Source organism: Onychomys torridus, chromosome 6 (genome assembly GCF_903995425.1).
Source record: "Onychomys torridus chromosome 6, mOncTor1.1, whole genome shotgun sequence".
NCBI classification, from domain to species: Eukaryota; Metazoa; Chordata; class Mammalia; order Rodentia; family Cricetidae; genus Onychomys; species Onychomys torridus.
Window position 1 is genome coordinate 9,857,460 of NC_050448.1, and position 72,089 is coordinate 9,929,548.

A 72,089-nucleotide genomic window follows, 5' to 3' on the forward strand; every position below is an offset into this window, starting at 1 on the left:
TGACAGGGTGGAGTAAGAATATGATGTATTAAAGAGGTAGGAATGAGTTGTCACTTGGCAGGAGCTGGTTCTCTGCTATTAGGAAATTATTCATGTATACAACTGTGGCTTGGCATTCATAGTATTGGCTCACACAACTGTGTGTGCATGTGTGGTGGGGAGATAGCTCAGTTGGTAAAGTGCTTGCCTTGCAAGCATGAGGAATGTGATTCCTGGAACTACAAAAAGCCTGGGCATGTCAGTGTGCCTTTGCAATCCCAGTGTTAATCTTCTAGTTTCTTCTCTGTAACTGTGACAAATGCCGCCGTTACCAAAATCAATTTAGGAGAGGAGAAGTCACAGTCCATCACTGAGGGGAGTTAGAGCAGTATTTTCAACCAAGCAACTCACTTCACAGCCAAGAGTATAGCAGGAGCCATGAAGGATGCTGGGACTTGCTAGCTGCCTTACTCAGCTTTCAGTCTCATTCTTTAAGATTAATTTTTATTTTATGCATGTGAATGTTTGACTATGTGCATCACGTGTGTGTCTGGTGCCCATGGGGGTCAAAAGAGGACATTGGATCCCCTGGAACTAGATTTACAGACAGTTGTGAGCTGCCATTTGTAGTGGGTAGCCATTCTAGCCTTGGCCTGGAAGTTCCAACCCCCATTGAGGCTTCGGTAACGGTCACGCCTACAAGGCGGGGCTGAGGGAGGATGCTGAAGACCCAGGATTGAGAGGAGAGGCTGGAGGTAGACCGAGCAGAGTTCTCCAGAGAACACCGCCGGACTGCACTATACCTTTCCCAGACCCTGCAACCTACCCCTTCATTTGTAAGTTACCTCACAAAATAAACCTCCCTTTTAACTACGTGGAGTGGCCTTAATAATTTCACCAATAGCCAAATTCTGGTACAGTAGGTGCTCTTAATCACAGAGCCATCTCTCCAGCTCCTCAGCTAGTTTTCTTACGCAGTTTAGCACCAGATGTCTAGGAATAGTACTGTCCACAGTGGACTGGGCCCTTCTCTATCAACTAACAATCACGAGGACACCCCTCCCACACAGACATGTCCACAGACCAATCTGAGTAGGCAAGTCCTCTCTCAAATGACTCTAGGCTGTGCCAAGTTGATAGACAAAGTTAAGTAGTCAGCAGGAGGAGTTAGAGGAGCAACTTCTGGAGCTTTGGCTACCCAGCTCTTGGCAAGTTCTAGGCTAGTAAGAGACCCTGTCTCACAGGAAATACAAGAGTGGGTAGCTGAAGTGAGAACCCCCAAAAGTCTGGCTAATAATTTATTAAGGTGTGCAATGTTAAAACAGACTCAAAAAATACAGAACAAGATGCTGCTGCTGATCCAGCTGCAGCTGTCCTGCCCTTCCTTCCACCCAGGAGCAATGAGGACCAACTACAAGCCACACTCTCTGATGCTGGCTTCTGCTCCGACCACCCAAGACAGCGTGCGACCCCTCTTCTCCCAGCTCTTATGCAGTCACGTATGCAGACAAGACCATGCTCTAGAGCTTGTTACCTCAAAGCTATTGGCTGAATGGACTGGATTCTCATAACAGGTGGCACCTGAGGCCTCCATGTTATGGAACAACCCTTTTCTACACTATGAATATGTCTTACACTTATTTGCTAATAAAAAGCTGACTGGCCAGATAGCTAGGCAGGATGAGCTTGAGCATGAGAGCCAGACAGCTCCCAGGTATTTGGGAACAGGAGGTTGGGACAGGAAATGTCTGATTATACCTCCACACATACACTTTTCATACACATGTACACATACCCCACCATGTGCACCATCACACATGAACACTCATACATGTGTGCATGTACACATCTGCGTGCACACATGTGCGCGCGCACACACACACACACACACATGCACAAACCTACAGGCATAGAAAGTCTCATCAATGAAATAATAGCACAAAATTCCCCCAAATCATGGAAATAAATGGATATTCAAACACAATAGACATTTAGAATCTCAAACAGACACGAACCCATTATAGAGACTCTGCAAAGCAATACTAAACAAATTAAAGAATATAAAAAGCTCTAAGGAAAAACACCAACTTATTCACAAAGGCAAACACAGTAAAATAACATTAAACTTCTCAGCAAACACATTAAAAGCCACAAAAGCATGGATTTTAAGTCCTGGAAGTAAATAGCTTCCATCCAAGAAGCTAAACCCAGCAAAGCCAGCTTTTAAAACTAGAAGAGAAATAAAGACATTTCAAGACAAGCACAGATTAAACAGTTCATGACCTGCAGTAGCATCACAAAGATGTTTAAGGGAACCTTAAGCACAAAGGCGGCAGTGTCAGCCATGAGAATATAGGAAAGAATGAAATCTCCTAGTAGGGCTAAATCTCCTAAGGTGGACAAAGGAGAACTGAGACAGAATTAACTGTATCCAATACAATAAACCAGCAAACATCATCACAGGGAAAAAGATTATCCAACCAACCAGAAAAACAACCAACAAAATCATAGGAATCAGCAAAACTCTCTCAATAATAACCTTTAATAAATAAAAACAATATTAGTTGTCTAATTAAAACACAGACTAGTGGGCTGGAGAGATGGCTCAGAGGTTAAGAGCACTGACTGCTTTTCCCGAGGTCCTGAGTTCAATTCCCAGCAACCACATGATGGCTCACAACCATCTATAATGAGATTTGGTGCCCTCTTCTGGCCTGCAGTCATACATGCTGTATATGTAATAAATAAATAAATCTTAAAAACAAAACAAAACAATACAAAACACAGACTAGCTAATTAGACTAAAAACAATATCCAAATGCCTGCATTATCTCCAAGAAACACAGAACACATACAACTGACAAAGACATACAGAACTTGAGGCTTATAGAACGAAAGTCAGTACAGCAAACAAATGGAAGGGAACAGCTGGGAGAGTGCTTCTTACATCTGGATAAAACAGATGTCATGCTATTGGATAACCTATCAAGAAGGTATAATAATTTAAGTATATATGTTCCTAATGTTGACTCTCCCAATTTCAAAAAACAAATACTAGTGACATAAAGGGCTGATAGGTTGATACAGTAATAGTAAATGGTTTTAGTACCCACTCTCATCTTCATATAAGTAACCCAATTAAAGATCAACAAGAAACTTCAGAGCTAAACTATACATAGATAAAATGGATTTCACAGGCATCTATAGAATATCTTACTCTACAGATACAGGACTACACATTCTTCTCAGTAGCACATGGAACCTTCTCTAAAATGGACCATATCCTAGTCCATAAAACAAGTGTTTGGACGGGCAGTGGTGGTGCACACCTTTAATCCCAGCACTCAGGAGGCAGAGGCAGGCGGATCTCTGTGAGTTCGAGACCAGCCTGGGATACCAAGGGAGTTCCAGGAAAGGCGCAAAGCTACACAGGGAAACGGTCTCGAAAAACCAAAAACCAAACCAAACCAAACCAAACCAAATCAAAACAAAACAAGGTTTTGTTGTTGTTGTTGCTTTTTGTTTTTTGAGACAGGGTTTCTCTGTGTAGCTTTGGAGCCTTTCCTGGAACTCACTCTGCAGCCGAAGCTGGCCTGGAACTCAGAGATCCGCCTGCCTCTGCCTCCTGAGTGCTGGGATTAAAGGCATGCGCCACCACCGTCTGGCCCATAAAACAAGTTTTAACAAATAGATAATCAAAATAATTACTTGTACCTTATTAAAGGATAATGGGATAAATTTAGAAATCTACAGCAACGGAAATTACATAAATACTTCAATGACTAAGAAATTTATTTTTGCATGACTAGAGGATCATTGAAGAAATCATCAAGGAAGTTTAAAAATTCCTAGAATGAAATGAAAATTCTGAAAGTAACTTACCTTTGAAATACAGCTAAGACAGGGCTTGGAAAAAGGTTTACATTAATAAATCAGATCTAAAGTAAACAACATGATGATGTACCTGAAGACTGTAGAAAAACAAAAACAATCTAAGACCAAGAGCAGTAGATAGACACACACAATGAACACTAGGGCACAAATTAAATTTACGAGAGACTAAAAGAACAAAACAAAAAAAGAAGTAAGTCGGGAGGTGCTAGCGCATGCCTTTAATCCCAGCACTCGGGAGGCAGAGGCAGGCAATCTCTGTGAGTTTGAGGCTAGCCTGGGCTACAGAGTGAGTTCCAGGAAAGCAACAAAGCTACACAGAGAAACCCTGTCTCAAAAAACCAAAAAAAAAAAAAAAAAAAAAAAAAAAAAAGTACAAGAGTCGGTTAGAAAGAAAACAAACAAACAAACAAACAAAAAACCAAACAACCTTGACAAGTTCTTAGCCAATCTCACCGAAAGTAAAAAAGGAAGATATTATGAGCAAAGTACAATGGTATACATGTATGAAACCAGGTTGTAAAGAAAACTATTGTCTTGTATGATTACTATTAATTTAGAAATGAATACTTCCATTTTTATAAACCTTGCAGAGTATTTGCAACCAGAGAGTAGAAATGGAAATGCTTTGCTAATATTCAACAGCTGTTTACAGCTGTGAAGTCTGTCAGATGTCTGGACTCTGTAAATGTAGATCACTTTATGCTTTTGTCTTTAGTTGTAGAAGAATATGCCTATTATACATCTTTGTTTTCTTCACAGCATGCCCCAATAATAAAATGTATGTGTGCTCAAGAGTTAATCATAAAAAGTTTCTCTTCTACCTTCCTATGCTGATTACCACATATATTCTAACATACTAATAGTCTATATTTGACATGTAATTATTCCGGGGTTGAGTTCATACTTCAAAGCTTGAAGTGGGTGGTTCTGGTTTCCCACATACTACTTTTCCAGATCAGTAATTTCTCAGTAGTCTAAGAATAAGGTACCTATGCTATGCTCTCATCTCACCTTTGTGAAAACACAGGCACATGTGTTGTACATACAGGCATTTCAAAATACATGAGTTGTTGTCTCCGGAGGGGATGGTTAAGTTTCCTGTTTATTTTTACTGTTTATTTTTATAAGTGTTTTCTGTAATAATATTAAAAAATTTAAATCAAGAACAGACATTGTAGTTAGAATGTGTAAAACTAAGACTTATTGCAAGTATTTGGGGGAATTTAATGATTACTAAAATTAGTATCATTTTCTTTCCAAGATTCTATCCATGCCTGTAATTCCAGCATTCAAGACTGACAGTATTAAGGGGCATGGCTAGATAACAAAACCTTGTCTAAAACAAAAATTAAACAGAACAAAACAAAATCATTTGCCCTGAATTTCCAGGATAACCAAATGTGGTTTAGATGCAAGTTTGGTTGAACCTTTTTTCACTGTTGGTACTTGTTACTGTGTGTGCCAGTCATCTTTTGGTTCCAGATGGAAATTGCATTCAAAGTAGCTTATGCAAAAATGAATCAATCCATGGCTTCCATGACTAAAAGCTCAGGAGTGGCTTTGGGCAGAGCTAGAATTGGAGGCTCACAGACATGTTCTTGCTGTCTCGTGTCTTCCTGGTCTTTCCCTGAGCTCTGCTGGTTCTATGTTAGGGTTATTTCTGGATAGGCTTTGTTTGTGGGGAGGCAACATTGCTCCTACCATCTTCTCCTCCACACGGTCCTTGGAACTCAAAAAGCCCTAAGGAGGTAAGAGGCTTGGCTGGGCACCCAGTCTTGGACTAGAGTGGTATGACTACTGCAGAGGAGAGGGTATACTTTCCAAGAAACTCAGAGTAATAAAAATGATGCTATAAAGGGTTTACTAGTGTATTTGCTTCAGAGACATTAAGTCACACAAGTGGGACTTAGCTAAAGGAGCACTACCTCCAAAACACCCCAAACAGTCTGCTAACCAGGCCTGTTAGAGAGAAGCACAATTTAGGATTCTACGGTGTAAATATTTGTTTACCAGGATTCACCAGCTGTTAGGTTCTGTTCCCATAGCAAAGATAGCCCTGACTCAGAACCAGCCATTAAGTCCCCAGGGCCCTTCTCAGGAAAAACATCATTCTGCCAGGTGGGCAAGGCCACCCTGGGTAACAGCTGTTTGAAAAGAAAGAAAACACTGGTGACCTTCAGAAACAATTCTGTTACTATCTGCTGTGTAAATCTCCCATCTGCCCAAGTGGTCAGACTCTAGTTCCCTGCCTGTTTGAACTGTTCGAAATGTGGAACCTAAATGAGATTTAAGGATGGCAGCATGTATAAAATGCACAGCCTAAGGTGTATGTAAGCTAGTAAACTCTTCTGTTTGAGGCTGGCTCTTCTTTGGGCATTAGCTCCATCCAGTTGAGCACATTAAAGAGCTTTGCTTTTAACCCTAAGTGTACAAAGTAGTGATTCTACTGGGGAGGCATATTATGTTTCAAACTCATGGATCAATGCAGCGATCTTTCCTGTGGTAAAAACTCATCTAGCTAAACTTAAAATGTTTGTAGTTCAAGGAGCATACCAGGCTCATGCTGGTTCTTAATTTGTACATTGTGTTCGCTAGTTTTCCGTCAACTTGACATAAGCCATCGTCATTTGGGAAGAGGGAATTGAGAAAATATCCTCAACAGTTTGGTCCATAGGCAAGCCTATGGTGCATTTTCTTGACTGATGATTGGTGTGGATGAGCCAGCTTACTGTAGGTGGTACCACCAGTGCTGGTAGTCCTGCAACCTGTAACAAAGCAGGCTGATAAACACAGGAAAAAGGAAGGTAAAACAGTGAGGATTCTGGAAAAGTCATAAGCAATCATACTATTAACTATCTACCTAAAATTTATACTCCTGAGTCAGCGTATAAACATATATAATTTAAATGGCAGTTTCCCATCTGGGCTGGCAATGCTCTCAAGAGACAAAGACAATCTAACAAAAAGCCAGCATCAGGCATGAGAAGCCCTCTTTTAAGTTATTGGTCACAATTATCCAAGAGACTCCCAAAATATTACAACTATTTCTACCACCCTTGGTTGTCCCACCAAGACAGAGGTGGAAGGTAAGTTCCTATTGTTGAAAACACCATGCATTTCAGACACAGGGCCCAGAGGCCCCTAGGCTGGAACTGACCTGAATGCCTGAGGACTAACTTTCTTCGTACCAGAAGGTGCCATGCAAGCTTCCAAAGGAGTGAAGCAACCAACAGTCCTACCCAGCTATGATGCCTAGGAACCACAACAATGACCAGCATGGGTGGCATGATAACCCTAAGGGCGCAGTGGCATGCATATCAGGCAGTAGCCAACAACTATCTAACTGGATATAAGACCCCTTAAAGAAGAGGGAAATCATGCCTGGTACCAGAAACTTGGCCAACTAAGCCAGGGCTAGTGAAGTCATGGACCTTGGGAGAGAACCTATAACTGCTACTTTACAAATGGGCAGATCCCATAACTGCATTCTAAATATTTGTCTTTATCCCCACAGATAAGGAAACTTCTCTTTGTGACAGCAGAGATCTTTACAGAAAATTATAAGCAATCAAAATTTAGAATTGTGGAGCTCAGTCCCAACAGTATATATACAACCTAACTCCTGGAAGTGAAGCCTTAAGGGTCACTGCAGAAGTGGGGTTGGGAAGATTATAAGAGCCAGAGGATTTGGGAGTTTGCTGTGAGATTGTGTCTCCTAGTAAGGTCAGAAGTTTACACCCATCAAGTCACCAACTGACTGCCTAAACATGAGCTGAACAAGGACAACAGACATGCTATGGAATGGAAATTCCATGAGGCCTCACAAACAACTACAGGTATGCTCAGACAGGAGAAATGGTCTTCCCTAAGAACACATCAATTGGTTCTCCGATACCAAGCAGTCAGCCCTGAAAACATATTATACAGACTGAGCAGATTTTACTTATGTATTTGGGAATGTATTCATGTAACAAAAATTAATAAAAATAGAGGCCAGGAATTTGAAAAACAACAAGGAGGGATACAGAAGAGGGTTTGGAATGAGGAAAGGGAAGGGAAAATGATAGTCTCAAAAATGATTTAAATTATAATCTCAAAACATAATTTAAACAAATCAGAGTGAAGCCAGTAGGTGGTAGCACACACCTTTAATCCTAGCACTTGGGAAGCAGAGGCAGGTCTCTGTGAGTTTGAGGCCAGCTTAGTCTACAAAGCAAGTTCCAGAATAGCCAGGGCTGTTACACAGAGAAATCTTGTCTCAAAAAACAAAAACCAAACCAAATCAAACAATAAAACAAAACAAAAAAAAAACCTCCCCTGGGGGGGGGGGAGAGGCAAAAAGCAAGCAAGCAAGCAGACTGTGCAAGTCATTACAGAAAACAGCACTCCTCCATGACTTCTGCATCAGTTCCTGCCTCCAGTTCCTGTCCTGGCTTCCCTCAGTGATGGACTTAAAATATAAAGTAAATAAATCCTTCCCTCCCACATTGGTTTTTGTCATTTCAGCCTAGAAACACTAACTAGACACACATCTTGATGCATCTTCTCTATTTTTGACCTGAGATAATACTATCTCATCTTCTCAGATCAAGATACACCCAGGCAAAGCCTGCCCAGACTTGCCTATTTTGCACTGGCATTCATTTATGTGATGGCACAGGCAAGCCGCAGATACTCTTACCATCACACAACACTGTTATAACTATTTGCATGAGTCCATGTTCCTTGACTTAGGCGATTACATAGTGCCTGGCTACAATAACTGTTCTGGGGATGTTAGCCAAATGACTGAAGAATTCTCTCAGGATGGGTGCCTGATCTGCTTCTCCTATTTAAAAAAGTTGCTGTAAGAAAAATCTTCACTATTATCTAAAAGATACAATATACTTAAAACCCTATAAACACACTGAAGTTTGTTACTGGTGTTAACAGAGGAGGCATGATGTGAATGTTAAAGATTAAATTACATTAATTATTAAATTACATTAAATAAAGTATCATTGGCTTTTGGAATGGCACACTGATAAATATGATTACTTAAGTCAAAATCATAATCAAAGTCCATACTTTGCCACATGATTACATGCAACACTGCCTAAAAAACAAAAAAATGAACAATCCCCCCCCCCCCCCAAAAAAAAAAACCTTATGTGGTGGTTTGAAAGAAAAGGGCCCCCAAAGAGAGTGGCACTATTAGGAGGGGTGGCCTTGTTGGAGGAAGTGTATTGCTGTAGGGGTGGGCATTGAGGTCTCCTCTGCTCAAGTTACATCAAGTTCACCTTTTGTTGCCTCTGGATCAAGATATAGAACTCTTAGCTGCTTCTCCAGCACCATGTCTGCCTGCATGCCACCATAATGGACTGAATCTCTGAACTGTAAGCCAACCGATTAAATGTTTTCCTTTATAAGAGTTGCCATGGTCATGGTGTCTCTTCACAGCAATAGAACACTAATACACTTTATTCTGAGGTAAGGCCTATGGTACAAAAAATGTGAAGTGGTCTAGGTGTTCCCTTAAAATAAAAATGAGGCTTTGGTATGATGATTTGACTTGAGAAAAATATCCCGTTCTCCTCCTTTAATGCCATGATAACAGAGCTCACTGGGACTGGGGACTCAGTGGTGGACCTGAGCCACATTGGGTAGCTCCCAATTACCTGTAACTCAAGCCCCAGGGAACCTGACACCATCTTTTGGCCTCCACAGGAACCTACACACTCAAAATTAAATCTCTGAAAAAAAAAAAAAAAAAAAAAAGCCAGGTGGTGGCGGCACACACCTTTAATCCCAGCACTCAGGAGGCAGAGCTAGGCGGATCTTTGTGATTTCAAGGCCAGCCTCATCTACATAACAAGATCCAGGACGTGCACCAAAACTACACAAGGAAACTCTGTCTTGAAAGTAAACAAAACAAAAAACAAACAAAAAAAGTTTTTTTTTTCTTTCAAATGGCAAACTTGATGTATTCTTCATGTTAAAATGACAGGGTAGAAAAACCACGTAACTAAGCTTCGAAGCGACTCTGAACTAGGTTCATGTGTATTAATGCATTTATCTGTTACATACACTTGCATGAAGAAGGTGGGATATGCGAATGAGGCTGATAAGCAGATAGCTGTCTGATTTTAATGCCAGCAGAAAAAGGCTTCATATGGACACTCTGAAGACACCAGTGGTTTTGTCACGTGTGGGAACAGGGCCTGTGGTGATATATTGTGTCCTCCAATATATTGTTCATCCCAATAAACTTACCTGGGGGTCAGAGAACAGAACAACCACTAGATTAGACAGAGGTCAGACAGTGGTAGCACATACCTTTAATCCTATCATTCGGGAGGCAGAAATCCTCTGGATCTCTGTGAGCTCAAGGAAACAGAGCCTGGCATGTGGTGGCACACATCTTTAATCCCAGCACTTGAGAGCTCACATCTTTGCTTGGGAAGGACACACGCCTTTAATCCCAGGAAGTGATGGCAGGAAGCAGAAAGGTGTATAAGGCAAGAGGATCAGGAACTAGAGGCGTTTTGAGCAGCAGTTCAGCTGAGATCCATTCCAGTGGACTCAGTCTTAGTAGTAACAGGATTGGATTATGAGTTATCAAGGTGAGGTGGCTGTGGCTTGTTCTGCTTCTCTGATCTTTCAGAATTCACCCCAATATCTGGCTGCGGGTTTTTTTTTTTTTTAATTAATAAGAGCATTCATTTAGCAATTCATCTTAAAGGGCCCACAGAGGAAGCACTTAGCTTTAGAAACCACATGAGGTTGCATCAGAACAGATAACACCTGACCAAGAGTGTCAGTCAGCACAGGAGCAGGAAGGAAATTTAGGAAAAGTGGTGACCTTTGTCAGCCAAGACAGCTTCCCTGACTTCTGGCTGTGACACTTTTGGGCCACACCCACCAGAAGCCAGGAGCCCACTGCTCCTTTCCATTCAGGTTCCCTTAGTGGGCAGAACTAGAGGAGCTGGGCAGGTAAGACGCCCCAGCATATTTGGCAAATCCTTGCATGGCACTCATCACACTGCTTGGAGCTGCATGGTGCAGAACTGGACTTTCATTCACCAGTGTGCCTAGTAGATTCTGACATATGAACGAGCTCAGTGTTACTGAATCAATGAATAGACCTGAAATACTGCTATCATACAAAAAAAGGTCAATTTACTAATGATATAATTAGAAACTATTTCCAGGTAGAGTAAATATTTAAGACACTACTCAATATTGGAGAATGATTCACCAATATATTCTATTCCAGGGGGCAGAGGCAGTTGAACAGAGCTACCTTCTTCTATACCTTTACACTGCTTTTTTGCTGTTTAATATCTGTTTTTCACTTTTGTGCTTTTTGTTGGTGATGTTGTTTAAAATGGTCACCAAAGGTAATGTTAAAATGCCATCTCATGTTCCCTAAGGGCAAAAATACAATGATGCAGAGTTATGTTTGGGCAGAAGTTAATTTCTATTGGTCATGAATTCAATGTTAAGGAGTCAATAACATATGTTAACATCTCTTTTGAACAGACAGCTAAAACAGGTTTACTGTTGGTTGATTAAATGCTATTAACAGAGGCTTGTAGAAGCCAAGCCCCATATTTCCCTTAGACATGGTGGTTCAGGATTTGCTAATCACAATATGTAATCATAATGAAAAACTGTACATACTGTTTCTCAATTCTTAAAAGTTTTAAAAAAGCAAACTTAGAATTGACATGATTTTTCTAGCCAGAAGCTAATTGGTTCTCACAATATAAAACCAGAGGGAGAAAACACCAAAATCCACCACCAATGCATATTTCAATATAATATATTAAAATTTATTACTTTCTGAGTAGTATTCATTGAGATTATCAATTAACATTCTCTAGAAGGCCTTATAATTTAAAAATTAAAGAATTCAGTAGGAGGGAAAAGGAAAAGCACCCTATATAATAATACGTTCATTTTGAGAACATTCACATATGCACTATTCTTCCATCTGGACTCAGGCCCTCATTAATTCAATTCTGCTTAGGCCAATATACACACACTCCACAATAAATCCCACATTACTCAAAAGCTTTGTGCTTCTACTTAACAGCAGCATACGAAATCATTTTTTAGGAATCCCCACTCCATTGGCTATTGTAAACAATTCTCCATGCTTGGACACAAGGATATTTAGTTAGCCAACAAAGACTTCTGAAGACTTGGACAGAGGAAGCATTTAGACTTTTGTATTTGTTTAAAGTGTTCAACCTTGAAGCATACAATAGAAATTAAGCTGAAATTTCTAGTTCATATTTAACTACAGTAAGAATATTCCCCCCAAAGGTCATCAAATATTTATAAAAATGTTACTAGTAATCTGTAGAAATCCACACATATATTGATATGGGTGGACTTTGTAGCTAGCATTCCTCACTTTTTAGACTAGACACAGGACATATAAAGAACTTGCACATAAATCATAAATACTGAGTGCCTGGGTACCATAATAGTAAAGGTTAACAAAGCAGTTTTACTGTTATAAAACACTCTGGTTCCATTTTCACAGCCCCAAAAAGGTACTAATGTACTGTAACTGGTAAGTTCATAAGCTGTAATTATCCTTTTCCTTACTGTGCAAATGAAGTAGCAGGGCTCTGCAAACATGGATGAAAACTACCCAGGCACTACAATCAACGCACAGTGCTTTGAGAAAAACCTTAAAAGACTTACAGCCCCAATTCTGTCCACACACAAGGAAGACTAAGGAAACAATCAAGCCATATTTCTTAAGATTTCAATACACACAGAATGCACTTTCTCACAATTAAAAGTCATTTTTAGTCAAACACTCAGAGGGGAAACAGCCTAAAGATGAAGACCTTATGTATTCCACCACTTACTAACTATAACAAAAGCACTGTGACTGAAGCAAAGTCATTACTGCTCACTATCAGTGTGTAAGACTGTAGCTCCAAGGAATGAATACTTGTAAGTAGACAAGATTTTTTTTAAAAAGGTTGTAACTAAACTGTGTAAAAAAATAAAATGGCAGAACTAGTTTGAAGCAATTAGAGTCCAATGGTTTTCTATGTTTTCTTTTATATCCTTTATTTTTAATTGGTATTTGAGAACAGCAAATTGTTTCTCACAGCAGTGCCTCCTGGTTTGATAACATAGTCCCCATTTCTAGATGTAAGGATTGAAAATCAAAATGAACATTAAGGCGTACAAACAGCTACTTTAAGTCTGTTCTTACTTAAAATAAGAATAATTTTTACTCATATTAAAATACATGGAATGTTGGCACATAACTGAAGCTGCTGTAGAAAGATCAGATGTTCTGTGGGTTACGGGAACTCTAAAAACATACCCTTACATGGTTTTCGTTTTACAAATTTAAGTGTTGAGAAATGTCTAAATAATAAGTAACAATTAAAATAAAATGTTTTATTTGTAAATTATTTACAGAATACATTTTATGTTATGACAAGGAGATGGGAGGAAGGAAGAGCCCTCACCTTCCAATCACTGTTCTTCACTTTCTGTTGGAGATGACCACCTTTCTCTGGATTGAATGTACAATTCAGTTTGAATTTCCTAAGTTGGAAAAGGATAATTTGTAGCTAAATTAAAAGTGTTACTGCACTGTTACTAGCTGGTTTGTTTCCACAAAATGCTCTTGATCCCTGCTAACTCAAAATCTTAAAAAGGAATTTTCTGGTATAATTTCATGAAGAAAAACAAAAGCATAACTACTAAGAACAATGAGTTTAAGCATTTCATCATAAAGAAACTGCAAAATGGCTATATACTTATGCATAATTTGAAATGCTGCAGTTTCTTTAGTGATTTCCATTAGTCTAACAGTAAAAAGCCATACAACTATCAAAAATGCCCTTAATCTAAATGTCACTGTAGACAATGTTTCTTTGATGACTATCAAAATGAGGCCTACTCACTGTAAAATAATCTGATGGATAAAGTTATTAATGGCTTCGACTGTGCCAATAGTACCAGTGTCCTACGAAACAAAAGGCTGACTGTAACTAAATGTCAAATACATTTCAGAAAATGGATTTAAAGAATGCTACAAATGTCATGTGTACATTATGATGATCACCCAACACAGAAAACCCAACCTGCCGCACTTCAGTCCCAAACTAGTCAGATTATGATTTTTCATGTGCAGATTTAGGCATTTCTCCATCCTTGTCGTCATCTTCCTCATCACAATCTCCATCTGTCTGCTGTTCCAGTTCCTCTTTCGTGATCATCTCAAAATCGTTTCCGTTTCCACTACTGTGTTGGGAGCGGTCATCTTCCCGCCTGTCACTGTCTGTGTCAGAGTGGCGCTCTCCACCTGAGCCTTCTGTTCCATGATTTCCTGCTGCCACTTTGCCTTCTTCATCCTCCTTTTTCTCACTGTCTGACTTTTCCTCACTGTCGGACTTCTGTTGCCTTTTGGTTTCCGATCTCTCATCTTTCTTTAAGTCTGCTTTTGGTCCTTTGTATTCATGTGTGTATAGAGGCCTGAAGGAGTCAATGAAGCCCACATCAGCAGTCAGGTTTGGCAAGAACCAAAAGTGGTGTCTTCCTCCAGTTATCAGCCAAATGATGAGGAACAGAATACAGCGAGCTGTGGGAAGAAAAGTTTCTCCTGAATAAATCAAGCACTGACTCAACCACAGGGAGAGTTTGTGAATAAGGAACTGACACAATAGTTACCTTTATTTGCATGTATGCACCATAAGGAATATTTAAAATCAGACTAGCTTAGCAGGTGACAATATTGTAAGAGCAGAGCATTCTGCTCTCAACTTAGGGCACAAATGTTGTAATGATACTCTTAAAAAATTACTATTTTTTTTTTTTTCTCAAATCTGGGTGTTGTTTCATGGACATACACTTAGGATTTATGCATTTTGTGATGTACTTCAGTAAACATAGTAGTCAGATGGAAATTGAAGCATTCATAGGATCACGGTGTACAGAAAGAATGTGAGTAAGAGTTATGAATGATATTAAGAAATCTACCCATGAAAAGGTAAATGCAATTTGCCTTACTTCTTGGTCCTTATGTGCTTGTCTTGATTAAAAAAATACTAAAACTACATCCAACATTCAACATGTTATAAAAGCAAATATTAATGCTGAACAAGTATATACAGAGAAATATATATATTATTATTTCTCATTTTAAAGTAAATGCAAACAATTCAGTGGACCCTTACATATGCTATGGAGCGAAAGCATGTGCTAACTTGTCTAAAAGATAGCTCAGCTTTGGAAAAAGAATTCAGGCATTAGAAAATTTCTAATGTTGAATTCTTCTTTTATTAATTAGGTAAATTATGTTTAAGTACCAACTGCCTCAATATTAAGAAAAATGTTATATATCTAAAATATAAGCTAGGTATAGTGGTGCATGCCTACAATCTTAGTGTTCGGAGGTCTGGGCTTACACATCAGGATTTTATCTAAAAACTACAAGAAATAACCAAAGAAACTCCAGGCCAATGTAATGCTAACACAGCAAGACTACTCAAACACACAGTCTATGAGTAGCTCTTTTTTTGTTGTTTTCGTGGGTACTTGGCCTTGAATCGGGGGCGGCCTGTCATGTAGGCAACATAAAACTATCCTCAACCCTTTCAAATTCTGAGACAGGCTACACTGTCCAAAGCCTGTGACTATCTTCCTGCCTCAGCCTTCCAAGTAGCTGGGGTCGCAGGGTTTTGTAAGCACATTTGGCTTAGTATATTATCAGAAACCTCAGTATTTCAGATGGTTTTCTATTATTTACCAATTATGTACAGATTTATGATTTTTCCCCCCCAAGACAGCGTTTCCCTGTGTGGCCCTGGCTGTCTTGGAACTTGCTCTGTAGACCAAGCTGGCTTCAAACTCAGAGATCTGCCTGCCTCTGCCTTGAGTGCAGGGACTAGAGGCGTGTGCCACCACACCTGGCTTTTTTTCTTTTTTAAAAGGTCACAATGATTATACAAATGTTCTAGGGTAACCAGTCTGTTTTGTTTTCTTTAAAATTACATATAACTATTTTAAAAAAAACCTTACAAAATAGCTGATCCATGCTTTTTTAATTAATTGTGCTTTGGATAAATCAAAGGGCAATAGTTTTTAGATATGCCTTAATTTATAAAGCAGTATTTATAAATAATCTTTCTTATAAGGTAGTATTTTTATTTTCATGAGAATAAAAATATATCAAATAATACTGATCAGAATTATTTATAACACAAAGAAGGTAAGCATATTTGAATCTGTAATTTACAAGTAAATTCCACTGATAAAAGAGATGAGTAACTTTTAGAGGCAACACATTTTTTTCCCTCAAATACAATTATGATGTTTTAGTTTATTCACAAATTTGTAAGACACGTGAAATATTTTATCAAATCCAAGAAAAAAATTATAGAAAGGTTGTAAATAAAACTGAACTTCTTATGACACGTAAACTGGGCACAACAGAATAACATTCCAGTTTTATACGGCAATAGATAAAAGAATGAACCACAGAAAATTACAACATGTACAATCTTAAAAAGCTCCACATTTTAGAAAATGCTACAGTTTTATTTTAATTGGTGATATTAACCATGCATATTGAAAAACACCAAAAAGATTTCTGAACAATTCTTACACAGGATTTGTAAGTAGGCCATAGATCAAAACTACTTCAAAGAAAAATTTGGAGGGTGGAATCAGCTCAGTTGGTGAAGTACCTGCCTAGCAGGAAGTGGCCTTGGATTTAATTCCCAGCACCACACAAAACTAGGCATGGTGATGTATGCCTGTAATGCCAGCACTTGGAACACAGAAACAGGGAGGCATAAATTCAAGGTCATCCTCTGCTACACAGCAATTTTGATGCTAGCTTGGTCTCAAGACACGAGACCTTGTCATAATACACACACACACACACACACACACACACACACACACACACACACACGTAATTACATGTTGGGTTTGCTTCTGATCTGTACTACATATTTATATACATGGGAACCTGGAAAAATATTTTCAAAATTCAAGAAACAACATTTCAAAGGTCAAAACAATCTAACAAATTATAGTGACTGAGTTAATTAAAGTATAGCAACTAGAATAATTCATTGAGTAGAGCGAATCCTTTGCTGAAAAACTTCAAGGAAGTTTTGTAAATTTCACTGGTTTGATATAGTCAGGTGACATCAATCTTATTGCATCTAAATGTGAGTTCAATGTTTACAACTTTTCTCCTTGATACAGGGATCACACTGACACTAGTTACCTGTTTAATAGAGGATTGGTTATTATTTCTTGGCCTACAACTGTGCTGTGCTGTCTGCAGAAGCAGCAAGGGATTTTTCTCAAGGTGACTAAGCTAGAGGAATGAAAAAAAGTCAGTTAGGTAGAAAAGGGCTCATTTAGTCAGGGATCCCAGAAAAATGTGTGTGTATGTGTGTGGGAGTCCTGTCACTATGGGAGACTGAAAATTAGCAGATGAACTCCTGGGTTCATGTGGGTGGTGGCCCCAACTCAGGATACCCTGGTGACCAGGGGAAAGGTGTGAATAGAGTAACTGTTTAGCACTATAATAATGATGCTTTACAAAAATAAAAATTATCTATTGGAGTATGCATCTAGTTTAGTCAATGTTGGCCAAGGTGTGTCTTTCAACAACAGAAACTAGATCAACACTGTGGGTGATTTATTTTTTCTATAAAGTAGTACTTACTATTCTTGGCTGGGAGTGGTGGCACATGCTTTTAATTCTAGCACTTGGAAAGGCAGAGGCAGGTGGGTCTCTGTGAGTCTGAGGCCAGCCTGTTCTCACACAGTAAGATACTGTCTTTAAAAAAAGGCATGAAAGATCTCAATAATTCTGAATGCTAAAAAAGACTCACTTTGTTTTCCTATTTGGTTTTCAGTCATTTAGCTCCTTAATTTCTAGAATTAATTTTGGTACCCAAGTGAAAAGTTGTAATTGTCCCTAAAGTGGCAAACAAATTGTTTAGAACCACTTAACTGAATACATGAATTGAACTTAAATATTTAATACAAGTTACATTTACCTTACCTCAAATATCTAATGATTCACCACTGCAAAAACAAACCTTCATTATAGCTAATTTTAAAACATAAACTAAATGCAGATTAAAATATAGAAATATATATTTCAAAATTACTGAGAGTAAATTTCAAATGTCTCACCATAAAAAATGATAGCTAAACAAGGCAATGGGTATTTTAACCTGATTTAATAATTCCTGCATGCACACACATATATAAATTGTATTTTATACTGTACAATATTATGTTCATTAATCAAATGCCATATTAATACAAGATTAAGTTTTGAAAAGATATAGGCAAATCTCAGATCAGAGCCAATGTAATCAGGTCTGAGCTCTGAGATTTGACCTAGACGGGAGGGTCCCATACTTCTTGACTTCTCTGTATTAATTTTGCTACTCAGCTTCCCTGGAGCTCTGGGTTAAGTCTAAGTGCTTAGTACCTACCTTACACCAAGATCAGTAACATTAACCACTTACCAACAGCAAGGAGAAGAATGCTGGCCACAAAACAGCCTGCGCCCACACTGAGGTAGTAAACACCGACTCTCATCTCTGCTGGCCAGAGAGGGAAGAGGGTGGCTGCTATCACTGCAATAACTGGAGCAAGAAATGAAGTGACAAGAACATTCAAGCTTTTGCAACAAATACTTTAATGGCTTGATTACAATTAACAGTGAACACATTCTTTTCTTAGGGGGAAACTGTTAAATCCCTGAAGCAAAAAAGTTCCATTTGCATAAAAATGATGAATTATCAGCAATTTCACTTTATATAGTTCTTAAACTAGGTTAGTATGTTTTAAAAGCCCAGATTACATTAATTATAAAAATTACCGTATAAATTAAAACTATTCCTTAAATCACCAACTATTGTCATTTTGAAGTTTTTTTTTTTTTTTTTTTTTTAAATATTAGGAGTAAGGAAGCTTTAAAAAAAAAAAAAAAAAAAAAAAACACGAGCTGGATGGTGGAGGTGCACACTTTTAATTCTAGCACTCGGGAGGCAGAGGTAGGGGGATTTCTGTGAGTTCGAGGCCAGCTTGGTCTACAAAATAAGTTCCAGGACGGCCAGGGCTGTTACACAGAGAAACCCTGTCTAGAAAAACCAAAATCAACAACAACAAAAATCAACAAAATAATACCCTACTCTCAAAATTCTGAAGACTCCTCCCTAGCCCTCCCCAGGGGAATCTGAGTCACAGACTCTTAAAAAATAGGCACTGTGGTTAGGGAAACTACATATAAGCACCTCTAGTTTCTTTTCAATTATAGTAGGACCTCAGGGAAAACTGTTAAGAAATGAGCAGCCTGGTTATTAGGTCTTTACCATTAAGAACAGGATTCAATTCCCGGGCTATCATGTGTAAACTAGGTATACCTGCCAAAGCTAATTTACCTTGTATTTGATAACTACTTGATCTTATTGGAATGAGATATCAGAAGGAGTTAACGACAGAGTGACTATCACATTGTAAGCAATCTACAGCACTATCCTTTTGGTGTTAATTCAGTTTCAATTCTTACTTAAGTTTCTCTAAATGGGATCCTATAACATTCTACTGACTAGTATCTGTTTTTGCTAATTTGTTTAATTATTCTTTCCCACCCAATCTTGCCCCCAAACTTTAAAAAAAATACATGTACAAGTTTAATACCCATATAAAAAAATGAGTGAAAGGTTATAGTGAAGATGAAATCAGTTTTTGTCCCACTGTTCATCAGTAAACACTACTAAGCTTATTCTACCCCCAGGGACTGCTAAAGTGCAATAAAACAATTAGTTACAAATAATCTTTTCTAAATAAATGAACTTATGTAATTCCCACTCTTTGGCAGTTTTCTCTTTTCATTCTTTAAATGCTTCATAAAATTCTATTACACTGCCATTATTTCATTCTGCTGAGGAACCTGAGCTGCTTTCAGTTTTATGTGAAAAGAGACAATATCCTGCAAATATACCCGTACATGTATACTGCGGGGACTGGGTTACACAACAGAACAGTTATCTAGGCTGGGATGTAGCTTAGTGGTGAAGTGCTTGCCTTGCATGTGTAAGACCGTGGGTTTGATCCCAGGCACTGCAACCACCAACAAAACCCAATAACACTGAAAAAGCAGAACAGTGACTTCTTTTCATGTAATTGGTAGGTCAAAAGATGCATGCATTAAGATTTGAACGATATGTGCTAGACTGTTTACTTTAAATGTAGTCTGAAGTATGTAGATTAAAATAGTAAACAAGTAAGTGCATACCCCGTGCTCAACTGTGTGCACAAAATGGGTGAATATAGGATAAATTCCTGCAAGACTTACAGGGTCAATGTATTTACATCTATAATTTGAAAGGTATTGCCCAACTGCCTGTGTAAAGGTAAAAAAGAATATATCAATTGTTGGAGTGTGTTTCCCTTCCCCCAGGACTTTCACTGTTAACTTTTGTAACCTTAATCTTTGCTCCTAGATTAAGTCTTCCCACCCCCTTAAGAAATTTTCTACTCACTCTACATACCACCCACAGATCCCACCTCCTCCCGCTCCTCCCATCTCCCAGCCCTCCCTCCCAAGTCACCCCACATCCCCACATCCCCCAAACCAAGGTGTCCCATGGGGAGTCAGCAGACCCCGGCACACGATTAAGTCTATTCACAATGACTGATCAGTGTGTTTCTTCCTCTGTGAGCTACATTTATCTTTTTTTTTTTTTAAACCAGGTTGTTCTACCAAGTTAATCTCTTAAAAGTCTTTTAGTTGTTGCAAATAATTTTAGTTATTTATATTCTAATTTCATGTAAAGTATCCTTTTAAACAGTTCCCTCTTAAACAGTTTTTACTTTGTATTAAATTTAGAAATATTTTCCTTTGGGGTGCTACATTTTGCCCTCTAAATGCTAGCTTATACTGAAAAGCTACTTATATCCTCCTACTTACCAAGAATTAATCCCATGACAAATGTTTTAATGTGAACTGGGTCATAGATCCACACATAAACCTAGAAGAATCAAAAAACCTCAGTGCTTAAAAGTTCTCATCACATTAGTAATGTTTACTCTACACTGCAGTCACATTAGCAAGTAATGTTTACACAGCAGCTCCTCAAAGGCAACCCTGACTTCCTAACACACTAAGAGCTTTTCCTTTCAGATCACAGTTATACTCATCCATTAAAAGACTCTTAGTTTTAGCTCTCCATTTCTGTAAATTACAATAGTCTTCCATTTCCTAGTTCAATTTTGAAAAAGACCTTTTACTGTTTGTTTTTCTGATTTATTTGTATTTCTAACACTTGGGGTTCCAATTCAACCTCTATTTTACTGTTTACATTTTCCCCGGGAATTAGTCACAAACATTAGTTTTGCTAGTCATCACTAAATAAAACCCGAAAACCCCATATTTTAAAGAGACATTTCCCAATTTTAAGTCTAGAGATGTTCTCATGCCAGTAATGCTTACTACAATGTAATACAGAAAGATGTTTAGGTGCCTATGTCCCTAGTGGACTATAAAAGCTTTCCTGCAGAGGCTTTCACTGTATTTTACTATACCATTTCCAGCACCTGTGAAGTATCTGGCACATACTGATATGCTCAACACTTAACTCAATATATCTGAGCTCTTCCCACTGCAGAATTTCAAACAGAGAGCCCCAGGAATCACTTTTTGCATATCTGATAATTGGTTTAAACTTATCAAGAAAGAATATATCTTGAAATTCACAACAGTTCAGCAGCTAGGGCATAGTCACTATTTTTACAGTAGTTAAGTGACTACCATAACAGTCTTTATGCAAGGCCATCACCACACAAATCTCACTACAAAAGGTATAATGGAACTATCTCCTTCAACAAAGCAGTAGCAATGTTCAAAATTTCAGGCTTCTCAATAGCTATTTCTGATGAGACACTGTTGAAGAGCCAGAGATCAGTAGGTGATCCCCCTGAGCCATTCTGCTTCTTCTCTTTGATAGTAATAGTAATTCTGCATTTTAACCGGACAAATTAAACCCCTACTATAAAAAGTGCATGCAAGTATGAAGATAGTTTGCTAAAAAGAAAGGTGTGTGCCTCTCATTCCTTTTTCTCTGTGAATGTAGTTTTAAAGTTTAACAATCGCTGGGCGGTGGTGGCACACACCTTTAATCCCAGCACTCGAGAGGCAGAGGCAGGCAAAAAAAATCTTTGTGAGTTTGAGGCCAGCCTTGGCTACAGAGTGAGTTCCAGGAAAGGCACAAAGCTACACAGAGAAACCCTGTCTCGAAAACACACACACACACACACACACACACACACACACACACACACACACACACACGTTAACAATCATCGACCATGAGGCACCTTGGCAAGAAGATTCTAACACAGAAAAAAAGAAAGGAGCTTGGGCCTGCCATGGAGGATCCTGACTGTACTGCTTACCCCTAGAGAATATTAATGAGGAAGAAATCAGCATCTATCCTGTACTAAAGCTATTGTAATTCCAGGGTTCATATCACTCATACCCAGTCAAATCAGATTCTACCAAAAAGTACACTAGAAAAGTATAGATCTTTTTGAAAGTTATTTTCATGTACTTAAATGTACTATTACATTTTTCTAAATCATTTCTTTACATAGTGATGGTATCAAATATACTTCTAAGATTTTCTATGAAAAACTGGAATTCTATCATATTCAAATTCAATATTCTAATCTCACCTCATTTCCATCCAGAAAAACTTGATCATCATGTGGCTCGAGTTTAAATTTTTTCTTAGTTTCCTTCTTTTTTGGAGTTCCTGGAGTTTCTTCCTATGAATAGACAGATGAGTAGAATAAAACACTTCAGGAACAAAAGCTGTTGACATTCAGGAGGTGAAAACTCCTGACTCTTTTCAACACTAACAAAACCCCTTAAGCTCAGTGTTTACAAACGGTTCTGACAGTTGTCTCCCATAGCTGTAAAGGCTTTATGATCACAGGCCAGTAAAGATCATGTGTACAGATGATTTTCACTTATGTGTTTGGGTGCTTTTCCTGCATGTGTCTGCATCACGTGCATGCAGAGCTCTCAAGACATCCCTGAAACTGGAGTTAATAGAGGTTATGAACCTCCATGTGGGTGCTGGAAATGGACCCTGGGTGCCCTGAAGAAGGGCCTCTGCACCATCTCTCCAGTCCCCACAATGATTTTAAATGTTTTAGTTTAACTTCAGGGAAACGTACCTTTTTGGGCTCTTCCTTTTCACCATCTTTTTTTTTCTCTTTTTCCTTTTTTGTCCTTTCTTCTTTTATATTTTCTTTCTTGCTCTTTTTATCTTCTTCTTTCCCACTTTCAGATTTCCCTTTATCTTTTTCTTTTTTTATGTCTTTATCATACTTCATTTTCATTACTTTTAGAGCCCGATGAAAAAACTGTTTCTTTAAAAGCCTTGGGGAAAAGTGACAATTCTAGTATTACAATTCCTATCAATTACAAAGACACAAACTTTTTAAAAGAGCAAAAATATCAAGACCCCAAAAAATTAGCAAAGGAAGATATGAACTGGCAATTCATAAAAGAAATTACAATTAGTAAGCCTCTGGAAAAATATAGTGAAATATAATAAGTATATACAAAAGTATATTCCACAAAGGAAAAAGGCCCAATAGCCAATCAGACTATGAAAAGCTGTCAAAACTCTGTCTCTTGAACTAACATAAAGGACGTTACTGCTTTGAGACTTACCCACAGTCTCTAGACACAATGACAGTAATTAAGACTCATTCTCATTTAATGTTATGTTTTTATTGCAAGAGTAAAAATAATACAGAGGAAAACAGTTTACTTAAGACATGTCAGCAGAGAAAAGTGTGTTTACGACTGCTTGGTACTATTCAGCTCTTTTACGGAGGGTTACTTCTGGACACGTACTTCTTCATTCAGTCTACTGCTGTGATAAGTATCTTCATTTCAACTAAGCGATGATGATTATATATACTAAGACAACATTTCTGCACCCTGACAAGGATTCTCACAAGAACAATCTAAAAAATGTGCCTTACGTGAGGCACAACAGTGTATTCCTAGGTCAGCAGTTTCAAAGGCTGCTCCCATGACGGGAGTATTCTTCCTCCAAAACGTGTGAGTTTCTGTTTCACTCTTACTTCTTTCAAGTTCTCTGACTTGCTTAAAACACATAAGCCCACCTCATCCCTTTCAGGTCCTGCTATCTTGTCCACAGCACTTATCTACTAACTTACTGGATTATTTATTATGCTTGCTCCTTCCCTAGACTTAAACCACTAAAAATAGATCTCATTCAATTATCTAATGAGTTCAGAAGTTTAGCTGATCCCATAGTAAGTCAATCTCATTGTTTTTTATTTATTTTTCTTTCTAACATTATAGCCCTACCCAAGGAACCTCCATTGCTAGTAGGAGTGCAAACCTGCACAGCCACTATGGAAATACATCAGCGTGGCAGTGCTTCAGGAAATCAATCTACCTCCAGATCCAGCTAGATCACTCTTGGACATAGACCTAAAGCAGGCTTCATCCTACTACAGAGACACTTGCTCAATCATGTTTATTGCTGCTCTACAGCCAGAAATTGTAAACCCAGATGCTCAGTAATGGACGCATGGATAAAGAAAATGTGGTACATTTACACAATGGAATATTACCCAGCCATTAAAAAAAAAAAAAACAAAAACACAAAAACCAACAACAACAATAAAATCACGAGGGATGGCGTTTCATGCCTTTAATCCCAGCCCTTGGAAGGAAGACGCAGGCGGATCTCTGTGAGTTCAAGATGAGAGAACCACAGATACAAAGGTTAATGTAGGCTGGGGGACCTGAGAGAAAAGAGAATCATGCAGGGAAAGTGGCCAGTTAGCACCCCAGAAAGGGCAGACCGGAGAAAGACTGTGGCAAACAAACAAGGGTAAAGAGAATACGGAGATGCTAGACTGTGGGCTGGTGATACGACGTCTCACTGAAATTAGGGTGAAGAAAACTCTGAACCCTGGGTACAAAGCATAGACTAAAAGACACCACAGGGACTGGAGAGAGGACTCAGCAATTAAAAGTACTTGTTACTCTTGCAGAGGTCTAGGGTTTGGTTGCCAGCATTCACAAGGAGCTCACAACCATCTGTCATTCTAGTTCCAGGGAAATCTGATATCCTTTTCTAGCCTCCACAGGTACCAGGTACACAGTACAAACATATGCAGGCAAATACTCATACATATAAAATAAAAAGAACTAAATCTTAAGAAAAAGATAATATGCCTAAAATACACGCACAAACTTTTCCACTCCAGCATTTCCCCTCAGACTCCACTTAGTTGCTTTAGAAATGAAACTGGACAAGTCTTACTGTGGTTATCTCTACAGTTGGGCAGGAACCACGAGAACAGTCCTGATGAGGACTTTATGGTTATATCAGAAGTGGCTGATATCATCTTAGGTCCAGTCCTTTATTTAAGTGCAGAAAGAACAAAAACAGGATATGAGTAGGAATAACTTATAATTCAGAGTTTGTCTCTGGGACTTTTTCCAAGTTCCAGATCTCTCTCTCTCTCTAAAGATACACTTTTATGTGTATGTTGAATATCTTGCACTATGTAAGTGCACTGTATGTGTGCACTTGGTGTCTTCACAGGTCAGAAAAGGATTTGTACAGTAGTAAGACTTTAGAGATGTAATCCTACCAATAAAATCCAGATCCTCTGGAACTGGAGTAACTGTGGCAATATTATGTTCCCCCAAAATATTGTGCACCCTATTAAACTTCTCTGGGGTCAGAGAACAGAACAGCCACAATATTAAACATAGAGGTTAGGCAATGGTAGCACATACACCTTTAATCCTAACATTACAGAGGCAGAGATCTGTCTGGATCTCTGTGAGTTCAAATCCACACTGGAAACAGCCAGGCATGGTGACTCACGACTTTAATGCCAGAAGTGATGGCAGAAAGGTATATAAGGCCTCGTGAGGACCAGGAACTAGAGCTGGTTAAGCTTTTAGGCTTTTGAGCAACAATTCAGCTGAGATTCATTCTAGATAAGGACTCAGAGGCTTCCAGTCTGAGGAAACAGGATCAGCTGAGGAACTGGCAAGGTGAGGTGGCTATGGCTTGTTCTGCTTTTCTGGTCTTCCAGCATTCACTCCAATAACTGGCATTAGGTTTGATATTATTAATAAGACCTTCTAACATTTCATACTACAAGTAACAGAGGGTTATAATCTGCCACATGGGTGCTGGGAAATAAACTGGGTTCCTGTGCAAGAGCAGCAAGGGCTCTTAACTCCTAAGCCATCTCTTCAGCCTCAGTATCTTTTAAAACTTGTCATATAACAAAGTATTAGGGTTCCTAAAAGGCCACAATATGTGAACTAATACTGGCTGCTCTCCTAAGAGATTTAGGCTCACAGATTTAATATCCTTAATAGTATATTGGCAGGTGATTAACTTTTGCTCCAATAAATTCCCCATTACCTTGAGCTTCAGCCCAAACTGCTGTATGACCTTGGACAGACTTTTAACTTGGCTGTGTCCCAGTTCCTACAGCTGTAGTACCTCTCAACTTTTTACAACACCCCACACCCACCCCTTGAAGCAGAGAGGGAAGTTGGTATTTTGAAATTCTCATCAGACAAATTACTGTACAAGACAGTAAATATAAACTGTATCATTGTTAGTTCAGCACTACTCCCAAAATAAAACTTGTTTCTGAAATGCTCGCTGGTCATCTCTAGTCATTCAGCAACTAAGAATTTTAAGAAGTATTTGATAATTATTCACTTTAACAGTTTTTAAAGAGGGTTCTCAGATGAATAATGTTCTTTTTCTTTTTTTTCTTTTTTTCTTTTTTGATTTTTCGAGACACGGTTTCTCTGTGTAGCTTTGCACCTTTCCTGGAACTCACTCTGTGGTCCAGGCTGGCCTCGAACTCACAGAGATCCACCTGCCTCTGCCTCCTGAGTGCTGGGATTACAGGCGTGTGCCACTACCGCCTGGCCTTCTTTTCTTTTAAAGACAGGATCTCAAGCAGTCCAGGTTGGCTTTCAACTCACTTTGTAGGCAAGAATAACCTCAAATTCTTGATCTTCCTGCCTCTACATGTCCACTATACCTGGGAGATGGCAAATACTTAAAAAGTGTTATTAAGCACAGCCATCATTAAATGCTGTATGTACCTCCCAAGCAAAATTATAATCTAAAAATCTCAAATACTCAGATGTTAAACTTTGGTACCATAGAGCAAAATTTAGCTAATTTTACAGATTAGTAAGTATGCTCTTATTTATTAAACAGAAAGAGGAAGGTAATTTGGTTTGGCTTTCTAGGTATAAATTCTTTACCAAGTTTCTTTACGGAGAAAAGTTAACTAAATGAAAAACGTGTATGTTCCCAAGGTGTACGTACTTTATCTTGGAATCTTCAAGGAGAGACTACAAAGACAGTGCAGCTGTTTTGATTTTAAGAGGAATATTGTATTAGCAATTACTGAAAACAGCAAGTAAGTTTGGCTTAGTCCACGGAGAAGCCACTAAAAACCTAAGGATAACAGAGCTAATAGCCATCCCTGGAAAAGATCTGGAGAAAAAACTGCTCTGACCATTTCTCACACAGAACCTGTTCAAAGTCTAAGCTTTTTCTCTTGATTCTTTCATTTAGTAGCCCTGGCAAATACACATAACTACAAACTACACACAATTAAAATGATACTAAGTCTGAGAATGAATGTATTTCAACTGATAAAATCCAGGTCCCATATAACACTTCCTAGTTAATAACAAGGAGTTAAAAGGCTTCAGAACCATGTGCACAGCTGACATGACTAACAGCAAACATTACCTGTTGCAGTAGTCCACCACAGACTCCCGGGTTGTAAATAAAGCCTCCTCTCCTTTCTTGGCCTTTGCCCACTTTGAATCCAAGAGGCAATCCACTGCTTTTGAAGCTACAGAAGAAATTGTTATTTAAAATCCAGTATATGTAATTACATCTAATAAAACCATGCTATAAATGTCAACATTCTGACAACAGAAATAAAACAGAATAGAAGATTAAGTCTAATAATGACTACCATAAGTGTTCTTTACAAGGCCAATCCATGAAATATATTAATAAGCATCTTCACAGCAATGTTGGCAAATAAACAAGAAATGTTCGTAACAAAGTCTTCTCAAAAATATTCATATATAACCATCAATCATTGAATAATCGCAATAAAAAATAGCCCCAAATACTTCCTTCTTCCCTCAGTGGTAATAGAAATTCTCAAGTTATGATAACTTGCCAAAGAATCACTCTGAACAATCTACTACTATGACTAGCAAATAAATACATTAGATTTAGAGATTAGCACGTCTATTTTTAAAAAATTTTAATGAATAACAAAATCATTAATAACATAAAAGAAAGAATTCCTTCTGTATAGAGAAATTCAGGTTTAAGTGATAAGACAGAAAAATACAACCATCATTTATAAGCTATGGGCTATATATATTATAGATGATATCAGCTTATCATGGGGTGGAATGGGTAATACATAGACCTAGTTAATTCCCTTGTAATCATACTATCTGAACAAAAGGTAGTATTTCATAATACTGAAAATAAATCTTACTTTTAAAATTTCCAGCAAAACCAATTATAAAGCACTTTATCTTTTTAATTTTCAATTATAAAAGGAAAGACTACGATAATCAACTGCCATCTGCTCATCACTCAGTTTTAAAAATCACACATGGAAGCTCTTTTATAACGTCTACATATCTTAACTTAGGTAACTTCATAGGATTTGTACAGCAGGGAGGTGGTGACACACGCCTTTAATCCCAGCACTTGGGAGGCAGAGGCAGGCGGATCTCTGTGAGTTCGAGGCCAGCCTGGTCTACAGAGCGAGATCCAGGAAAGGTGCAAAGCTACACAAAGAAACCCTGTCTTGGAAAAAAAAAAAAAAAAAAAGGATTTGTACAGTAGTAAGACTTTAGAGATGTAATCCTACCAATAAAATAATCAACCCGATGACCCATCATATTGGTGGACTTTGTTGGACAGTTGAATCGAAGATACTTGGCTACAGCCTTCTCTTCTTTTGAAGGTTCACCGACTTCCTGCAACATAGGAATATTAATTTAGTGTGCTTATGTACGTGATAAATTCAAGCTCTATGGAGTAATTTGCACATCTGTTCTGTAAATCTTTTCGAGTGCTATACAGGGCTTGCTTTCAGACCTTCCTTGGAGCAGATCTGATAACATACAAAAGAAAAAAAATGTACACTCTTAATAATGTCTTCTAAATACATACTGACAGGGTCAAAGGCTGTCCTACATGTTGGCCTCAACTACAGATCATTAGACTATTTTTCCAGTATGTTAACTATTTTGTATAGTTCTTTTTCAATTTTGGATGGCATCTTTTAATACTCACAAAGCAATAATTTAAAAGATAAGATGCCGCCAATAATGACTGCTGCCAATAATGACTGCCTAAATGGCACAGTAAGTAGAGAGAGGTGCCATAAATGTTATAACCACAGTCAAAGACATGGTTCCGATCAATGGATGACAATTTGTAAGAATTCTCTAATTAACCTAAAGTAGCAGCCAGAAGAACTGAAGTGCTGATGACTGGCACTGAGTCCCTTCCTTTCCCTGGGGACACAGACACTGTCTGGGACTTTCTCTTCCCCGGCAAGACTATGGCAAAAAGAGAAATGCTGAAAGGGATATTCCTATTAATGGCAGTGCAGTAACAAAGAACAGTTTTGTGAAAGTTGCTGTATCCTTTCCTGTGTCTTTTCTTCTCTTTCTGTTCCCAAATTTTCTATGACAAACTCAGCTACCCCAGCTATAATTACTTGTGGCAATAAAAATTAAAAGTTCAACCAATTCTATTTTATAATAACAACAACATATACTAAATATTTTCTCCTCATTCAGTGCAACCATTGTCAACTTAAAAGTTTATCCATTTAACTGGTAACTTGTTACCAGGATGAACTTGACTTGAAATCAAAGGAAGGAAGACCGACTAAATAAGGATGTCTCAATAAATTTAAGTCATCCATTCAATCAAATACATACTTTCCGAGTGTTTATAATCTTTGGATGCTATAATGTATATTAGTACAGTAGGATAATTGTATATTGTTACATAAATACCCCAACAGCAACTGCAGTTTTCCCAAAGGAATAATAAATAAAAATATTTTAGAATTACACAAAGTAGAAGTGAAATTATCAGTGTACAAAAAGAGTGTCTTACAGAGAACTTGATTTTGAAAGACAAGTTCCGAGTAAACTGAATGAACAACAATAAACAATGCAGCTGAAAATGAGCCAAGACTTGACTCTAACAGAAATCAGTTATAGTGTACTAGGAAGCTAAATTTGTACAGAGAGAATAGAGTCCTTAAGGCAAGCTGAGAAAATTGAACTTTATTCCATAAGGAGCAGAAAGATCACTATGTTTTTTAATAGAACAGAAACAGGAAAGTAACAAATATTATTTTTATGAGTGTTTGCAAGAGCAACAGGGAAAAAAACATACAAAGCAGGAAAAGTAGTTGGGAGACTACTGTTAACAGTCGAATAAATGTGACACCATATTGGTCTAAGAATCAGAAGGAAATATTTATATTTGAAACATTCCAAATGTAGAGTACATAGGATTAATGGTAAAGGTAAGTGAAATGAGTAGATACAAAATGTCAGATTTCTATGTTAATCAGTAAAAAGGAAACACAAAGTTGGGTGGGTAAGGAGGTAGGAAGGGATCTGGAGGACTTGGGATGGATATGCTCAACATATTTATTCATTTTTTTAAGGAAATGTGTAAGAAAGGTGATTCTAGAGAACAATCATCATTTTAGGCATGGTATACGATCCTTAAATTAAACCCTTAGCACAGATAAATGTGCTAATTTCCTGACTGCTGATCAAGGCATCACATGTAAAATCTGGTTAAATATCAAAATATAAGAAGTCAGAAAAGTTGATTGTTATAAGAAGTCAGACACTGTTAAGTATCTGTAAAAATTCTTTAAATTTCACTTTTGAGTTAATCAACTTTTCCCCCAACTCTGTATTTTCCTTGGTAAACAACAATAGACAGAAAAAGTGACAAGTGAGTAACTTTCTCAAGTGGACACAGAATTCAGCTGTCTACTAGTACTCTCCTAAAGTACCAGTGACTGATACTAGTTACTACAGACAGCTGTTGATGAAAATCTATTATTTGGAGCATCTGCTGCCAGAGAGTGGCATCAGCAAAGACTGTAGAAGATGGATACATGGGAAGTCCTGTGTGACTGCCCTGCTGCAGCCTAAACAGGGCATAAAATATACTTACCTTGTTTATAAACTAGACTATAGTAAACTAGCTCCCCTATTTGTTCCTTTTACTGTGAAGAGAAGATCTTCCGAACTTTTGCACTAAACTGTCAAGGAGTGAAAGTCTTTTGAGAGTATTAGTAAATGCTTGTAAAACATACAAAAAACAGCTCACCAATTCTCAAATAAAAGACTTTTTAATCCCATTAACTCACAGTTGTCTCTGAAGGAGGATGCAAAGAACCAACAAGTTTAGGCTAAATTGCCTTTTCCTGCAAAATACCAATCTACTGGTTGCTGGTAATCACAGCCCAAAATTACTTAGGAAGACTGGTAGAACATTCATGAAAGATTTTAATTAATATATTTTAGAATATATCAATACTTAAATAATATAATGAAATAGAAGTTGCCATTTGTAGCCTTTTGGAGGAAAAAAATTCAGAGCAAGCCACGGGCTTTATTTACTCTTACAGAATTTCAAATAATTTACAACTGAAAAGAAATAAACTTACTGGTCTGTCAATAGAGAAAAAAGAAAAAGTTTTAGTTTGTCCATTGTAAATTTGAACATAGGCACAAAAAAGTAGTAGAAATGTTTATGAAAATACAAACAGGTTAAAGCTATTCTGAAAACTAGAGGAAATCGTGAATAAATTATTGCATAAAGACAGCTTAACAACAGCAGGACCCTCTCCAATTGCTTCTATCATATTTCCTGTGGCAACAGGTTTGCTATGTGCTATAAAATTCTCTATTAAGCCCTGTATGTTGGCAGGTGGGAGAGGATGAATTTTCAGACTGAGGATTGGATTTCTAGGTTCTTTGTCCTTCAGAAGGTCCTGAGAAGTCAGACCTGGAGTCTGCAAACATTTTTCTTCTCTTTCCTGAAATGAGGCATATAAACCCATGATATGTCAGATTTTACTGCCAGCAAGACAGATGGGCACAACAAAAATAACCTACGGAAGTTTTACAAGTTCTAAGATACAGAAACCATCTGAAGATTTCCAAACTGAACTAGTTTCTATATACAAGCAGAATACTATATGGAATGAGTCTCTGAGCAGGAAGTCACACTAAATCTTTGTTGTAAAATTTTATATTCAGAATTTGGGGAGCTGGATAGCTCAGTGGTTAAGAATACACATTAGCATTCTTCCCAGCACCTATATTGGGCGGCCTACCACTGCCTGCAACTCCAGTTTCAGAAGATCCGATGCCTTTTTCTACCCTCAGGTACAACAAGGCACGCATATCTCCACAAAGATACAGACATACACTAAATTAAATACATATATGTAAAGTAATTTGGATTAAAGTATTTCAAAACTTAGTTCTTTAGTCAGTGATAAGGTGGAAAGAATACTGCACTGGAAATTAGATGACTAGTCTAAATCTAATTGACTAACTTAAAAGGCAACCCTAGTTCAAGTCGTCACAACCTCACTGAACATCAGTTTGTCAGGAAAATGAGGGGGAGATCTGTAAGCTCCAAGCCTACTGAGGACTGAACGTATTTTTTTTTTTTTTTCTTTTAAACTGGGTGGGTCTGTGAGCATGTGCATGTGAATTCAGGACAATTCTAGAGGCCAGTTTTCTCTTACCACACTGGGATCAAACTTAAGTTATCAGGCAAGTAAGTGCCTCTGCCCCTGAGCCATCTCAGCTCCAGAGACGGAACTCAGGATAGAGAATTCCAAATAAGTTCTATCAAATTCTTTTCAATTTTTAAATTTTATGATACCAGAATTCTAAAACATGCTTCTAGTGCCTTGTGAATCTATAGTCACTATATTTCCTAAAATACATAGTTGCTTTTTTTTAAAAACAAGACTTTTTGTTTTTAAGTATTTCTTTAGTTAGAGAATCTCAGTTATTAAAATTTTACAACACAATATCAACTAACATGTACACTCCAGGTTTCAGTGACCCGATCTGAGTCACAGAAAGAAATATTCTAACAGCCCCCTTACTTCTGGCTCTATTGGGGCACCAGATTTTAAAATTATTCTGTCCTGGAAAAAGCAAATGAATTGGCTATAAAAGCAAAACAAAACATAACTCTCAACTTAAGTGTTTGTATCAAAATATCCCTTCCCTCTCAAAAAAGCCACTGTCATTCAAGGTCAGAATCTACCGAAAATCGTTTCTAAACAAAAATATCAAGTAACACGAGGAAACTCAACAGTTAGTATATAAATGCGTTTGCTGTAACAAACTGTGAACTTGGTCATTACATTATCTTTTTATCTCAAATAATGCCAAGATCAGAGTTTTTGATTCTCGACAGGAATGAAAGAACTGAGGAATTGCCTCCTCGGATAGTTGGAAGAGGCTGAAGAAATGTCTCAGTGGTAAAGCTTGTACTTCTTTCCCAGAAGATGTCAGTTTGGAGGCTAACACCAGTTGTCAAGAAGCCTGTAACTCTAGCTCCATGGAAGCTGACATCCCTTTTTGGCCTCCACCGGCACCTGGACCCATGCGCACATAACTACACAGACACACATGTACACATAACCAAAAAGCAAGCATTAAAAATTTTGTTGGGCTGCACTATAGTAGTACTGTAAGATCTTTCACCAATATTCTATGCTGCCATATAGAAATAAATCTAGATGGGAAAACATTTTAATTTCATAATACCAGGCTGACTTTTAATAACTAAAGTCTCAAATACATAGAAAGTAAATAGCCATACTTCATATAACTTAAAGACTAATGGTTAATTTACTGAATAGGTGGCTGTTAATTGTTTTTAAGCTTATTAAGGAGTGCTTAACAAAAAGCAATATAATCTAACCTAATTTCTTTATTCTGGTGAAGGAGGGCAAGAAAGAGGTTATGTGCCAAGCATTTTTAATAAGTCATTAATTTACTTAATGTTTTCATACCAACTCTACAACCTTAAAGTTTTCTTTTCTTTTCTTTTTTTTTTTTTTTTTTTAAGATAAACAATCCTTACCAATGCAGAAGTTGAGGGGGGAAAAAAAAACAAATAAAACTTCAAAGTCCTTGCTAATTGGTGGAGCTGGAGTACAACCAGGTATAGATGACTAAATTGCTGCTTTTGGCTACTACCTTAGGCTATACCATAAAGCCTCTCTACCTACCTCTGTTTAACCTAAGTTCATAACTGAAATATGAGCAGCTATTTAAAAAGTACATTATCACCTTTATGACAATATTGAAGAGCAGATAAAACTGTAAAATAATGTGTATTAAAGAGAAAAAAAGTACAAATTTGTACTGCCAGAGGAAAATACAAGGAGTACAGGAGGTACAAATTTGACAGTCTCAATACAAATTGTAATAAAATGACTATCCACGTTAAACCACAATACTAAATTTCAAAAGCCTAGGAATAGCATAATTAGAAACTTCTACTGTCTTGACATTTTGGTGTAAAGACATATGTGAACTTGGACAGGCTTGTAATTCTCTGCTGTACCCTGTTCAAAATTATTTTTGTTATGCCTGCCAAATTCCAAACTTACTGAACACTGATATCTTTCCTACAATATTTTAGGAAAGTTTTAAACTTTAACTTACATAGTTCAAAGACCTGTGTAGGCCAATAAATCAATAAAACTTTACAAATAGATATACAACGAAAACAGAAAAATATAGAAAAGCTCATCCTAAGCGAGGAACAGAAAGACAAGAATGAGTGTAACAACTTGTGATTGATAAATTAACAATTTAGGACATGTCATCAACTTACTACGCCTTCGGGTTTCTGGGAGAGCTCCCGAGGCAGTCCTCCGTCACGTCGGTGTTTAACACACAGCGACGTTAAAGAACGAACACCTGGGAGAGGCTGGCGGGGCAGGGATGCACAGGTGACATTCACATGGGATGAGGGAGGGATGCTATGTAGGGCACGAGACTGACAAGCTGGCCCGGGAAGGGCTCCTGGCTGCCACCAGCTCACTGCAGCACCGACCGGGCAGGGTTTGTTTACATCGCGTCGCCGCCGGGAAGAATGCCGGCCAGCGTCAAGCAGACGGTTCGGTTCAAAGAACTACTGAGAGGGAAGAGCGCAGATGCCACTCAACATCTGGGAGAGGAGTCCGCAGGCCGGGGGTGGGGGGGCACAAAGAACCGGCCGCGGTGCCTCGGGTCACCCTCCTCCTACCCCAGTTCCCGTGGCCTGAATTTCCGGAGCGCCAGGGAGAGCGGGGCAGGGTCGGGCGGCCCCGGAGCCCCGGGCTCCCCGCGCAGGCCCGGCCCGCCGCCGCAGGAACGCGGGGCCGGCCGCGGGGTTCCGAGCGCCGCGCCTCCTCCCTTCCTCCCCGCCGCCGCTCCGCAGACCCCTCGGCCGAGCTGCCGCCCGCACCGCGCCGCCTCGGGCCCGTCCGGGCGCCGCGACCCCGCGGGGACGCCCCGCCGCCGCCCGTCCCGTCGGGACGTGTCCCCCGCCTCCCTCCGCCTCCCAGCGCGCCCAGGCCCCGGCCCCGCCGGCCCGCCGAGCTACCTGGATCCGCTTCTTGTGTCGCCTGCGTTCCGCCATGTTGGCCGCTCCGCCCGGTTCCTTCTGACGTGGAGCGAGGAGGGGGAGGAGGCGGAGGAAATCTCGCGAGAGCGCGGCGGCTCGCGGCCCGTTATGTAAGGCGCCGCGGGCGCGGGGCCGGGGGAGGCCGTCGGGCGTCTGCGGGCCTCCGAGCTCGCCAGGGGCGGTGGCGGGCGACGCAGGCTGGCCCCTGGAGGGAGGCGGGGAGGAGGCCGCGGCTCTCACACCTGGCTGGGCGTCGGCGTCACCTGGCTGGCCTCTCAATACAGATCCCCGGGCCCCACCCCTCCGAGTCCCCGTCGCTGGGTGACGTTTCCGAGGAGAGCACCTGGACCCCCGCGGCCCGCGGCGTCACCCGTCCCGCCCCTCCGCCCGTCCCGCCCCAGTCCCGTGAAGCTGGCTTAGATGAAAGCCGGCTTCAGGGTCTGGGACCCGTCCACAGTCCTTGCTCCTTCCCGAAGGCTTGGCGTGCGCCCGCCTCGCCTCATCTTCAGAATGCACGGGTCAGGAAGAGCCCGGGGAAGTTAAGGTGGCGCGCAAGGCCGAGTTGGGATGGAGGAGCCCGCAGACCACTTCTGGTCCGCGTTTACTGTGACTTGTTATTTTAGAGCCTTCCAGACCCAAGAGGTGGTGGTGGTCAGATTGGTAGCTAGTGCTTAGATACAAGTTCCCATGACACTGGGAATTTCAAACCATTGTAGCTGTAGAAAGTTGGGAAAATACAGAAAAGATAAAGACAATAAGTTGAATTCTACCATTCAGGTCTATTAATCCTTTTAATTTCCTTTTGTCGTCTATTCCCACTTTATGTGTACACATGAGGTGTGTATGTTGAATTTATCCATTTTCTCTTCCCCTAAACATCAAGCAATATGGTAGTCTGCTTTTTTTTTCACTTTTGCATTGTAAGCACATAATTTCAAAATCCTTGAAGTCTTTGTTTCATGTGCCTAATATAATGGTGAATATGTAATTGGGTGAATTGCAGCAGCTTGATGCCTGATCTTTTTTATTTTATAATTTAATTTAACTTTACATATCAGACACGGATTCCCCTGTCCCCACCCCCAACCCTCTCCCCAGCCCACCTCCCATTCCCATATCCTCCAAGGAAAGGACTCCCCTGGGGATTCAGCTCAACCTGGCCGGTCCAGTCCCCTCCTTCCTCCTTCCAGGCTGAGCAAAGAAGTGTCCCTGCATAGGTCCAAGGCTCCAAACAGCCAGCTCATGCACTAAGGACAGGTCCCGGTCCCACTGCTTGCGTGCCTCCCAAACAGTTCAAGCTAATCAACTGTCTCGAAGCCTGATCTTTTTATGAAGTAAGATACATGAAGGTTTTTTTTTTTAAACTATTCTTTTTTTTTTTCCCCCAGAACTTAAAAAAAAAAAAAAAAAAAAAAAAAAAAAAAAAAAAAAAAAAGACTCTATTGAGGGCAGCGGGGTGCAAACAATATAAAAATCAAAAGCTTCTCTGTCAGGGAATTAACTTTTCTTTCTCTGCTTGTCAATTGGAGTTGGATGTTATTTGCACATTTCCTAAGGGTCCTGATCTGCTCTTGAGAAGCAGTGAGGCAGAGTCCTCAAGTGGCCCTGTAAGAGAGCACGCATCAGGGAGGGAGTATCAGGGCTCCGTTTGGCCTACTTCTTTCCCTTCTGCTTCATGTGTACTACAAAATAGTCATTGCATGCAATGATGAGCCCTGCAACTAGTGATAAAAAGCTCTGGAAGCCAACTTTGCCATCTCGGCACTGGTCCAGGTCCTTCATTATTTTGTCCACAGCCAGGGGGTCCTTTTGATTTTCCAAGAACCAGGGAACCCCCTTTCCATGAGCACTCGCAGGTCTTCCTTTGTTAAGTAGTCTTTGTCCCCCGCAAATCTGTGAAATGTAAGCACCATGGTTTCCATGGCATGCTCCATCTGAAACGGCAGCTTGAAGAAGTCTGTTGAAACCTGGGCCCCAAGGCGCCGCAGTCCTTGGGAGAGCTGGACACAAGAGGCGATCGCGAGGGGCCGGCGCAAAAGCTTTTAAACTACTCTTAAGGGAGCCATCCATTTCTTTTCCTTTCCATTGATCTGTAATTTGGGTGTGCGCTGCCAGCAAGCAGGAGAACTGATTTTTTTTTTTTTTTTTCTTTTCTTCTGAGGCAGGGTTTCTGTGTAGCTTTGGAGCTTGTCCTGGAACTTTCTCAACTGACCAGGCTGGCTTCCAACTCCCAGAGATCCACCTGCCTCTGCCTCCTGAGTGCTGGGATTAAAGGCATGTATCACCACCACCTGGCTCTAATGATTCTTACCAATTAGCCCACAACTTAGAAGATAAAATACCTTTTGTTTTCTCTAGTCTTTCCTACCCAAATGATGATTCTGTTCTGTGCTGTTTCATCTGGAAGACACCGGACTGTTTGTATAGGACAGTCGATGTAAATGAAAACACTATTTCATTTAGTAGAGACTGAGTGCTTACTAAATGCAGAGGATTTGGCTACTACTACAGATGGCAAGGCATGGAAATTCCTTTGTGGTCCTGTGTAGGTCAGGGTTCTCTAGAGGAACAGACCAACTGAATGTGTATTAAAAGGGAATTTATTACATCAGGTTACCTAATACGGTTTGGGTTGTCCAGCACTGGCTGTCTCACACTGGTAGTTACTGGTCAGTCCTTGAGGCTGTGTAGCTGAGCATCCCACCCTGGAGCTGAAAACCTGGAGGATTCCTACAGATATTTGGTACATTTTAGAACCTGGGAGAATCTGCATCCTAAGAACAAGGAAGGCACGCAGCAGCAGCACCACCAGCACCAGGACAGGAAGCAAAGCTTCCTTCTGCCTCCTTTGCAAGAGCTGCCACAAGGAGGTGCCACCAACACTCAGGGTGGGGCTTCCCTCTCAAATAACCTGATGAAGAAAATCCCTATAGTCGAGTCCCTTGCCTTTTAGCTAATTCCAGAGTCAACCAAGTAGAATATCAAGATTACCCATTATGAGCTCCCTCTCAAACTACAGCTTCATTACCTCTGGAAGAAATTTAATTTACCGTCCTCATGTTATGTACTCTAGACCACAATTTGGTTTCTTCTTTCTCTCTCCCATCCATAATATTTCATTTCTGAAGTCCACTGTTCTTTCAGCTAACATTATATTTGGTATTTGACAATATTGATTATTTACATATTCTCTGTCTTGTCCTTTATAATACAATGTGTCTTTAACCCATCTTTCCCCTTTTTTTGCTAAGCAAATCTTTGTTCAAAGACTTTTGTAGGCAACAGTATACTGTCTTTGAAAAGTGATATTTGTATTTCAGTTGTAGTAGTTTAAAAAAAAACATTTAAAGGGTCCATTTACATGAAACAAGGAAGCATACAAGAATTATGTTAATAGGGCAAAAATTAGATGATAGAAGTTTCAACATTGAATACTCATTTTTAGTAAGGGTATGAAGAAAGGGCTCCTCACCTATCCACCTCTATCTCCCCTTATGAAACACCTCTTGTTGTTTAGTGTTAAAATTTCTCCACACTAGGCAGCTATCTCCTAAGATGTGGAGGGGTGGGGAAAAGACACAGAACTTTTGCCTTGCCTGCTTCCCAGTCCTATAAGGCACACACACTGGGCTTTGTGTGCAAAGATGGTGTTGCGATTTCAGGCTGGTCATCCCTAATCCAAACATCCAAAATGCTTCAAAATCTCAAACATTTTGAATATTGGCATGATACTACAAGTAGGAAAGACCATAGCCGACTTTAAGTAATGAGTTGCAGGAAAAATGCAGACACACTAAAAATAGTGTATAACACTAATTTCTAGTTATATGTATCAGATGTTTTTGAAACCAGTATAGCTCACATATAAAAAGATTCAATTTTCCCATAAAAATCCAAAACTTGAGACAATTATGTTCATGAGGATTTTGGATAAAGAATATTCAACCTGTAGAAATTTCCTCCTTGTTCTTTTTTGCCTCTCTCTCCTCTTTGCATATTCCGGAGAATCTTAGCCACACTTTCAGCTTAATGCTAAAATCCTGCATGAATATGTATTTCCAGCTTTCTTCTGGATGTCTGCACTGGGTATTGATCTAGAAATCTCCATTCCCCAGCAACACCTTTACATGTCTGTAATTTTGGTCACTACATTATCTACTCAGTCATACTAGAAACCTTGGAAGTATCCCAACCATGCCTTACTGCTAGTCATTCACCAACCTGCTGATTGTACAACTGAGATGTTTGGGATTCTTCCTTTCCTTATCATTGTCTTCATCAGTTCTTGGTTACTCACTGGGCAATTATTGTGGCAGCCTCCTCATTGTCCTTAACTACCCTCTCTGCACACCACCCCATCTTTTGCACTTTTGTGAACCTTCCTGCCACGGCTCCCTATCACGTATAGAAACATGAATAACAGCCAATATTTGTACCTAGAACCTAAGAGTTAAAGTTCTGGACCCCTCTTAGTTTCTGCTCATATACAGTGGCTGGCGGCTGGCGATGCCACTGATGGTGGCAGTGAGGCATTCCTCTGAGCCACTGCTTGTCCTGACCTTGTAGTCTCATTCCTGTTTGGCTGCCATTTCTCTCCCAAGTGCGTAGCATTGGCTTCCTTACATTGTTTTCCTAAAAACAAACAAAAAACCTATAAGAGACTCTACTGCAAGGTTTTTAGAAAAAGAGATTGATCCACTGTTCATTAAGGGGTTGCTGCCACTGTTTTTCTAGGCAATAAGGGATATAATAGTGACTCAGGAATGAGAAGACTATCCCTGCCCTCATGAAACTTATATTTTAGGGAGAACAGATAAATACATGAAGCAAGTTGTAAAGTTTCTTAAAAGGCCGTATGAGAGAGATGTAGAAACACGAAAGAACTGTTTGCTACTTCACAAATTCCTAATGGTCTTTTAATTAAAACACACACCTGGAGCCAGATACCGGGGTAAATGCTGAGAGATCAAAAAGACCAAGGAACAAGCCACAGCTACTTCTTACCTCACCAACTCCACGAATGCTCTGACTGAATGTCTCTGAGTCCTCAGCAGAGAGGGATCTAGCAGAAAAGGGGTTAGTTCCATCTCCTCACGCCTTGTACACCTTTCTCCACCCAGCCATATCACTTCCTAGTGCTGGGATTAAAGCTGTGTGTGCTTCCCAAATACTGGTAGCAAAGTCATGAGATCTCAAGTGCTAGGATTAAAGGTGTGTGATTCCTAAGTAATGGGATTAAAGGTGTGTGCCATCACTGCCTGGAATCTATGTTTAGTCTAGTGGCTTGTTCTCTGATCTTCAGGCACATTTTATTAGAGTACACAATATATCACCACAGTTTGCAGTTGGAAGGAGGGTGCAGCTCAACTGGAAGAGTAGTCCTGTTGGTATCTTGCACCAAATCAAGACAGGAAAGAAGGAGCAAGGCCAGGGATTACCTAAGGAAACGCTAACTACAGACAGAATGAGCAGTACTTATAAAATCTAGACTTGGTAGAGTCAGGTTGTATTTGAGCAATGATAAGGAGATAGGTGAAGTAGATCTAAAAGAAGGGTGGAGTCAGGGATCTAGGTTGGAGGAGATGGAGTTAGACTGTACAGGCTTTTGGAGACAACTTTAATGACTTTGGGATTTGCTCCAAGTAAAATAGGACTTCAGTGGGTTTTCAGTGTGGATTGTGGGTGAAGGATTGGCATGGTATGGTGTGCTTTTTTTAAAGATTCAGATTGTATTGAAAATAGAGTATGGGAGCAGATGCATGGATTAAAGAAAGGACTTCAGTTTAGAGGTTGTATGTGTGAGAGGTGAAGGCTGAAGTTGTGTGCTTGCTACATACGTGGTAGGAAAATGCTTGGGTTTGAGATCCTGAACGGGAGGGAAGGAGAAGAGTCAAAACAACTCTACAGTGTTATGACTCAGAATGTGTCCAATAGCTTTTCTGACTTGTTCTAGAATAACCTTCCTCTCTAAAACATATGACTAAGATTTTTGGCTTGGTTAGAAGAACGAGCTTGCAACTTACTAAAATGGGAAAGATAAGACTGGAAGAGGTTTCCTGTGGGAAGCACAGGAACGTGGCGTTTGGTGTTGAGAATGGGGTGCTGATATTGAGAATTTTAGTGAACACCTAGAATGGATATGTGGGTGCTTAGCTGGATATATGAGAAACAGAATATATCATGCCTAGTGATACCATATTGGTATAAGGAATGTTTTGACCTGAAAGAATTATAAAAGAGCAGACACTGGAAGAATTAGTTCTCTGCCTTTCCATTATCCATCTATAAGATCAGGACATACATGTGCCTTGACAGTGCCTCCCTCCCTTGCCCTGTACCAGGACAAGGGAAGCATCCCTTATCTAACTGGTTATAGAGGTAGAACTGAGATGAGTCTATATGAACAAGTCTTAGTAAGGCTTACTATCTATCTAAGCCCATGTCTACCTCCCCAGAGTTTCCTTGCCCTTTATCTAGACATTCTCCACCATTGTATCTTCTCTCTCTGTTAAAATGATAAAAATCTCCAAGTATACTTACTGGCTGCCTTTGCACATTTTGAGTGAGGGGTATGCTGGGAACAGAATGGTGAGGCTCTAGCTTCTTTTCTGTTACCCTTTCATGCTGGTCAGCATTTTCTTCTGCTCATCTGTTTTGGTTGTTTGTTTGTTTTGTCAAAGGCCCTATTATAGAACCTCAGAGGGCCAGAGAAAATCACAAGAGCACACATGGTATTAAAATCCAAGAACACAGGCTACCTTTTTCTTTCCTTGGAACCCCTCACAGCCTTCCACTTTTCTTCCTTCATAATCATTTCATTTCCATCTTTCTTTCCTGGGTTTACTCTTCCACCCCTCCTGCCAATGTTGGGGTGCTCACAGTGGTCTTCCTGTGCAGGGGTTCCCAGGCTATCACTGTAGCGCCTCCTCATTACTCTGGCCACTCTCTCCAGGACGTTTCTCATCTGTTCCTCGCAAACCCCAAACTTCCTCTGCTTTAAGAGAACAGATACATCTCACTGTTTAGACGCAATTTGGTTGAAAATATTTTTGAAAGTTGAAAAAACTTTTTACCATGCTCTGCTAAACAAAAATTATCCAGTCTGGATCTCTTCTCTGGATGACTAAAGAATAGAAATTGGAAAATTCAGTTTCCTGGGGTGTACTACTTCAGTAAGCAGAAGTGAGCAGTACAGAAATGTGTTCCCACTGATCAGCTTATAATAATACATAGTTTTTTGTTTTCAATCCTTTTACTGGGACTATTTTGTATGGCCAGCAAATATATATGAAAACTGAAGTAAACAATGGTCATCCCCCTTTGGCATACCAAAACAAAACATGCTGGTTAGTTTTTGTCAGCTTGAAGAGGAAACTTCAGGTGAGGAATTGTCTCCATCAGATTGGCCAATGTGCATGCCTAAGGGTCATTTATCTTGATTAATGATTGATGGGGGAGATCCCAGCCTACTGTGGGCAATGCCATCCCTGAGCTGGTGGTTCTGGGACATCAAAGAAAGAAATTTGGAGGGATATGGTATCTCACACCTTTAATCTCAGCACTGGGGAGGCAGAGGCTGGCAGATATCTATGAGTTGGAGGCCAGCCTAGTGAGTTCCAGGGCAGCCAGAACTGCATAGGGAAACCCTGTTGCTCTTGCTCTCTCTCTCACACACACAGCAAGCTGAGCAAGTCAGTAAGTGGAATTCCTCTTCTGCTTCAGTTCAGGCCTCTCTGCTGCTGCCTTGAGTCCTTCCATGGCATTCCTTAATGAGGGACTGTAACTTGTGAGCCAGATAAACTCTTTTCTCCCCAAGTTGCTTTTGGTCAGAATGGTTAATAAAACCAACAGAGAAGCAAACCAAAAACAATTAAAAAAAAAATATGTTGTTAGTAAATTAGTGAACTAGTACTATTGTCAAAACAAAAACATTTAATATAAATCATAATAAGCCTAATTTTGTCTGAAAATTTAATTTAAATATTAAGAGTTGATTCTTTGAATTCTTAATAAAAATGAAATTCTGGAGAGGTGGCACATGCCTTTAATCTCAGTACTCAGGAGGCAGAGGCAGGTGGATCTCTGAGTTCAAAGCCAGCCTGGTCTACAAAACGAGTTCTAGGACAGTCAAAGCTACACAGAAACCCTGTCACAAAAAAATGGAAACAACAACAAAAACACAATGAAATGCACCTTTGAAAAACTGTAATAAACACATTTTGCAGAGGTTAAGAACACACACAAAATCATTTTGTGCTCTTCACTGAAATATTGTTTTGTTGTTGTGTTTTTTTTGGGGGGGAGGGGAGTTTTGAGACAGAGTTTCTCTGTGTAGCTTTGCACCTTTCCTGGAACTCACTTGGTAGACCAGGCTGGCCTCGAATTCACAAAGAGCCGCCTGGCTCTGCCTCCCGAGTGCTGGGATTAAAGGCGTGTGCCGCCACCGCAGCAGCAGCCGCCGCCGCCTCCACCGCCACCACCTGGCTGTTTTTTTGTTTTTAATATCATTAAAAACTTAATCATATTTTAATTTATATATAGGTGTCTATTGAGTTTTAGATTTTTGTTCTATATTAGTCAAGGTTAGTAAAGAAAGAGAAACTAGCAAAGATATTCAACACGAAAGAGATGTCAATTAAAGGAATTGGATGCTTACAAAACCATGTAGAGGTTGGAGCAGCAGGCTGGGCCTGCTTGGATGAACGGCAGACGCTGGAGAAGCGCCTGGGCAGGGGAGTGAGTTCAAGACAGCAATGCTGGCTTCATTCAGGAAACTTCTTGAGAAGCCTCGATCCAGCTACCAGGAAGCCAAGATTGGACATTTACTTCTAGCATTTTTGAGGTTGCTCTTTTTCCCACAAAGATAAGAAAATGGACTTCAGGCAGAGAACTCCCCAGACTCTATGACCTTGTTAGCAGCAGCAGCAGGTTGATAGGTGTCCTGATATCTGTCCAGTGCATTTCATCAGCTCTAGAGGTCCAAAGGCAGCCTGGGAAATGGAGCGAGGCATTCTGTCATGTGCCAGTCCTCTGTTCCCAACCTCACAATTTCTTCTTTAGAGTGATCATCTCCACCTATCTTTCTTCTCCCCTAGGGATACATTAGCATCTTAGAACACACTTGCACCCTCTCGCTATATACACTTTCATGGCCATGCATTTCTGATATTTTTCTTTCCACTTCCTACTTGTCATCTGGCTTAGCTGAATGAGTGTTGGTGGGAGAGGAAGACATGATGAAAATGTCCTCTGGCACTTTAGTCAATTTTTTCTTAGAAAACAGAGAAATAATTCTGTTAGGATGCTTTCATTATTGCCCAAGTCTCTGTGGTCTATGTAACCCCTTCATGGAATTTAGAGAGAACCATTTTAAGAGGCTCCCCTAGGTTTGACTAAAGAAACATTTCACTGCAAAACTCCTGAGTCTAGGAACTGGCCATTTTTGCTTGACTTCCCACAGTGCAAACTTACCTGAGAACAGAGACCTCAAGAGATCACACCTCCTCACACACACAGTGCAAACTTACCTGAGAACAGAGACTTGTGGAGATCACTCCTCCTCACACACATAGTGCAAACTTACCTGAGAACAGAGACCTCAAGAGATCACACCTCCTCACACACACAGTGCAAACTTACCTGAGAACAGAGACTTGTGGAGATCACTCCTCCTCACACACATAGTGCAAACTTACCTGAGAACAGAGACCTCAAGAGATCACACCTCCTCACACACACACAGTGCAAACTTACCTGAGAACAGAGACTTGTGGAGATCACACCTCCTCACACACATAGTGCAAACTTACCTGAGAACAGAGACCTCAAGAGATCATACCTCCTCACACACATAGTGCAAACTTACCTGAGAACAGATACTTGTGGAGATCACTCCCCCACAAGCCTGCTTCCTACCAAAAATTTAAGAGGCGAGGCAAGATTTTGAAATCCTAAATCATGAAACCTTTTTTGAAAAGAAAGGCCAACAGATCCTCATAGGTTAGTAGAATCTTGAACTTGTTTTCTGTGCAAACCAAATATGTACAATAATAGGTAATTGTGGTAATATATTGTGTACCCCAATAAAGCTTATCTGGGGATCATAGAACAGAACCAGCCACTAAATTAGACATAGAGGTCTGGCAGTGGTGGCACATACCTTTAATCCTATTACTCGGGAGGCAGAGATTGGTCTGGATCTCTGAGAGTTCAAGGCCACACTGGGCTACACGAGAAAAACAGAACCAGGCAGTGGTGATACACAACTTTAATTCCAGGAAGTAATGTGGCAGGACACAGAAAGGTATATAAGGCATGAGGAAACAGGAACTCAATCTCTTGTGGTTGAGGATTTCATAGAGGTAAGAATGTGGCTGGCTTGTTCCTCTGATCTTTCAGCTTTCACCCCAATATCTGGTTCTTGTGTTTTTTTTTTTTAAATTAATAAGACCATTTAGCAGTTTGTGTCACAGGTAATAATATGGGGAGACAGATGGGAGATGATCAACTGGTACAGAGTCTCTAGGAGTTGGGGGGACCAAGAAAACCAGGGCTAGACCTGGACACCGTGTGGAGAAGAGCACTGTTGCCTCCCGTTGTTCTTACACGATTTCCCGACTTCTGCCCACGTGCTGGTGTTCATCTGGTGTACATTAATGATGCATCTCAGGAGTGAAGAGTAACAGGGCAGAAAACAGGTGGGGTGTTTTGTCTAGTTACCTAAATAATTTGCTGCAGGCTATTATAATTAGCAATTAGTAACCTACCCTTGAATTAAGTTATTAGTTATTCATATATTTCCCTAAAGGAAACTGCTAAAATAGAATGCCTTATATTCTTTTTTTTTTTTTTTTTTTGGAATTTATTTTTACATGTGTGGGTGTTTTGCCTGCATGCATGTCTTTGTACCATGCCTGTGACTGGGACCTGTGAAGGCCAGAAAAGTGCATTGGATCCTCTAAAACTGGAGTTAGAGATGGTTGTCAGCCACCATGTGCATGCTGGGAATTGAACCTGGGTCCTCTTAAATCATCTCTCCAGCTCTGTCTTATATTCTTACCTGCTTCCTGTTGATCCATTTTTTGTAGGTAGCCTGTATATCACCTCAAGGCTGTACATGTTCCTCCTCCCCTGGTAAATGAGAATTCGATGCATTTGAAGTCACACCTCAGGGAGAGCAGGGGAGTGAAAGTACTAGATGTGTCTTTAACTCTTCAATGACTGTGCTTCTAATTGTGTGTGTTTGTGTTTGGGGTGAGTGCAGGTCCCCTGGAGGCCAGAAGAGGGTGTCAGATCCTCTATACCCTCAGTTAGAGACAGTTGGGAGCCATCCAGAGGTGTTGGGAACCAAAACTTGGATCCTCTACAAGAGCAGTCAATGCTCTTAACTGCTGGCCCATTTCTCTAGCTCTATAGTTTCTTGTTATTCTTAAGGAAAGGGGCTTGGGATCTTGATTTTTGCATTGGCCAAATGGCAGAGTTTCTCCCCTATATACTTTCCTCCTGGGAACTGAAAGTGTGAAGAACAGTATACTTAGGAGATGGTAGGTACAATCAGGGATCTATTCACATCGCTACCAGCACAGACCAGGATTGCTAAAGTCCTTTCATATGTACTGGTTACCTTGACTTTCAGTTTTGGGTAATAAAATAAATGCTGAAAGTTCAGAATATGCTTTTTAAAATTCCCATATAATTTAACACATAATTAACCAAAAGAAACAATTGTGTGTCTAGTCTAATTGTAAGTTTACAAAGGAGGGAGACAGCCAACAGTCCCACCAGCTGTGATGCTTGTGAACGACAATGAGCAGCATGGCACCATCACCCTAACGGTGCACACATATCTTGACTGTAACCAACAGCTCTCTAATTGGACCTGATACCCTCTCAACAAGAGGAAAATCATGGCTGGTACTGGAAACCTATCCAACTACCTAGGGCTAGTGAAGCCGTGCATCTTGGAGGAGAACCCACAACTATCACCTTACTAAACCAGCAGAGTCCCTAACTACATTCTAAATATTTGTCCTTATGCCCACAAACAAGTGAAGTCCTCACCCTTCATCATGGAAACTCTCTTTGCAAGAGATGGAGACCATTACAGAAAACCATAACCAATCAAAATCTGGAGTTGTTGAGCCCAGTCCCCAGGGATAGATGTACAATACAACTCCCAAACCTAAGGCTCAGGGACCATTAGGAAAGAGGGAAAGTCTGTAAGACTGGAGGAATTTGTTGTGAGACCGTCTCCTAGGAATGCCAGAAGTTTACACCCATAAAATTTCACTAACATGATTGCCTACACATGAGCTGAGCAAGGACAACAGCAACAGATGTGGAAAAGCGGGTGGGGAAGCCCTCGATACCCCAACCCCACACAAAGTGCTACAGGCAGCTAAGGAAGGCTGAGAGCAGGAGAAATCGTCTTCCCCAGGGAGGTGCACACCAGCTGGTTGTCCAACACCAAATGGTCATCCCTGAAAACACACAAGTAACATCATACAGACCAAGCAGGTTGTGTTTGGGCATTTTGAAATATACATCAGTATACATATACATATATGTATATAACAATTAATGAAAAGAGACGCCATAGTTTGAAAGAGAGCAAGGAGGGGTATATGGGAGGGTTTGGGGAGAGGAAAGGGAAAGCAGAAAAGGCATAATTATAATCTCAAAAATAATTAAAATATTAATAAAGAGTAAAGATATTTCTCTTTATATTTAAACTCTGTAAAGCAATATTGTAGTAAGTGAATTTTGTTCAACTTCACTTTTTTCTCTTCCTTCTTTTCTGTCTTTTCACCCACTTTTTGGAAGGTCTCAGTTTGTAGAGCAACTACCTGCAACTCTCTATGTTGACCAAGAGGGCTTCTGGCTCACAGAGATCTGCCTCTGCCATCCCAGCAGTGGGATTAAAGGTGTGCACCACCACATCTGGGTCAGCTGCATTTTTAAATTAAATTTTAATCATTTACAATTTTCCCATTTGAAATACTTTTAGACTTATTTACAATGTTAGAAAGTTGCAAAAATAGTGTGATGAAGTCTCACCTGCTTCTTAGGATTGAGAACCTGGGTTCTGCAGATTCAAACAGCTTACATCATTACAGCTCCATTTCAAAACTAGAAATTATAATTATAATGGCATTATTAACAAATCCAGTTTCCTCATTAAAAATTTGTCAGTTGCCCTACTCTGGTCCTTCCATAGTTCAACCGCAGCTCGTAAGCTGCATGCAGCCATCTTGGACCCCTGGTCTCCTCCACCCTGGCATGGTTCAGTTTGTCTTTTATGACTTAGGCTCTTTAACGAGGGTCCAGCAGTTATTTTCTAGACTGCTAGTTGCTCAGTCATAATTAAATTCAAGTTATACATTTTTGGCAACACATTGCAAAGATGTCATTTCCTTCTGCATCTTGTCAGGGGGACACAGCTGAGCACTTAGTGGGGTGGGCTTCTCCAGAAGTTACCACTGCACAGCTCTTTCCCTGAGGTGACTAAGCATCTGATAAGGGATACTCTGGAATGATGGACACATTCTGCTTTTCATTATTCTTTTACTAATTCTAGCATCTATTAACCATCATCAGAAATAATTATTAACATGGGGTTTGCCTATCAAATGCAAAAGAGGTCCATATTGCTTTCTCCCAGGGTCTGTGGAAGAATCTAACAACCAGCTAAGAACCTAAATTTAAGGATATTGAAAGAATCTAAGTACACCAAGCTCTTTAACCCATTCACTTTATTTTTTAAAATCAATTCTATATAGACATCTTCTTTTCTGCTCTCATTCTTAGCTCCTCTCTGTCCCTCCTGCTGTCCTCTCATTAGCCTATCTAGTTCCTTCCACCTTCCTTTTCTTCTTTGTTCCCCAAGTATGTATGTGTATATATATATATCCATATCCATATATATACATACACACACACATATATATATATATATATATATATATATATATATATATATATCCATTCATTAACAACTTGTTCGTAAAAACTACAAAGCAAACTCTCAGGGACAGGTATTCTGGTAAGAGTCACACTTGGCAAAGACTTGGTCAGCTTATTTGGTGACTGACAATAGCTGTAGGTGGTCAAAAGTTCTGGCTATCTCTTAAAGGGATAGCTACAAGGGCTACAAGGGAAGAAATTAAACTAATGAGAAATTTAAGAAAAGACAAAGAATACATATACTTTTTTTATGTGATTAATAATATCCAGACATGGTTAGTCAGTTAACAGCCCTTTTCTGTTAATCACCTGAATTTCAGGACCTATACATAGATAGTCTACTGAGCCTAAAATCTTGCATTAAAAACTGATATAGAGATAAATATGAAGTGTTAATTGTTATTTGAATCAGAGTGGGGAGGTGCTGGTGGAGGAAGCTTAGGGGAGCATTGTTGCTATTGATCTCTTGAAGGACTAAGATATACCAGGGCCAGACACCTGCACTATCACTTCTAGATTGATATAATTCTTCTGAAGGGTTTTGATCCAACAAGGCCAGGCACCTGCAATTCCACTCTGTGAAAGTTCTACAAAGACACTTTGTCCAGCCAATTTTGCCTTGTTAGTGGCTAAGGATGGAGAACAAGACCTCTAAGTGTCTACAGTACACATGGAACAATAGACCTAGTATGAAGCATATTTTAGTATGTTTCTATTCATAAAAATTGTACAGTTAAATAAGAAACCATCTTCTAGACTATCCACAGTTATGTGTGCCCATAATATTAAGATGCAATCATGAGATTACATGTACACATTACTTGGAAATGCATGGTAAATGAGGAGATATCATAGTTGTTATTGCACAAGAAGGTTACAACAAGAAACAGCCAGTTCATTCTAAAGGCAGTAATTTCATAACACCTTGCATGATGGTTTCCTCCATCAGAACTCTTGGTTCTGATAGGTTGGTCATCTGAGCACTAGTTGTCACCTACTGTGTACTCCCATGGTCTTTTGCTACCAGCAGCTCTCAATATTTGCCAAATGCTGGTCTTCTGTTGCTATCACTTTGTACACTTATTAATCAATTTGTTCATTAATGTAATAACATTAAATTTCATGTTGGCTTGACCTGAAGATGGTTACTTGGGAGCAGTTTGTGAATGAGAATTGACTTGGTGACATTGGTACTGAGCTTCTCACCTCACCCAGCCTGCATGTCCCCATTGGTGATCCCTATGCAGTAATGGCTTTTGCCTCTTTTTTTTGGGTGAGGCCTGGAAAAGAGCTTGTGTGGTTTTTGTGGAGACAACCTCGAAAGCCTCTCTTTACATGAGTCTTACTATATCTACTGATATAATATATATATAATTTATAACATATTGATACAATAAATGTTTACCCACAGCTAAACATCCTTCCAAGAAAAAGACACTGCCCTCAGTGAAGGATGCGAACACCGTGTCTGATATGGACATGAAGTCAGGAAGCAATTTACCTTAACATAGACCTCTGGCAGTTTACATGACTGTCAGCTGGAGTATGAATGTTTTAGTGGTTGAGGTCCAAGCAACCTTGTAGTGGAGCTCTGTGCTACTGCAGTTGGGTGCACATCAGAGGGAATGTTCTTCTCATTTTGAAAGCTCAGCTGTTTGGATGACTAGCCTCCAGGGCAGCATTCCTGTGCCATTTCTACCTGCACAATAGCAAGATGCTAGGTTAATCCCCATTCCATCAGTAGCCAGAGGAAGCCACAGGCATGGGGCAGCTTCAGTTCTGATGTATTCCTCTGTGAGACTGACTACCCTTGAGTTCGGAGAGGCCCAGTCCAGCTACCAGAAAGGCAAATAATGACCATGATTGACAAGTAAGCTCCCTGAAGATTCTAGCAATTTTCCAGGAATAGGGACATTGGTTAAAAAAATACAAAACCAAAACCAAAAACAAACACAAAACGTAGCTGGCCCTTCACACACAGTTGAGCATGAATGAAGTGCTATTGAGATTTGAACGTCAACACCATGCAAACCTTTTTCAATGTAGGGGACCCTGCAAGCTAGAGTAGCTCCTGAATGTTAAGCTTTCACACAGTCAAACTGATGCTCCTTACAACCATAACAAGAAAAGAGAGACTAGTAATCAGAAAGTGCCAATTAGCCTCTAACCTGAGTCTTTCTACGTAACCATTTAAATGTATTTTCTTTGCCATATTTCTACCTTCAGCCTGTTACACCCTCGGTCAGCTCTGAGGCAGCAGGGGTGACTCCCTTCTGGTTCTGGATGCTGCCCAATATATGAAGTGTTCTCTGCTCAAATAAACTCCTTAAAACTTTAATACCTCTATGTATAACTTAAACAGTGAGTGTGAATGGCACACACAATTGTACATGCACACACTTGCACATACACATTGTACACAAATATAACATGTTCTTAGTGCAAATGAGTATTAATGTCTTTTCTTCATGATTCTGTGTTAATAAGTTGTATCCAAGGTTTAGATTATGAACTTTAACATATTTATAAGTGACCCCCAAACAACTGTAGCTTCTATGCTAATGAATGACCATGCCACATACCAGGAAAAAATCTACAAGGAAAATCTTGCGCAATCATGACTCTTAGGACCAAGAATCAAAGCAAAAAATCTGGAGATCAGATCTCAAAGAAACGTGGCATTCATCATTGGAGGGCAGCCCCTGAAGACCTTTCTTGATCTTCTCCACCTGCTTTCTAATGCAGTGGCTGACACGCCGTGAACTACAGGCATCAATGCCCCTCTTGCCTTTAGCTTCAGGTTAGGCTGAGCCATCAGGAAGCCTGGAAAAAGACTGGAGGGGGCGTGAACCGCACTGTTCAGTCTGTGGTGTTTTCTGTGAGAGGCAGTGGTCTGTTATGTCCTCAGCTGAGGATCACAGCTCTTGTCATATGGTTTTCCACTCAGCTTCCTTTCCTGGGGTTTTGGAATTGGCCTCCTTCCTATCTTGTTGGGCATAGACAGGGGGTAGGTTCCTGCTGCATCTACCTGAAGAGGAGACACAGACAGAGCTCTCTAGGAGGCAGAGTATCTGGAACTTCCTGTCATGTGAGGGAATTGACGGCCAAACTCTGACAGGGTTCTGTCTATCAGCATCAATGGCTCTTGGTCACAACCAGAATAAGGAAGAGCAATACTTTTTATAGAATTGTAGTGAGGGTGCTGAGAGATGGACACTCATCTTGCTGGCAGGATTTATATTAGTGCAATTTATATGGAATGCAACTTAGTATGAAAATTGTAATTGCATAAGCCCATTTGGCTCAATCTATAAGTTTCAGAAACTTGTCCTATAGACATACTTTTACCTTTATGAGCTTGCATGTACATATTACTAAAAAAATAGAAGTATGAAAAAAATCTATCAGCAGAGAACTAGTTATATAAACCATGGTTGGGGCACAAAATGGAATATTATACACCTTTTTGTAGGAAGTAAGAAACAGTTTAGACAGCTATTTTGAAATAATCTTTAGTTAATTTATTCTGTGAGAACCCCAACTTATTAGTACAGATAGTGCTAATTAGTACAGATAGAATCATGGGGAAGAAAAACGTCTAAAGAAGAAAGAGACATTAATACTTGTTTGCAGTAGGAACATATTTCATTGCAATTTTATTTTATTTCTATATTTGTGTATGTACAACATGTATTTACAATGTGTGTGTATGCCTTTGTGTGTGAATGCGGGAGCATGTACACCATGGTAAACTTGTGGAGGTCAGAGGACAAGCATCTTGGGTGACATCCATGCTTTGCCCCATGTTTGAGACAGAGTTTCCTTGCTGCTTTCTTGATGCATGTGCTACACAAGCTGGCCCAGAAGAAATCCGCAGCTTCTGCTTCTCATCTTCCTATAGGAATGCTGGGATTGCAGAAGTGCATGCCACACACCTGGTTTTATGTGGGTTCTTGGGATTTGGATTCACGTCCTTAAACTTGTACCACAAGCACATCTACTTATCAAATCATTTCTCATTTGTTAAAGTGTGCTATCAATCAGGTGTGGCGGCTTAATCCTGGGATTTAGGTGGCCGAGGAAGGACATTTGATTTTCAGGCCAGCCTGGTCTACATAGTAAGTTGTAGCCAGAACTAATTAGTGAGACCTTATTAATCATAATCAAAATAAAGCCCCTGCAGTGTGGAGGTTGAATTTCCTCCACAGGCCCACATGTTAAAGGCTTGTTTCCCAGGGCAATAGCATTAGGAGATACTGTGGACCTAAGATGGAGCTAGTGGGAAGTCTGTAGGTCATGGAATCATGCTGCTCAAGGGGATCATGGGATCTGTTGTGAAATAATCTTTTTGTACACTGTGAAGATGTCTTTGCAAAGGTGCCTTCTTATTGGTTTAATAAAAAGCTAAATGACCATTAGCTAGGCAGGAGGTATAGGGAGGATGCTGGGAAGAAGAAAGGTGGGGTAGGCAGAAGGAACAAGACATGCTGGAGGACAGGTAAAGCCATGAGCCACATGGCAACACATAGATTAATAGTAATAGGTTAATTTAAGTTGTAAGAGCTAGTTAGTAACAAGCCTAAGCTATTGGCCTATTATTTATAATTAATATTAATTCTCTGTGTGGTGATTTGGGAGCAGGCTGGCAGGACAGAGAAAGACTCGATACAGGGATCCATGTTTCTCTCTCTCCTTCTCTTTCTCCTTCCCCTCCAGTTTGAGACTTGTCTGTTCATTCTGATGCATGCTGCTTCTCCCATGATACACTGTCATTCATTCCCATCAGAGGGCAAGCCAGCAGCTCTCATACTCTATCTTGGACATTGAATATCCCCAAAATGAGAATGAAGTAACTCCTCCAAGCACCCTGTCAGGCATTTCAGCATGGAGACCGAAAGCTGAAGGAAGAGTGCATGCCCACTTGTGCCTGGAAGGCGTGGCATGGTGGCAGGGCAGGGTTGAATTGCAGGTTTTTTACTCTTTGTATTTTCTGAGCCTCATGAACACATGCCCTGAGGTTTTAGACTAAACATTTATGTGCAGATCAGCAGCCAGTGTCACTGAAGGTCAGAGGACTCCTCTGTCAGCCAAGGTGTGCCCAATATGGGGACTGCAGGTCTCAGGTGTTGAGCACACATCCATATGAGGCAGCAGCCTGGACTCAGGCTCAGGAATGAAGGACAACACTTCCTGCCAGGCCTGGCACTGTGGTGTCCTAGCACTGGGTCAAAATGTTCCAAGCTAGCCAAATGGGTAAAAATGGGGCATGTTGCTGTGGATATCGCTCTGTGTAAATAAAGTTCTGATTGGCCAGGCAGGAAGTATACGTGGGAAAAGAGAGTAGAGAATTCTGGGAAGTAGAAGACTGGAGAGAGACACCACCAGCCGCTGCCATGGAAAGCAACATGTAAAGACACTAGTAAGCCACAAGCCATGTGGCAAAGTATAGACTAACAGAAATGGGTTAATTTAAGATAGAAAAGGTAGATAACAAGCAGCCTGCCATGGCCATACAGTTTCTAAACAATGTAAGTTTCTGTGTGCTTTCTTGGTTGGGTCTGAGTGACTATGGGTCTGGCGGGTAAGAGAGATTTGTCCTGACTGGGCCAGGCAGGAAACTCTAACTACAGCATGTCACTCTTAATAGGGACAAATAAACCTATTGGTCATTTGGGAAATCAGGTGCTCTGGAGGTGAGCATGTAATTAAGTGGATCAGCCTCCTGGGAGTAAGATTTGCCAATTTCGACTCCTTCAGTTAGCACACTCAGCCTACCCTCCATTAGCCACCATGTGCTGGAAACATTCATTTATTGTTGTTTTTTAAAATTAAGTTTATTTTTATTTTTAACATTTATTGATTCTTTGTGGATTTCACATCATCATCTCCCTGTCACCTCACATCTGCCCTCTCTGACCTTGCAACCTCCTCCCCAAATAAAAACCAAATTTAAAAGAAAAAAAACAAACCAAAACAAACCAAAACAAACAAACAACAAAACGAAACAAATTAGGAGAATCTCTTCATGGAAGCTGTAATGTGGTCCAGTGAGTCACACAGTTTACTCTTTAATTTGTTCATCTTTACTTGCAAGGGTTCATTGGTCTGGCTTGAGGTCTCTGGCCCCTACTACACCACCCATAATGGGCTCTCACTGGGCTCCACTTGGACATCCTGCTGTTGTCCTGTGTCTTGGAGATCTTGAAGTTTTGAATCTGTAGGTTTGTCCCCTTCGTATACTCCAACAGTTCATACATTTGGTGGATTTTGGGGTGGGCTAACTCATAACCCTAGTTCTGGACCTGGGTGATAGCTGGGTTTGGTCAGCACCCTAGCTTTCCCTCATGGTCATCGCCCAGGTGAACTTTCCAACACCTCCTCAGCTAGCTCACCCAATGCAGCCTGCATCAAGGAGCAGGGCCAGTTCTTCTGCTCTCATGCCCTCAGAGCTGGCTCATCTGCACCCCGACAACAGGGTCAGCTCTAGTGCTGTTCAGGTGAGGTCCATGCCTGAGGTGAGGGGTAGGGCCATCTTCCCAAGTGCAGGGGGCCAGGTCTCTCCTGAGGGGGCAGGGACAGTTCCCATGCTGCATTATCCAGCAAGGGGTAGGGTCAGCTATCCTAGGGCCAGAGAAGGGCAGGGCTGGCTCAGTACAGCATTGCTCCTCTGAGCCCTTGTGCTAACACAGGCCCTGGACATCATCACAGACCCCGGCTGCAGCAGGATCACAGACCCAGACATGACAGCAGCTCAGGCCGGATGTCACTATGGCCTGGAGGCAGCACAGGTCACCCAGATCTGTATGGCTTTGGTGGCATCATGGCTCTCGGGCACCAACATGGTCTCAGGTGGCTGACCAGACCCTGGGCATTTGCAGAAACCTCAGTGGTAACAGAAGCCATGGACACCACCCCAGATCCCAGCTGCTGCAGGGCCACAGACCCAGACATAGCCCTAGCTAGCAACCAGTGCCCCGACATCTCCATGGCCCCAGGTGGCTACACTGGCCACTTAGATCAGCATGGCCCCAGCAGTAGCATGGTCCTCGGACACAAACATGTCCCAGGTGGCTGACCAGACACTGGTCATCTGCATGGCTCTTGATGGCACAGACATCCACTCAGACCCTGACTGCTGTAGGTCCACTGATCCAGATATGGCCTTCCGCAGCAGCCCTGGCCTGGACTATACACCATGGCTCCAGGGTGACAGTGCAGGCCTCTCAGATCAGCATGTTCCTGGTAGCTGCATGACTCTTGGACACCCTCATGAGTATAGGTTATGGTCTAGGCCCTGGGCATCTATGTAGTCTTTGGTGGCAACATGGGCCATGGACATCAATATAGACCCTGCATGGTCCTATGCAGCAGCCTGGGCCTGGATGTCACCTTGGTCCTAGGTCATGGTGCAGGCCACTTGGCCCCCAGGGCAGCATGGCCCTTGGCCATCAACATGGCTCCAGGTGGCAGCCCAGACCCCCAGTATCGGCTTGGTCTTTGATGGTCTCAGGAGCTACAGACATCAACACAGATCTTGGTGGGGGTAGAGACACAGACCTAGACATGACTGTTGGCCACGACCCTGATCTGGATAATACCATGGCCCCTGTTGACAGCACTGGTCACCCAAATTGGCCTGGCCCCAGCAGCAGCACAGGCCTCGGACATCAACATGGTCACAGGTTGCAGCTCAGACCCCAGGCATTCCTGTGGCCCTTTGAGGCAACATGGGCTAAGGACAACATAGACCCAGGCCACGGCTGGACCATGGACCCAGACATGGACTTCAGCAGCAGCCTGAGCCAGGATGTCATTATGGTCTGGAGTGGCTGTGTAGGCCCCCCATATTGGCATGGCAGCTGTGGAAGTGTGGTCCTAGGATACAGCAGCACCTAGGTGGCAGCCCAGACCGCAGGCCCCTGCATGACCCCCACAGCGACAGGAGCCTCAGACATCAACACAGGCCTCTTTGGCTGCTCCAAGGCCCTGGACCAAGACCTGGCCCTGGGTCATAGCCCTGACTGGACATCACCCTGGACTTAGGCAGCACAAGGCTGTGGCCTTTCCTCCCTCCTGTTCCCTGGGCCTAGAAACCTTGGATGGCCCTTGGTACGATGGTGCCTGACCACCGTGCACCAGAGGCACTGTGCCAGTTCCTGGTTGGTTGTGTCCACCCTGACCAAGAAGTCTAGGGAAGGGGAGCATCTGTGTCCTCTGTAGATACAGGCCCTGTTGGGACCAAAGTAGCTGCTGGTTGGTTGTGCCTGCCCCCATTACTAAAACTTTCAAATGAAAAACTTTTTTTCATACAGTATTTTTTAATCATATTCCTCCTTCCGCAAAATGAAACAAAAAGTCCACAAAAAAAATACCATCGAATTTGTTTTGTGTTGGCCAGCTACTCTGGGCATGGGATTTACCCTGGATTGTGCCTGATATATCCAGTGATGCTCTATTAGAGAAAACTGATTTTCCTTTTGCCAACAGATATCAATTGCAGACAGCTTCTTGTTTAGGGGTGGGAGCCTATGTCCATGTCCCTCTCAGTGTTGGGACCCCATCTGTTCAATCTGTGTGGGTTTCAGGCACGCTGCACAGTCTCTGTGAGTTCCTGTGTGCATCAGTCTTGTGTCTGAATATCATGATCTGAGAATCTGACTTAGAAGCAATGAAGGCCACAGACACAGAGGAGTGTTTTATTTTTATTTTCCATTGTTCTTTGTTGAGTTTTCTGCTTTTAATTTTCTCAACTTAGCAGAAAATGTTTGTAGGCATGAGAACCACTGGCTGGGTTCACTGTAAGATGTTCACAGTTTAACACATGCAAACTAGAACACAGCCATAGTAGCAACTTTTCTCCATAAATAAATAAATACACAACTGCATATGCACAAGCATGTATGTGGGTAAATATAGCATAGAATATTAATGGCTAGAGGCATTGAAGACTTTCATTTCACAAGTAAGAAAATGGAGGTATAGTTAATATTGGTTGTCAACTTGCCAGAAGCTGGCCACAAGGGCTCTGCCATCACAGATGGGCTTTATGCCCTCAGAAGAAGGTCTTCTGGGAAAGAGTTTAGCCCTGTTTGCTCTCTGCCTATCCTTGTAAGGACACACCAAGAAGGCTCCATCTTAGAAGCAAAGAAAGAGTTCCATGAGACCTTACAGCCAAGGGACCTTTTGCTTCAGGCTTCCCAACTTTCCAAATGTGAGAAATAAAATTTTAATTATCTGTCAGTCACCCAGACTCAGATATTTAGCTGTAGTATCTCTGATGGAGCAAACACCTGCTGTATCAGTGTATCAATGTCCTTGAGACTGAAGCCCACGTGTCTTTGGTGGCCTCTAGTCTAAAGCTGTGGCTTCATAAAGTCCCAGTTGGGTAATGACCATTGTGCATGAAAGAGATTGTCACCACCTTTAGTCACCTGTCTTGCCAGATCTGTGACCTCTTGGACAAGAAATGAGCACTTAGCACCCATTCTCAGGGCCATCGGCTTCTCTCTTCCTTCCTTCCTTCCTTCCTTCCTTCCTTCCTTCCTTCCTTCCTTCTTTCCTTCCTTCCTTCCTTCTTTCCTTCCTCCTTCCTTCCTTTTTTTTGGTGGGGGGATTTACATCTTTATTGCAAATACAAATACTGAGGAAATCAGCATGTAATAACAGGGTTTTGGTGGCAGCCAAATCTCATATGCATCTGGTTCCTGAGCCAGGGTGGCTCTCTAGGGCTCCTCCACAGTCTTCAGAGAAAGATGTTCTGGGAAGCAGGAGGAGCACCTCTGAGCATTGATAGCATCTTCTATCTCCTGTATTGTTCTTCCTTTTCCAAAACCATTTCTGCATTCTGGCTTCAGTCACACCAGTGCATCTTACCAGACGTTGGCTTCTTTAGGGCTGGGGTAGTGACTGCCCTGGAAAATGCTTTTCTAGCTCTTGCAGCTGCAACAGGGCAAACCTGTGGTGGTGACTGGGGTGGGGTCCAGGCACCAGCACTCTCATGGCCTGAACACAGGTACTCCGCACTGGCACAGGCTTCACATAGCTGACCCCCCGCCCCCATGCCCTCTTGGACTGGCTCCTCTGGCTGCTTTTCATTCTTCTGGCCCCTGCCACTGGCGCCATGATCCTCTTGCTTCTAGTTACCCACGAGGCCTCAGTGCCAGTATCGAGAAAGACCTTCTCCACTTAATTTTTCTGCTCCTCCCCTTCTGCTACCGTGGCTCTGCACCAAGACCAGACCTGTCCATTCTCTTCCTCATTTCTCCCCTCTCTAGCTGGCAAGACCTTCTGTGCCTTCACACCATTCCATTTTTCCTCATTTTTGTCAGGTCCCACATGAAGCAGGCAGTAGGTGTTTAACGTTCACGTCCGGAACGCTGTGGGAGTCTCCTGAAGTTGCTGTCTGCTTTTGCTGTCACACTGACTATGCTGAAGTAAGGGGCACACAGACTTCATGCAACTACAAGTGAAGCGACAGTCTGACTGGCAAAACCTCCAGTTCTAACAGCCTGGAGGACGATCGAGCCACTAGACTGACTTGAAGCCAGATGCTTTCATCTTTCAGTTACATGATTCAACAAACTGTTTGTTATCTAAGTCTGAGTTTGGCTTTCTAACTGCCATCTGAAGCAGGATTTCAGCAGTACACACGTGGTACACATGTGGTACACACGTGCACCAGTGTTGAGAGGGTTAAGAGAAACCATCATGATGTAGCTGTAGTTGGGAGCCTTCTCAGATCTAGGTCTGAAGGGATGTGGAGAGGCACCGATTTAGCGGAATCCAGGACTTGGGAGAAGTGTAGCTGTCAGTACAGGAGAGACCCCTTGCAAGGCTGGAGCTGTGAGCTCTGTGGGGGCTAAAGATCGCAACTTAGGAATTAATGCTCATTCTCTTTCTTCCTTCTTCCTTGAGTTTTTGTTAGTTCCCATGGCAGGACCATGAGTGGAATTCAGGAAGGAAGCTGATATGGTCTAGTGAAATCAGCGTCATGGGCAGTAACCATGAGGGACGGAGACCTGGCAGGGCCATGTACAACCCGCATCACTACTCTCCATGCTGCTACATTGTTTGACAAAGGAGGGAGGATGTTTGATATGGTTTATAAAGAAATGACTTTTATGATCATTATAACATATAAAGATAACCTTATCTTGTTCAATCTTTCAGTCCCATTTATTGAATATTTAGGGTTTTAGATACTTTGAAAAAGTACAAAGAATTTAAAGTCAGTCGCTGCACTCAGTGGGTAGCAACCAGAAGGATGAGAGTTGACACCACAAATTAAAAGCGCTCTTTTTAAAGTTACTATGTTTTATAGCATCTACCCAGACTTAGTTCTCTTCCATATGCTAATGTTTGTCAGTTTTTAAATAATATTCACATTATCTTTATCCTAACTAAAAAAATAAACTCCTAATTTATGATCTATGGTTCTAGTAACTAATATCTCATAATGAGTGATCCAATTAAACTATTCATTTGGTAAGGTTCTCAGGACTTGGGACAGAGTAGCTTGGAGGGTACAACACTTACTTGCCCAGCACATGTGAGGCCTGGGTTTGATCCTAAATACTGTAAAAAAAAAAAAAAGAAGAAGAAAGACACCACAAAAGGAAACAAACAACACAAAAACTTACATTCTTTGAAGAGAAGGGAAATATCTCGAATAGCAAGCAGCATTTTGAATACTTCTGTGGATGCCATTTGTCAATAGACCTGGTGGAAATAAAATCTAACAGTGTTTGTATCTTATGCCTTTAGCCTGGAATAATGACTTTTTTTTTATACTCTTCAAGGACTGAAAATGTTGCGTATTAGTCCTGTTTTGAACTATGCTTCAGAATTGCAGGTGTTGTTCTCATATCTGTGTAGACTAATAAATGTTTACTGATTCACTGTTCCCTGTGCTTTGGATATTTATCTATTTGCCTCCTCAATTAAACAAGGGGTTTTGTTACTAGCCCAGACAGACAACTTGACCACAGAGGGAAGACTAAGTATTAGAGAACCTGAAACATTGTCACACTGTGGTGGTGGCTTCAATGTCAGGACCTGAACCATTGTCACACTGTGGTGTGGCTTCAAAGTCAGGACCCTGAGCCATTGTCACACTGTGGTGGTGACTTCAGTGTGAAGACCCTGAGCCATTGTTACATTGTGGTATGGCTTCAGTGTCACAACAATTGATTGTGGCTCTCATCTTATTCATAAGGAAAGAAACAACTGTGGGTAAAAGTTCCTTCTCTGCTTTGAAGGAACCCCCCACCCCCACTTTCTTTGTCATTGTCTATTTGGTGACCTACACACCGATGTCTGAAAAGAAAGTGTTGATGTTACTAGAAAACACAGTTGAAGTCTTGGCAATGTCAGAGAACTGTCCTCCACTGCTACTTTTCAACCTGCATGGATGCTTTCTGTAAACGCCATAATATCTGTTTCCCAGGTGAAAGAAATCCACAGCAAAGCTCCGTTATCAACGCACACTGCAGAGAACAGCCTCTGACCTGACTCCAGGAACCCTTTGTGTACTCTGCAGAACTGGTTAGCTCACTCTCTCAAATGTCAAAGAACAGGCTGACCACAGCACAAATCACAGAGATGGACAGAGATTTCTGTAGTTTCCACCTTGTCCAAGGTTCAGAGAGAACCTGGGTAACTTGCAGTCACTGTTCCAAAGTACTAGATGCACAGTCCATCTTGGGAGAGAAACTGATTTCTGGTTCATAACACAAGAGTAAAGTCTGTCTTGTAGATACTGGGCAAAGGATTCTTGATTAAATAGAATTCTAACTCCATGGAAGAAAAATCTAGAAAGACAAGACGGAGAATTCAAAGGCCAAGGTAAGGTAACAGAAAAGTAGGTTGGATTTACACTTAAAAGAAAGGCTGCTTCATTCCTAGGATAAATAGGAATAGTTCATAGATTGTGTATCACAGTGTGTCTGGAGAGGCTCGTGCCCTTGAGTAAAGAGATCCTGTGCCCTTAAGTCCATTTGCATGATTCTCTACATCATGGGGCTCTAAGAAGAGACTTTCTGAGACAAACACTACAGGAAAGCTGAACCATCTAGAAGACAGGAGGGTCTCCTACTGCCAAAGAAGCACTACAAAATGGCATACTCTAAATCTAGGAGGTGGAGGTGCAATGAAACCATGTCCATTAGGAGGTCATGAGGATGAGGACAAACATCCCTCCACAGAGCGAGACTGGAGAGCCTTCTAAGAAGCACACTGGGCAGAATTCTTTGGACAGTATTTGCTTGCAAAGGAAATACAGAGAGAATTCAGAACTCTAAATTAGGAGATCTGCAAAAGGGTTCCTCAGGAAGATGTGGCTGGAAAAGGGGGGCACCAGGAGGCAAAAAGGATGACTGTCTTCCAGGGGTCCTGAGGTCCAATTAGAAAAGGGGATCTGAAGCAATTTTTCATCTCCACTTGCATACCATCAAGAGCTCCCTTTCCCTTAGACCATGAACCAAGGCAGGAGGCAAGAACAGAATGAACTCTGGGTCAGGGTGTTCAGTGCTCTTTTTCCCTTTGGTGGTTGGAATAGGTTAAGAGACTTATGTATTTAGGTGGTAGGTGACATAATCGCCTAGCTCTGCTGTTGCTACAGGTAGTGAAGGCAAACAGCGGTCAGCAAGGGCCCCATTCTTCTGTGTTTCCTTCATTCACCTTTTGTGCTTTCACAGCTCTCTTGGATGCTTCTGGTCAGGCTACAGACAGGCTGGTGATGCTAACTCTGAAGAGGAAAAACCTTTGCAGGGAACCTCTGCTCCAAGCAGAAACTGGTACACGTATTGCTTTGCTTGGAGGCTTCTTTTCCATGAGTCCCATGAGTTCCTGGTGGACAACCCTCAATGTCACACATGTAAGGGCAGACTCTGTGAGAATGAAGAGCTCCTGATGGCTGTGAGGATGGATGCAGGTCTCCCGACCAGGAGTGTCCATAGTAAGCTACAATTCCAGAGTGGCCGTGGGTGTAGAGTGTGAGGCTTACTCTCTTGTGCTTCCCAGGCATGCTTCAGTGGGGAAGATATAAGTTGAGAAGTAGGGGTTTTAGACTCTTGTAACCAACTGCCTTGTCACCTTTTCTGCCAATTTCTCACCCTTTCTGAAGTGAAACAGGCTACTTCTCTATATAGGAGTGCAGCTGTGAAAGACAAAAAAGTGTGGAGAAGCCTAGCAATTTCAGAGGAGCACAGAGAGGAGCCTGCGATTAGCAAGTGTATTTTATTATTTATTACACCATTGAGAAGGGTCGAGGGAATGGATGAAGAAAGGATTTGAGGCTATCTGTCACTCTTTTCCTTAAGTTTGATTTAGACACACACACACACACACACACACACACACACGCACACGCACACGCACACGCACATGCACACGTGCATTCAAGCACACACACACTCACACACAGACTATTCCTGCTTATAATAAATGTCCTGATACACAAGTCTTCTGGATCATGAGCTCTGAGAAGGTAGGCTCCACTTGCCTCTTTCATTCTTGTGCTGTAGCACTGACCCTGGCTCCCTAAGTCTCTGCTGCATGGATGAATTGTAGGCCAACCATAGTAAAGATTTCCTAGCTATTTTTGAAAGTGTTGGCAAGAGACTTTCAACACTGTGTGTGTGTGTTAAAAAGGCCACATTCAAATAGTTAGTTACTACAGAATATTTAGTTTAATTTTACTAAAACTTATCTTAAGTACTAACAATTGAGGGTCTTGAGCATGCTAAGTAAAGTATTCTACCACTAAGCTATATCCTATCTCCAGGCCAATTAACTTAATTTGATAGCTGTTTTGGGAAAAGGTATCAATAATGTTTCCCCAAAATAATTTGAAAACAAATAGAAATGTATACATTGTAGTTTGTGTCCAAGCTTCCTCACCAAGGAGGAAGGGCTGATCTACACTGAGATGATAATAATAAGATTTATTTAAAGCAGTGAAAAGATGTTGGAAGCTCTTGCTTTATTATGTTTGATGAGAATATCTTCTTTACACTAGGAATAAAATAATAATTTAACTAAATTTAACCATCAGCTTAGTACACTTAAAAAAAATTGCAACTATCAAAATAAAAGTCACTGGAAAATAAGCCAAAGATTCCAAATGTACTAGAAAGATAATTTTTTAAAAGTGTGCACACAGCCTACAAGCATGTTGAAAGTGACAGCTGGCGATGTTCATGTGGATCATCTCCTTTACAGGTGAAGTTAGTTTCTCACAGCCACACAATGACGCTTCATGGCTTCTAGCAGAACATTGGAGACCTTTGGCTTTGTGTGTCCTTGTGGAAAGAGGGATTCCTGTTCCAGAGAAGAGGCTGGACAAATATGGTGAATGACCTCAACTCTCTCTAAACAAAATGTTCTTTTATTTGTAGTGAAATGTCTGTGCGTACATTGAGAAACTACTGCTGGAAGTGATGTGGTTCACCTGGAACCCCAGAAATCAAGCTCATTGTTGGGGATCTTCCCTGGAGCTGCCTTCTCCAGATCCCACCCAAAGAAAGCTGGACAAGCAGCAGCTCCACGCCCTGGAGTATTTGAGGTCTGGCTCACAGACATCCCCTCGTGGTTCCCTCCCCCTCAGGCCACTCCTCTTTCCTGGGACCACCTGGGAATGTTTTCTTCAGATTAAACCTGGATTTATTAATTCAGTTTGATTGACTTATTGTATCAGCGAAGGATACACAATGACCAGGGCTCCAATACTTATCAACTTGGCCTGTGAAGGCAATCCAGACTCCATCTTAGGGTAGGGCTACCATCTTAGACCACCTGCTGTACTCAGTTCCAGGAAGGACCTCAGGAATGTGCCATGACAACTCAAACAGATACAGGGCATTTTGCTCCTGCAGACATCCTGTCTGTGGTTTATGGCCCTAGACGATATCCAGATAATCCTGCTAAGCAGCCCAGATAATCCTGCTCAGCAAGTCGTGGTTCCCCACCAAAAGTCCAACCCAATGGTTTCAAATGTGGTTTCAGGCCAAAAGTCTAGACCAATAGTTTCAAAAAAAATCACCTTGCCCTTCCTACCCAATCCTGAGATGCTAAAGCATGTAATTCCCGGCTTGTGGTTTTCCCCTATAAGAACTCTCTACCCTTGGGCCCGTGGCCACCACTGCATTTCCCTCCATCTGCTGTTTGGTGGCCCAGGTTCAAACCCGACAATAAAGGACCCTTATGTGCTTACATTGGAAGCCGGCTCCTTGGTGGTCTCCGGGTGTTTTGTGAAATGGGTACAACAAGTAGAGCTGAGTTTTTCTGGCGACCACGTAGTCGTGGAAAGTCACTCTCCTCCTGCTGGCCTCCTCCACATCGACATTTGCCCAGCAAGTAACCATTCCAAGCCAAAGCCTATAAAAGGATCCAGGATCCCTCCGGGTGAGAGGCTTCCAGTTACCTGCCCAGTCACTGCAGGGCCAGGAGACTCTGGCCTGTTTAGGGTAGAGACAGTCCTTGCCCCTTGGGGTTCCTTCCTTAATACTCTCCCCCACCATTTTGGCCCCAGACTATCTTGGGGGATGCCCTGCTATAGTCTCTGGTCTCCAGCTAATGGTTTGTGAATGGATACTTCTGGGTCCAAGTTCAAGATTTATTCAAATCGGTGCTGTCTCACACCACAGCCTCATCCAGGTTTATCAGCAGAGCTTTGTGCTCCCCTAACAGCTCCCATAGTTCTGCAGTTCTCCTTCAATAAACTCTGCTGCACCTTCCCCCTCCTAAAATCCTCTCTTCTCCGGTTTCCCTGCCTGCTGGCAAGCTTATGCTTTCGCTGCCGGTGGGTATTTTGTTGTTGTTGTTGTTGTTTTGTTTTTCTCGAGACTATGTAGCCCAGGCTGACTTTGAACTCACAGAGATCTGCCTGCCTTTGCCTCTCAAGTGCTGAGATTAAAGGCATGAGCCACCTGCCTGACGGGTAATCTCATGCTTTCCCTATTTCTCATCAATCTCCCTGTGCCTCCCACTGTGGCTGTGGCTTAGCCTGCTGGTGTCATGTGGGGGATGTGATGGGATTTGGTCATCTGACGTGGTTTCCCACAGAAGGTTTTTGTCTGTCTTTCTGTTAAAAAAGCCCCACCAATCCTGTGTGTATGAGTGGATCTTTGCCTCAGGCACAGTTTACTTCAGGCACAGTTGGATGTGTGGCCACAGTATGCTTGTTTCTGACTGGTCTGGGATGCCTGAATTTACATGTCTTGTGTGTCTTGGAAACAGCTCAGCTATGCTCACAACTAACTGCTTGGGCTCAGATTTTGCCTCTGGGCTTTTCTGGACCTGAATCTGATATAATGACAGAAAAAGTTATTTTATGCTGTTCTACCTTATTATAAAGAAAAACAGCTAAGAAATTGGGTATGGTAAAAATCTGTAATAAAAGTTAGCTTAAAACTGGTAATGTCATCAAGAACAACCTCCACATTGGCAGTCACCATCAAGAACAACCATGTGAGCAGTCTCCATTTTGACTAGGGATAGAGAAGAGAGAGGTCATATGACTTCACTGCCATCTTTGATAGAGGTGACCACATGGAAATGGGTCTAGCAGGAGACATTAGGTCTCCAAGTTATTTTGAATTAGGATAGATTTCTGTATGATAATCCCTGTCCTGTCCTAAAAACAAGGTTTATGGAAGATAGAATTTAAAACAAGCCTGGTTTGCTGAGGTATTAAAGCTGCACCTCCATGCATTCATGTACAGGGATGTACCTTGCTGGCAGCCAGATTTTGTAACTTAAGAGTAAACCACTTGATATTGATTTTAAAAGACACTAAATTATTTACAATGTTAAAATTTGGTTTTACCTTATGATTATACCTTAGAACTACTGTAGTTAGAGTTTTCCTGCCTGGCCCAGTCAGGACAAATCTCTCTTACCCGCCAGTCCCACAGTCGCTCAAACCCAACCAAGAAAGTACACAAAAACTTATATTGTTTACAAACTGTATGGCCGTGGCAGGCTGCTTGTTATCTACCTTTTCTATCTTAAATTAACCCATTTCTGTTAGTCTATACTTTGCCACATGGCTTGTGGCTTACCAGTGTCTTTACATGTTGCTTTTCATGGCGGCGGTAGGCGGTGTCTCTCCCCAGCCTCTACTTCCCAGAATTCTCTTCTCTCTTGTCCTGCCTATACTTCCTGCCTTGCCACTGGCCAATCAGAACTTTATTTACACAGAGCAATATCCACAGCAAACTACAGCTGAAAATTAGAGACCGAAATATTCCCTCTAATGTTCTTCCTTTTACTAACATTGGTAAGCTGTAACTAATTTGGTAAACTGTTGAAAGACCCCCTCCAGTAGCTTGACTGCTGTGACGCCATTTTGCAAGGCTTATCCGCAGTTCAGGGGAAGAAGGCCAAACAGGAGTTCATAACTATGGTCGGCCACCCGGCCTTGGGAGAGAAACCATTGAGTCAAAACAGGATATCTATGGTGGGCCACCTGGCCTTGGAGAATAGACAGTTGGGCTAGGAAAACACCACTGTGCCCTAGACAAGGCCAAGTCAGCCGCACACATCCAAATTCTGAGAATTAAGCATATGTCCCCAAGTTCACCCTAGTCTTATTTGAATCAACCAATGGGAACCCTGTAACTATGCTTCTTGCTTCTGTAACAGTGCTTCTGCCCCTGGGATCCTATAAAAAAGTCCCCCTTCCCCTAGGAAGGCGCGCAAGTCCTCCGAGAGACTTGTTGCCCCAGGTACCTGTGTATTCAAATAAACCCTCTTGCTGTTTGCATCTGATGGATGGTTTCGGTGTGTTCCTTGGGTTCGGGGTCTCTCCTGAGGGAAGATCCCCCCGGGAATCTTTCACTGTATGTCAAGATTTAGCTTATATGTGCTCCCAAAGCTAAGCCTAAACACCATTTGTCTAGTTCAGATATACCTAACAGATAATTATACTCTGATCCTCAAATGCTTCAGGGATCTGAGAATATGGCATTTTAATAAAAATGGAGACATGCCAGTACCTGGTAACATCCTGTATCTCCTTCAAGAACGATGGAAGGGCACAGAAGAACTTCTCCCTGGAAGCTTGCTTTAAATGTGGCAGAGCCAGCCATGGCGTAGACAACTGCTTTACATTTCAACCTCTGCCAAGATCCTGTCCAGATTGTGGACAACAGGACACTGGGGGATTGAATGCCCACTTTACCAAGACAAGGTAGGTCATTCTCCTCAAATTCCTACTCCACAGGAAAGCCTGTCAGATCTTCTGAGCTTGGCAGCTGAAGACTGGTACTGCCTTTGGTACCTCTGTTTCCAATGACCACTGAGAAACCTGGGACTGCCCAGTTTAAAGCTCTTCCTGATCCCCCAAGGCTACAACCAGCTTGGTAGCTCATTAGGCCATTAGTTAGGTGTCCTGTTGTAGGTACAGACAGGAGTTCCTCATTCACGGGCTTCATGGTAGTACTGACTACAAACAGTTTTCAGGAGTCCTTCAATTTCTCCAACTTTTAGAGACAAGTTAGCATTCGAGAGGGTATGGAAGCTTGCAGGTGTGCTCAACTCTGTTCCTGCCTCGCTCCTCAGCCTCTCTTCCTCCTTCTTCACTCACTCAATCTCTTTCATTCAGTAAATTTCCTCTGGTTGTCTTCTAAGTATAGACCTAAAGATGTGTTTTGTTGGGCTGAAACCAGGCCCTAGGATAAATCCAAAGCAACAGCCTTTTGCTATGACACCAAGGTGTAAATCTGTTCCAGTTGTTTTACAGACACATGAAGGTTCCTGGGGAAAGAGTTCTGCTACTGTATCATGGAATCTGGCCTGGTGGAAACTAATACCAGTCTCTAGAATGTCTCTTTGACCCCACCCATCTTCAAGCCCGTATTTTACAAGTTCACTCCTCTCCTTGTGCCAAGGCCAACCTGCAGGGGGTCTTCCAGATATGCCAGCTCCTGTATTATTAGTCAGCTCCTGCACCAGCTCTGAGGACACCAACAGGGAGAGTACTGACACATTGACTTCACTCACATTCCAACTCATAAAAAGCTCCATTATCTTTTAACTCTTACTGACACCTTTACAGGATGGATGGAGGCACTCCCCACCTCCAGGGAAACAGCAGATGTGATGGCTCAGGTATTTCTGAACATATCATCTCTGATTTGTTATGCCATCCCCACAAGCTTCAGGGACATCAGTGCTGGCACCACCTCTCCAGACTCAAGGGTATACCTGCCTTTTCATCTGGCTCGTTTACCCTTGCCTCTTCTGTACAACCAGGGCACATCTCCACTCCATTCTTTTCCCCATGGCTATCCCCACTCACAGGGCCAATGTTAATAATCTGTTTCTTCTCCTAGCAACTTGCCTTCTCCACCTCCCCAAGGAGCAGATGCCTGAGGTCTCCAGGATGGCAGCTAACCAAATGCTTCTTCACCCATACCTCCCACTGAGTGTGACCCCCACTAACTCCAGACTCCCCTCCCCACGTTGTCCCTTGCCAGCAGGAAGTAGCCAGACTTGAACTGGCATCCATATATACCCCAAAATGTTGGGATGTTGGGGATCTCCCTGGGAGCTATCCTCTCCAGACCCTTCCCAAAGAAAGCCCACCAAGCAGCAGCAGTTCCACCCTCGCAGAGTATTTAAGGTCCAGCCCACAGACATCCCCTTGTGACTTCTCTTTCCTGGGGCCACCTAGGAATGTTTTGCTCAGATGAAAACTGGACTTACTAATTTGGCCTGGTCTGATTTATTGCATCAGTGGAGAAACCCAATACTGGGGTACAGAAACTTCACTTATTAGGGGAAGAACTGTGGCTTTGAACCTAGACTAGCTTACATGCCTAGAAATAAGACTCTGCCTTATTTCTTCTCAGTAGCTCTGAGGCTTTTAGAAGAATTTACTCAACTCCTCTGAGAAAAATATTCCATAAGCAATAACATCCTGTGCATCAAATAATTCTTACTGTGGTTGATTTTCAAACAAAGGAGGTTTTCTATCATTGTGATTTGTCTTTGATTTTATGCTTATACAGAGTAGAGTGTGCTCAAAACCAGAGCAGCCCTAGAGGAGGAGTTTCCTAGGACCAGCATGATGGCTCAGCAGGTGAAGACACTGGAATCTGACCGACTTGAGTTTCAGCTCCAAGACTTATAGGGTAGAAGGAAGACAGCTGCTTCTCACAAGCCGCCCTCTGACCTTCACTCACACACCTCGATGAGCACACAGAGTGACAGACAGACAAAAATGTCATATAGTATTTAAATTAAAAAATTCTGTATGATAATTGTGGTGGTTTAAATAAGAATGGCCCCATAGGCTCATGTATTTGAATGCTTAGTCATCAGGGAGTGGCACTATTTGAAAGGGATTAGGAGGTGTGGCCTTGTTAGAGGAAGCATGTCACTAGGGGTGGCTTTGAGATTTCAAAAGCTCAAGCCAGGCCCAGTGCTTTCTCTTTCTGCTGCTTTGTGGATCCAGATGTAGAACTCTCAGCTCCTTCTCCAGCACCATGACTGCCATTACTGATGCCATGCTCACTGCCATGAGGATAGACTAGACCTCTGAAACAGCCCCAATTAACTGCTTTCCTTTATAAGAGTTGCCAGGTCATGATGCCTCCTCACAGCAATAGGACAGTGAGTGATACAATAATGTAAGTGAAATTTCACTCTTCAAAGTCATCCCAGTCACTGAAGTATCCCTTTTGTTAAATAGTGACCAGTAGGAGCTGGAGAGATGGCTCAGGGGTTAAGTGCACAGGCTGCTTTTGTAGAGGGCAGGAGATTGGTTCCCAGCACCCACATGGTGGCTCACAATCATCCATAACTCCAGTTTCCAAATATCTGATGCTCTCTTCTGATCTCTGAGGGCACCACACATATGTACATGCAGGAAAAGCACTCATACACATAAAATTAAAATAAATAATTCTAAAATTTTTAAAATATAAAGTAGACTCTAACTAGCAAGAGAACAGGGAGTTTCACGGGCAGATTATTTCAATCTCCTTTTTGACAGAGTGTCGTCAGAGCCAGGCAGATTTCTGTTAGCATCTCTGATTCCTTTTTTAAATGCATGGATCTAAAATTAAGTACAGTGCTTTCTGTGGTGGTAGTCTGTGGCTGGCATCACCGAGTTTCCTCTGAGCAACACTGACACACATCTGCTCTAGTCAGGCAGTCCCCAGCCCAGCAGATTCATCAGCAGGAGTAAGAAATCTGTGATGTGCATTGGAGCAGTGATCCCTTCCACAAGACAGTATCAATTAAATGTCAGTTTTTACCTCTTACCACAGTGCCTGCTATCCCACAGTGGGCATTTCATGGAACTTCTGAAACCTGGGAACCATAGCAGGCTGGGTGTCCAGATAATTCTATACATTGAGCATTAGATGAGTTAAAAAGGGAAAGAGACTGAGA

General features: G+C 41.3%; 1 protein-coding gene across 1 annotated transcript; it reads right to left on the reverse strand.

The window, feature by feature from the left end:
* Nucleotides 1-11,661: 11,661 nt before the first annotated feature.
* On the reverse strand, nt 11,662-35,786 carry Sec62 (SEC62 homolog, preprotein translocation factor). Its single transcript, XM_036190072.1, has 8 exons — nt 35,709-35,786; nt 28,900-29,008; nt 27,744-27,849; nt 23,119-23,323; nt 22,612-22,704; nt 20,849-20,909; nt 18,399-18,518; nt 11,662-14,476 (listed from the first exon to the last, which is right to left on the reverse strand). The coding sequence occupies exons 1-8, from the start codon at nt 35,742-35,744 to the stop codon at nt 14,010-14,012; spliced, it is 1,197 nt and encodes a 398-aa protein (XP_036045965.1). The 5' UTR covers nt 35,745-35,786; the 3' UTR covers nt 11,662-14,009.
* Nucleotides 35,787-72,089: the final 36,303 nt, after the last annotated feature.

What these genes read in the sequence shown, in the direction of transcription:
- Sec62 (XM_036190072.1), bottom strand. Translation starts at nt 35,744, where the DNA reads ATGGCGGAACGCAGGCGACACAAGAAGCGGATCCAG. An exon ending in GTGGTGGACTACTGCAACAG is followed by an intron (nt 23,324 to 27,743) that starts GTAATGTTTGCT and finishes CTTTTCCCCAAG; the next exon opens with GCTTTTAAAGAAACAGTTTT. An exon ending in CATTCTTCTCCTTGCTGTTG is followed by an intron (nt 14,477 to 18,398) that starts GTAAGTGGTTAA and finishes TTCTTCCCACAG; the next exon opens with CTCGCTGTATTCTGTTCCTC.